At 39.8% G+C, this 72,089-nt stretch overlaps 3 protein-coding genes across 4 annotated transcripts; 1 reads left to right on the top strand and 2 right to left on the bottom strand.

Annotated features, from left to right (window-relative positions):
* Window positions 1-15,929: 15,929 nt before the first annotated feature.
* On the bottom strand, window positions 15,930-16,520 carry LOC149068253 (uncharacterized). Its single transcript, XM_089251907.1, has one exon. The coding sequence runs from the start codon at window positions 16,518-16,520 to the stop codon at window positions 15,930-15,932; it is 591 nt and encodes a 196-aa protein (XP_089108033.1).
* Window positions 16,521-21,666: 5,146 nt separating this feature from the next.
* Window positions 21,667-23,262, top strand: LOC149068252 (uncharacterized). Its single transcript, XM_089251906.1, has 2 exons — window positions 21,667-22,198; window positions 22,406-23,262. The coding sequence occupies exons 1-2, from the start codon at window positions 21,667-21,669 to the stop codon at window positions 23,260-23,262; spliced, it is 1,389 nt and encodes a 462-aa protein (XP_089108032.1).
* Window positions 23,263-26,619: 3,357 nt separating this feature from the next.
* On the bottom strand, window positions 26,620-51,671 carry LOC149068251 (uncharacterized). Of its 2 annotated transcripts, none has more exons than XM_089251695.1 (2): window positions 51,478-51,671; window positions 26,620-28,122 (listed from the first exon to the last, which is right to left on the bottom strand). In XM_089251695.1, the coding sequence occupies exons 1-2, from the start codon at window positions 51,482-51,484 to the stop codon at window positions 26,783-26,785; spliced, it is 1,347 nt and encodes a 448-aa protein (XP_089107821.1). In that variant the 5' UTR covers window positions 51,485-51,671; the 3' UTR covers window positions 26,620-26,782. The 2 variants fall into 2 exon arrangements, 1 of the variants encoding a protein (XP_089107821.1); XR_016195203.1 differs by lacking the exon at window positions 26,620-28,122 and adding an exon at window positions 37,391-37,861.
* Between the last annotated feature and the right edge of the window lie 20,418 nt (window positions 51,672-72,089).

The following is a 72,089-nucleotide window of genomic DNA, read 5'->3' as shown; positions in this document are numbered from 1 at the left end:
TACAATTCTTCATCCCAAGAAATCAAACCTGCCCACAATCTCAAAACTTTCGCCATCTAGTTGAAAACTGTGAATATCTGCTGTAGTCATGATTTTTTTTTTTGGTATTTAGATAGAAAGAGAGAGAAAAAAAAGTCCGAGCTTCTCACTTTCTGTTTTTACTCTTGATATAATGTTCTTCAGGTCCTCTTCAGATTCTGCCATCAGAGTAGTGTCATCAGTATATCTAAGGTTGTTGATCACTCTCTACCTCCAATTTTAACACCTGCTTGCAATTCCTCTAAATCTGATGCTCTCATTATATATTCTCCATTGAGAGTAAATAAGCTTGGGGGAAAGAATGTATTCTTGCCGATCTCCTTCAATTCCAAACCATTCAGTTAAGCCAGTTTGTTCTTACACTTGCCTCTTGGTTAATATATAGATTTCTGATCAAGCAGACGAGGTGATTAGGCACTCCCATTGTTCCAAGAACATCCCAAAGCTTATCATGATCAACAAAGTCAAAGGCCTTTGTATAATCAACGAAACAAAAATGTAACTTCTTTCGATGTTCTTTTGCTGCATCCATTATTGGTATCATATTGGCAATTTGGTCTCTAGTTCCCCTATTTTTTCTGATACCTGCTTCCTCGACTGCTAATGCTCTTTCTACAATGGTTTCCGAGTCTTTTCTCTGAACAATTTTTAATAGAATCTTTGCTGGCATGTGGTAGTAGAGAGATTGCTCTTTGCAAATACAAATACAACACCACAACAGGCAAAATGCCCAACGAGGTGGCTGAGAAAAAGATGCCCATAAAATTATGGATGTCATATATTTCAAAAATATAGCAACCCAATCAAAAATGGCATTAACAAAAATTATAAACAATATATACACATGATAAAATATTATACAATGCCCATAAAGAATACTTATGGTTGTCTTATTCTAAGTATGGATAGCTTCTCGATTTAAACCAACAAGTTTTTCGTATTTCTTTTTAAATGTGTCAATTGTGTTACAATTTACTACCTCCGGGGGTAAGCTATTCCATTTATTGACAACCCTATTACAGAAAAATTCCTTGCGACACCATAACCTTACATTGTCCCTCACCAATCGATACTGGTGTTCCCTTGTAAAATCAGTCGATTGGTGGTGTACTAAAAGTTCATGGCCCATCCTATCCATCCCATTGAAAATTTTGAACACTTCGATCATATCTCCCCGACACCTGCGTTCATCCAATGTAAACATATTCAAAAAATGAAGTCTCTCTTCATAACTGAAGCCCCGTGTGCCAATAAGGACACGCGTAGCTCTTCTCTGCACCCCTTCAACCAAGTCTATGTCTCTCTGTAGGTATGGTCTCCAAAACCTTACAGCATACTCCAGTCCCGGACGAACTAAGCCTCGAAAAAGTGGAAGAATGACATTAGGAGAACGGGAAGAGACCTTTTTGAAAATGAGACCAAGCATTCTATTCGCTTTTTTGACCACCGCTGAACAATGTTCGGAAAACCTAAGCCGCTCGTCAATGAGAATTCCCAAATCGGTGACCCTAGTTGCACCCAGGATAGTGACACCATTCAACTCGTAAGAGAACCGTGGGTTGTTCGAACCAAAATGAGACGGTAAAATATTGACATAACGTGGATTGAATGTGTCCTAAGATATCAAAATACTTTCTCCCTTTTGTTTAATTCGTTGAAATTCGAGTTCGTTGCACGGTTTCTTTTTTGGGTATGTAAATTATAAGGGGTGACCATACGTCCCGCATTTGCTGGGACAGTGACGATTCTTTCTGGTTTTTTTTTTTGTTTTGACTTTTTTGCCCAAAGGTCCGGGTTTTTCACGCATTTTCAAAGAAGCCAACTTGTTTTTTATTCTCCTAATTAATCGATTAAAATCTTCCCAACTCAAAAATTACATTGCGAGAATTACGACTACAATTAAAAATATTTCACACATTTGTCATGCTTTTTTTTTTTGAATTCACTACAATTTCAAATGGCGCTTCATTTCCCTCGATTGGCGACTTTTCTGTGATCACAGCATGGGTTGGCAACTTCGCTTACTTTTGGTGTCATTTTTGGCTATTACTGACAATGTCCCGTATTTCGAAACAAAATTTTATGTATTTTTCTCGAGGAAATATGCCTGGTTACGTATGGTGTCTCCCCTAGCATATATATTTCTTTCTTGTGGCAACACCACAGAAATTAGGAAGTCAAAGACATCCGGCTCTATGCTGCTGTTGTTTACATTTGTCCGTCTCGTCCATCGAGCTCTCGTCTATGCACATGTCCCTACTCTCTTATAAATCTTGTTTCATTCTTACTTGTTAATAATGTAAATAAATAATTATTATGTTACTCAATTAAACGTGTTTCGTATATTAGCTATATCTTAAAATCGACTCCCTTAACTATTGGGGACCCTTGTTTTCCCGAACGCGCGCGATATGGCAACTGTGATCCTATCCATGCAAACCTAAAATCCTTCAAGTCTGGTATTACGAGTACAACAAAAGGAGGATTTACGCAAACCGCATAATTACACGTATATTTGCTAGGATTGTATGAGAACATGCGCGCCGAGATGTAGCAAGAATAAATTTTACTGTGACCATCTCTGGGTTTGGCAATGAATTTCATTGCATACAGTCATGTACAGAGGCGCGTTTATGGTTTTGCCACTTGTGGGCTACACGAATTTTGCAGCTCATCTACCTATAGTGTTCTTGAGATGAGCGAACAAAATGCAGGGCGTCACAGATTTATCCACAAAGCGGCTATTTGCAAGCAGAGATCTTGACGGAACGCGACCTATGAATAGCGTGACGAGACAAATAAGGTCTCGTCTTCTTAATACGATTTCAACAACTGCACAGTTTCTTAAAAGCGGCAACTCTTATAAAGGCAAAATAAACGTTCTAGAAAAATCTCGATGATCCGTGCGACATCTTTACATTTCTTGTTTGGCATCATGCTGAACAAACGAGCCAAGTTTGTCGTGAATTTGGCGAGATTTAGAGGTGAAAGATGACGCAATAAATGATAAATAACCATTATTTACATAATTTTCGTAACAAGAGTCAATGTTCTTGAGTGCTCTTTCCTTGGATTTATCACCCTTTGCTATAACCCGCTTAGCCTCCACCCCTCCTGCAAGTACACTGTCTCTCTGAAGTCACTCTTTTTAGTCATTTTCATACGTTTGAACGCTAGTTTGGTCACTTACATGTTTGCACACTGTTTTGGGCACTCACATACTCGCGCAAGCTCTAAGGTCTTTCACTGACCTGGTCCCTCGCTCTATAGGTCACTCGTATGGTCATTCACGTGCTCGCTCTCTCTCTTTAAGTCCCTCGTTTGGTGATTCACATGTTTGCCCACACTCTCACTTTTATTCACTCACTCACCTGGTCCCTGCTTTCTCTAGGTCACTCATTTACTCACTCAGTTCTCCGAGTCACTCTTTTGGTCATCACCAACTTGTTTCCTGATCTCTGGGTCACTCTTTTGGTCATCACCAACCTGTTCCTTGATCTCTAGGTCACGCTTTTAGTTCTTACCAACCTATTCCCTGCATTCTAGGTCACTTTTTGGTCGTCCCAATGCCCCACACTCTTTAGGTCATACTTTTGGTCACTCATTAACTAGGTACCTGCTCTTTAGGTCAGTCTTTCGGTCGCTTACTTATCTGGTCCTTGCTCTCTAGGTAACTGTTTTTCATTCACATGCTTGTACACTGTTTTGGTCTTTCAATTGCTTGCGTACTCTCTAGGCCACACTCTTTTTAGTCACTCAACGACTGAGTTTCTCACTCTCTCGGCAGAGACAGGCTTATAGTTTTGAGCGCCCTTCGACCATTCATTCCTTTTACTTTGCCGTCCCTCCGGGCTTGCCACCCTGGGCTATAGCCCACTTAGTAACCCGTAATATCGTTCGAATAACGTATTTACGAGACAACGGGCATCCCTAGACACACCGCTCCCACAAATGTATTATTCTTTAATGCAGTGGTTCTCAACCTGGAACCGTATCGTATCTCTATGGTTCTGGTGCATTCCAGAAGGTGGTAAGGTGAGAATCAAGTGGTGGGGGTGCCATGGCAGAGGGTTGAGGGGGCCACAGAGGGATATGAAAAAAATTCAGATGCGAAGAAATGAATCTTTCGAGTGACACGTATGTGGTGGAAAAGTGCGACTTCTTTCAGAACCCAACAGAATGCGTTCTATTGTGTTGGGTTCCTGAGCCATCCTAACGCATGGGGCACCCTCTGCGCGGGCAGGGGGGGGGGCTCCATGTCTTGTAGAATATATCTGTTACTATTGTTTTAGAGATCAAGCATGTAAATATGTAATCCATACATGCTCACCCCATGGTCTGCGGGCCGAATTTGGTCCTAAGAGTCGTCTGATGTAGCCCGCGACAAATAACCAAACCACTCAAGTGGATCACGAAAGGTTATCAAATCACTTAAGTGGCCCGTGGTGCATTTCCAGATCATCTAGGCTGCCAACGGCACATATCCGGATCACTTGAGCGACCTCAAACACACTTCCAAATCACCTGAGCAACCCGCGACACTCCCCCAGCTTACTTAAGTTGCTCGTGGTCAGAGGTACCGACATGAATGAAACATCAGGGGTGGAGCTGAAAGTTGCTGGTCGTCCCGTATACACGGGACTTGAGCGCGTACGCAGGGGAGGGAAGGTGCATTGCATTGTTTCTCAGAAATTATTGCGGGGGCTCAGTCCTCCTTACAAAATTTATTGGAAGGGCTCAAATGGCCCCAACCCCTAGGTTTTGGCGCCTATATTCGTGGTAAATTTTACTCAAGATGGTGGACGACACATTTCCAGATCACCGGAGCGGTGAACGACACTTTTTCAAACGAACGAAGTGGCCTGCGACATGTTTCCAAACCAATTAAGTGTGCCGCACTCCCCAAAATGTTAATCACCCTTGATGTAAGATCTTATTTTCAAGTGAGGGGATCTTTTCGCCCTCCCATAACATCACTTTTTTCCAAGAGCTCGTGAATTTGAGACAGCCCAGAACCACCGACAAGAGGAAAGCCAACTGGATCGTCTCTAGCCCATGGGCCTGAAGGCGGACCTTATTTATAAAATTTCTTTTTATTATAAACTTATCAAGAAAATCAATTGAATAAGGGTCTTGCTCCTGGATGAGGGGTGGATAACACGGGAAAGGGGGGGGGGCACGACAGGGCGCATTTAGGGGGGGCAGCAGACAGGTCTGGTGTCCCAGGCGCTGGACCCAAGGGGGTTCAAATTCTCCTCTTTAACCTAGCCTTCAACATTACACGGAGTTGCCAAAATGCTTGATTGGCCTGGCTTACCAAGCATCTGGAGTTGCGAGCTTAGTAACCAGAAGAAAATATTCTCATAAAGGGGCCCCACATGGGAGACAAGAAACACTGGCTTCATGCACCTTTGGAAACAAATTGGGAAACGTGGAAAAGAGCGTTGAACTCTTCCACCTGCAGTTGCACCTCGTACATATTCTTCTATGGAATGTCAAGCGAATAAGTATATGTTGGAATGTGCGCGTATGTGTCTAGTGAATCTAACGTGAAATTTGTTTCTATGTAATGCTTGTTATAGTGCTGCCATCTATTTTTCAAACTGAGTGAAGTGTAATGATTGAATGTTCGCACCGTTGTGAGCCTGTTGTTCTGTTTGTGTGTGTGTGGAGAGACCTTTTAACGGAGCAGATCGGCTCACACATACGCGGCTCGATGTTGGCATCCTCAGAAAACCAACTTCAACCGACCGCCACTGCGCGGTGCGGGGTTCAATCTCCCGGGACCACTCGCCCATCACAGCGGCAGGGTCTTGGGCTAGTAATTACCAAAATCGTAACGGGGAGAGGGGGGGGGGGCGAAGGCGGTTGCCAAAATGAGAAAAATTGAAGAAATTGCCATTTATCGCAATGAATTTCTAGAACAAAGGTTCCAGTACTATTTTTAGAATGTCAGGGAAATTCCCTTCCCTGAGTTTACACACAGATTATGAGATTATAGTCTATGGTGTGTTGTTGGCTTTCCAAGTTATCTTATCTTCACTGATTACCTGATATCAACCAGACAACCCCGTAGGGTTGAAATAAATTGATTACCAAGTGGTTGAAAGTTTGTTTTTCAACTCACTCGGTTCGTAATTGCCCTGATCGATACGATAATCATCAACACATTTACTTTGGCAGTTTCGTATCGTGGTATGTAATTTATTGTCCTTTTTATTTATCACTATTTCTTATGTAAAAACAATGTCATAATTTAGATTTTTATGCAAATTTTTTTAAGAATATTTATTCTTTCAAAATTCTTCAAAATGAAGTATATACAGGGTGTCCTGTAAGTGCCAGCGCGGCCTTTATTATCTCATCAACCGTCCGTCGCAGAGGCAAATACTCAACTGGCGTTCAAAAAATTGCCCTGTACTAGTTTTGAGAGTGAAAATTCAGTGTGTAGGGGGCCGTCCAAGTATTACGTCAGCAAATTAGCCTTTAGGGCTCCTTGTGCACTTCCCAGGGGCTCCGCGGCCACTCGAGGATAATAAAATAAATCAATAAATTTGATAAACAAACAAAAAAAAAGAGGCCTAAAGGCATGGCCGTTATTTCCACTTTTTACGGGGGGGGGGGGCGGGGGGCGGCAAAACACATGTATTCAATGTATGTATATATATACACTGAAGAGCCAAAAAAACTGGTAAACCTGCCTAATATCGTGTAGGGCCCCCGCGAGCCCCGCAGAAGTGCCGCAACACGACGTGGCATGGACTCGACTAATGTCTGAAGTAGTGCTGGAGGTAATTGACACCATGAATCCTGCAGGGCTGTCCATAAATCCGTAGGAGTAAGAGGGGGTGGAGATCTCTTCTGAACAGCACGTTGCAAGGCATCCCAGATATTGTCCAATAATGTTCGTGTCTGGGGATTTTGGTGGCCAGCGGAAGTGTCTAAAGTCAGAAGAGTGTTCCTGGAGCCACTTTGTAGCAATTCTGGACGTGTGGGGTGTCACATTGTCCTGCTGAAATTGTCCAAGTCCGTCGGAATGCACAATGGACATGAATGGGTGCAGGTGATCAGACAGGATGCTTACGTACCTTTCACCTGACAGAGTCGTATCTAGACGTATCAGGGGTCCCATATCACGCCAACTGCACACGCCCCATACCATCACAGAGCCTCCGCCAGCTTGAACAGTCCCCTGTTGACAAGTAGGGTCCATGGATTCATGAGGTTGTCTCCATACCCGTACACGTCCATCAGCTCGAAGCAATTGGAACCGAGACTCGTCAGACCAGGCAACGTGTTTCCAGTCCTCAACAGTCCAATGTCGGTGTGGTCGGGCCCAGGCGAGGCGTAAAGCTTTGTGTCGTGCAGTCATCAAGGGTACACGAGTGGGCATTCGGCTCCGAAAGCCCATAGTGATGATGTTTCGTTGAATGGTTCGCACGCTGACACTTGTTGATGGCCCCGCATTGAAATCTGCGGAAGGGTTGCACGTTTGTCACGTTTAATGATTCTCGTCGTTGGTCACGTTCTTGCATGATCTTTTTCCGGCAGCAGTGATGTCGTAGATTTAATTTTTTACCGGATTCCCGATATTCACGGTACACTCGTGAAATGGTCGTACGTGAAAATCCAAATTTCATCGCTACCTCGGAGATGCTATGTTGTTCCCATCTCTCGTGCGCCGACTATAACACCACGTTCAAACTCACTTAAATCTCGATAACCTGCCATTGTAGCAGCAGTAACCGATCTAACAATTACGCCAGACACTTGTTGTGTTATATAGGCGTTCCCGACCGCAGCGCCGTACTGATTGGTTCCATATCTCTTTATTTGCATACGCATGCCTGTACCAGTTTTTTTCGCTCTTCAGTTTATATATATATATATACCATTTTTAGTGTATTTTCAAAAGCCTGGGGTGGGGGGCAGCGGCCCATCCCTAAATGACGGGCCTACCTAAAGGGTATGGCGATATAAATAATATACAAAAAAGGGCTCCTCGAGTTAAACAGGGCTCCGCCATAGAAATTATACACTGAAAAGGGCTCCGCGAGTCAGAAAAGGTTGAGAACCGCTGCTGAAAGCCATATATGGTCAGCCCTTGGGCCCGCGAACCAAATGTGGCCCAGGGGGGTTATCCGGTGTGGCCTACCCTCTCAAACCTAATTTTGTGAAAATTAATGAAATGGCACATTTTCAGATGACTCAAGTAGGATCGTGGCACATTCACAGATCACTTAAGCGACCAGCGACACAGTTCCAGAACACTTAAGCGATCCGTGGCACATTTAAAAATGAATCAAGTGACATGTGGCGCAGTTTTAAGGCATAATTACGGGTCACTTGATTTGATGAGTGGCACAGTTAGAGAGTACTTAAGCGGCCGGGATGCATTTTCAGATCGCTTGGATCCGAGGAACATTTAGAGATCACTAAAGTGTCTCTGTAGGGCACATATCAATAGGGTGAATGTTAGTTCAGATGCCTACAAACTAACGAAAGGTTTTTGTCGTTTTTGGCTCATGGGCTAAGATGCCAACAAGAATATTTCATATTTTCATAAAGGGTGGTTGATGACGTAAGCGTCAACCAAACCCCCATTTTCATCTTAAGTGAGCAATTCGGAAACTCCCCATCGATGCTGACGTAATACTTGAATGATCCCTAATAAAAAACAAAAATCTAAATTTTTACACGGCCCCCCCCCCAGTGCTCCAACTCTAAATTAGAAAGTTGTCGCCCGGTCCCTCCTGATGCTGTCCAAAAAAATTCCTTGTTTCTAAGTGCAATATTCGCTTAAGATATTCAAAAAACGGTGGGAATTTAGGAAAGAACAGCGTTAAACCAGCACCTCCTAGAGATAGAAGGTGTCCGCACGTTGCTAGTGACTTCAGTAAGTTCATTTTCCCTCAGAATATTCAAGGGGAAAAAATTCCCTGCTCCTGCCAGTATCGTCGTTGTGGCGCCGTGGTAAGATGCTCGTCTTCTACGATCAAGGTCCATGGGTTCGAATCCGGTCATAGAACGTTAGAAGCAAGTTCTTTACCTACCGCGCCTGGTGTGACCACCGATGGATAGAGCCTTCATTTCCCACCCACCTCCTCTGGTTGGAAATTTCCGTATGGCGATATATATGACCGGAGTTGGTGTGCGGTAAAGTAGTATCATCGTTGTGAATAGAAGAAATGATCGGGCTCAGAATTGGCGATTTCTATGCCCCCCCCCCCATCCAATCACTATGCGGTATTTGTGAGCCAATCGGGAAGGTTCTACGCCAAAATAAGAAGAAATGGAATAGGTTGCTGTGGTTCAAAATGCGGCGAACTTGCTCGGTAGTCTGAATGACGTTTAAGGCAAACAGTGCCGAGGCCTTCTATCTCTAGTTGTCGTATTAACAAGGGAGAGTAACGCCTTTCGTCATATACCGCCATCTGGTGGCCCTGATGTCGTCTGCGAGCTATTAGCAGAATGTTGCCACCGGCCACATTGCACGGAGCCATTCAGCATATACCTACGCTCCAAGGAGGGGGAAATTCTATCTGTCTTCATAGCTTAGTTGGTAGAGCACTTGTCCGGCAGACGAGAGACCGGGGTTCGAGTCCCCGTGAGGGCAGATATGAATTTCCCTTTCCTGAAACATCGATATCTCCTCACTCAGACCAGTTTTGCGTCGTAGAACGAGAAGTGTCCGTTAATGGATAGAAACAAAATACATCGAGGCAAAAAGCGTTCGTTATCAGTAGGTGTCCGCTAAAGGGGAGTGTTTGTTGAGGGAAGTTTTTCTCCGGGTAAGGCCGGGTACACACTGGCATAAGAAAATTATGGAACCAACCGACAATTCGGAACGACCAAACTACCCATTGGCGTGGAGTAAGTTAATGATCCTGAAATCCTTTGAGCACCAAAGTCAAGAGCATTTAAAAAAAAGACAAAAATTTGGCAAATGAGAACGTGGAGGGCACAATATTTATACTAAAGGCAGAAGCAGATAACCAAGTTGACTCTACACACGTGACATCTAACGCCACGAATGAAACCTATCAGCATATGGATACGTATTTTGAACATTGTGGAAGCCGCACACAACACCGACATCTACTTCGGACCCAAATTTATTACTGAAGGCTTTACCTAAAATATATAAATTTTTTTTAAAAACGTGACACGATCATCCCACTCGTGAAATTAGCAGATGTTGATTTCGGTTCCATTGGAACAGCACTGGGGTTGCATTCATTCATATTAAATTTGTGTAACAATCTTAAAATATAGGATTTCCGATCAAGATATAAACAATCAGAAGAGAGAACTCCATGTGAATACCTAAGAATTCTGTTGCTAATTCGCCATATTGTGTTACTTAGACACGGTTTGTATGTCCCTCAAAGAAAGAGGGAGATATCACGTGATCCAAAAAGCCTCATTAAAGAATATAAAGCCACGGATTATCATGCTTGTCGACAGCTACTTCTATTGGTAAACAAACTGACTTTTTTGTTACGCCATGCAGACTTCAATTGCCCCCCCCCCCCCCCCGCAGTATAACCCGAAACATGCATAACTTCGGAAAAATAAATGTGTTAGCGACACACACGCACGCACCCCATGCTACTTCACGTACCAGTTCGTAGGAATTTCCCAGCGGAATGTTCACGAGGTACATGTGCGGCTAACCGCTTCGCTCACGAGGTTTCGGCGAGAAATTCGGATGATTTCTATTTGACGAATGGACGAAAAATAAGGTAGCCTCGTCCCGACCTAACCGCACGCCAGAGAAAGGTAAAGAAGTTGAAGGGGGAACGAAAAAAAAAAAAACTAATGAAAAGAAGACAATGTAATACGTAAGTGCAGATAAGAGAGTGTAGTTATATATGACGTAGATTTCTCTCTTTCCCCCGCTCAGCCAGTTCTCTTTTGTTCTTATACGTATATAGCAGACGTATATAGCATCATCTGTGGGGAAAGAGTCACCAATAATTGTATACAAATAAGAAAAAAGGTAAAAATAACAACTTCGTAGGGTCACAACAAAGCCTGGCGGTGATACGAGAGGAAAGAAAACAGGGGTGAGCTTCGTTTGATTTTATTCCTAAGGCATTTGGACGCAATACAGTCAAACCTCGTTAATGAGTCACTCTTGGGAGAGCAAAAATGTGGCTTAGTAAGCGGAGTGACTCGTTAAGCGGAGTAAGCCATAGCTGTGCCAATTCCTGCACGAGGACAATTGGGACTTACAAAAAGTGACCCGGTAAGCGGAGTGACGTGTTAACCGGGTGACGCACTAACGAGGTTCGACTGTATTACGTCCTTGATCGCAAAGTGGTTAAGTAATGGTGGTAGACTTCAAATGCAAAAAACTGTTGTAAATTTTCAAGGGCAGATATTAATTTGAATTAGAAACATACCCTAATTAAAAACAGCCGTAATTATACTCGGGGGAAGAAAATGAGTCGCTTTTAGCGAACAAATGCGAAATTTTTGTTTCGAAGCGTTTTTTTTTTTTTTGCAAATAAATGCTAAATTTCCGATTTCAAAATTTTTTTTTTGCGTAATTTCGAAAAATGTACGTGTCCCTACCGTCATATTGTGATATCTGTTTACACAGTGGCGTCTTAACGGGACCCAAGGAATTAGAGTCAAATGGGGGAAACCCAATATTATTGGTGAATTTCATTTATTCCGAGATTTTTTTCCATTAAATACGGGCTTTCATTCATTCTGAAAGTAATTTTTCATTCAATATGAATTTCTATTAATTTTTAAACTACAGTCAAACCTCGTTAGTGCGTCACCCGGTTAACACGTCACTCCGCTCACCGGGTCACTTTTTGGAAGTCCCAGTTGTCCTCAGGCAGGAATTGACACAGCTATGACTTACTCCGTTTAACGAGTCACTCCGCCTACTAAGTCATATTTTTGCTCTCCCAAGAGCGACTCATTAACGAGGTTTGACTGTATTTCCTTTTTCAAATGTGAATAATTCCTTAATTCTGAGCGGTATGAATAATTCGTTAGTTATTTTCTCTGGCGAATATGAACTTTCCATTAATTCTTAGAAACTATTTTTTCATTAAATATGAATTTTCATAAACCCTGATTGCTCCCACTAAAAAAACCAAATTGCCCCCAACTTAAAAACAATATTTTCCTCCTGTGGGGCACGGGCCCTCACGTTGGGAATCGGAATTCTAGCCTGTATTAACTTTGCTATGCTTCAAAATGGCTAAATGAAAGCAATTATCAATTTCCTTGAAAATGAACAAACAAAATTTTGATGATGAGTTTTTAAAGAGAGCTGCCGAATATTAGACGGTATTGCACAATTGCAACAATGAAGAGTCGACGCCGGAGACAATTTTAAAAAACTCCCACGACATTTGCAAAAGTTTTAGGAAGCGCTAAAAAAACTCTTCACGAATACATAAAACTTCACGCGAACTCGCGCGACTTCCTTCCATTTGTACGAACTTGTAAAAGCAATTTTCCTGGATAGATGGCAGTGAAAACAGTCTTCAATTTAAAGGTATTTTAAAAAAATTACAAACTTAACAATGTTAACAGTACTGTAATCACACAGGGTGTTTCGCACGTTCATCTGAATTCTATGGATAAATATCATTTTTCACATATTGAGAACAAAGCCAATGCCTATATTTCACTTAAGTACTCGAATATATCCATTTTCATGTTATGTATTTAAGTGCACCCCTTCCCTCCGTAACTTTCACTTACACGCCTATCTCACTTGTACGTCTTTCTTTCTTGTTCCGTTGCACCGACGCATAAGCGACAACTTACACTCATGACCGTCTTAAAAGTATCATGGGGGGGCCCCCCGGGCCAATTAATTTTTCTGAGGCCCTACCAAACAAAGTCTCGAAAATTTCAACCACATCTCATTTTTGTCAGGCCCCCGGGCCGTGCTCGGGTGGGCCAATGCCTCAAGACGGCACTGCTTACACTCACTGTATTGATATAATTTGCATGTAGTCGTACTATTTGAAATGTTTCATTTTGTGTGTATATTCTTCTCCACAGGCGTTCCTGACACAGATTGTGTCCAACTGATGAATCAGGAAACCAGAAGACCCGAGGCCTGCACTTTCATGTAAGCCGAAAACTACGAAAGTCGACATTTTTTCCCACGTTCCAGTTCTTCGTTTACTGTTTTTCAAGTCGTTGGTTGGAATTTTACCCATCATCCGTGATGAATCCGTTTAAAACTAAAGCGAAAATATCACCTTCAACTGAAATGAATTATTCCGCAAAAGTACAGACTGGTATCACCACTGGAGTAAAACAGCAGAAGAGTTCGCATAAAATGCTTGAAAAACTTGCAGAGGCGCAGACGCAAGTGTCAAAATCAACCCGCAAAATTGGCATTGTCCCAACGACACGCGAATGTAGTGTTCGCAAAAAAACGTTCCCAGCATATTCTAGTCCGAAAATCCACGCAAAAAATCACGCGAAAAAAGCGCGACATCAATGTAATCTTTGTTTCGAGGTATTTGATCGACGCGATCACTTGAAGAACCATAGGAAAGATACTCATTCCAAGAAGGCAACCTACGGATATGATGTCATTTGCAAACATTTTTATAGAGTGCACCACCTAAAACGGCAAGAGAAAGTTCACTCTGCAGATAAACCCTATGAAAGCGAACGAACATTTTCAAACCATACGGAACTAAGAAGACGCAAAAAGGTTGACATTGTACAGAACCCTTGCGAATTCCATTTCTGCACCTGTGCATTTTCAAAAGGGTCTCCTTTGAGGAGCTTGAAAGCAGTTCCCTTTGGAGGGAAACCATACGCCCGTGACGCTTGCAACCATTTTCCAGATATTTGCCGTATACATAAATACATAAAGGCTATCCCTGCTAAAGCAGACGTGGAAGCAGCGTTCAAGAAGGAGTCTAAGGAAGTTCCAAATCAGAAAAAGATCACCAAATCAAGCAAAGAACACAACCCAAAGACATACGATTGTGATGTTTGCAACAAAAAATTCCCCAGACCTTATAATCTTAAATGCCATAAAAAGATTCACGTGGAAGGGAAGGAACGCGAGTGTTACATTTGCCACAAGAGATTCAAGCGACAAGATTTCTTCAATGAGCACAAGAAGATGCACAAAGCCGAAGCCAAAAACCAGAAACTTAAGAGTCGGAAGGAACTTCAACGCAAATACAAATCACAAAATCGATCGAAGAAATTCAGCAATTCAGATTCTCAAAGCTACACAACCTCGAAACGAATCGTACCAAAATAAAATAAAAAAACTAGGCAGTGTCCCGAACACACTGCCGCAGTCAATCGTGCAAATTGAAACTAAACTAAATTTTTGAAAAATAAATGCTGTGATGGGAATCTTGATCCTTTTGCGAATTTTTTTACCTTATTTACTATGAAGATGAACAAAACAAGCCACAAATGTAACAAATTCAGCGTTTTTCATTGAGGGGTATTCGAACCAAGTCTGGGACACATACTGTATGTCCCAGTCGTAGTCAATGACGGTATACATATGTCCCACTCGTGGCAAACAATTTTCTACATACACATACTACATATTTTGGGAAATTTTATTATATGAAAGATATTCAAGTTGTATGGTGCAGGGTGAAGCATTCCAAACGTAAGCCAAAATTGCACGTTGTCCAAATACAAGGCCACAAGTGGCAAAATAGCCAACGAGGTGGCTGAGAAAAATGTGTCTATAACAAACATGGATGTCATATATTTTTAAAATGCAGCAACTCAATATATATACATGATAAAACATTATACAATTCCCATAAAATGTATCGATGGTTGTCTTATTCTAAGTATGGCTAGCTACTCGATTTACCCCAACATGTTTATCGTATTTCTTTTTAAACCTGTCGATTGTGTTAGAATTTACTACCCCCGGGGGTAAGCTATTCCATTTATTAACAACCTTATTAGAGAAAAATTCCCTGCAACACCACCCTTATCAATCGATATTGGTGTCCCCTTGTCGAAGCAGTCGATTGACGGTGTATTAATAATTCATGGTGAATCCTATCCATCCCTTCGAAGATTTTGAACACTTCGATCATATCTCCCCGACACCTGCGTTCATCCAATGTAAACATATTCAAAAAATGAAGTTTCTCTTCATAACTCAAGCCCCGAGTGCCAATAAGAGCACGTGGAACCTACTCTATATTCTGATTTTTTCCCCACTGGAATTCGGATCAAATTTTCCCAAATTTCGAGACCCTTCCCACGTAATTACAGCATTCATAAAGCGGGATCGAACCCACAATCATTCCACAGTGCAAAAACCGGTTTTGAGATGTGGTGGGTGATTTTAATGGTTGGTACTGCGTAGCCACACACAAAATCGCCGTTTTTTGTTTGGGTTTCTTTTTTGTTTTCCTTCTGCGCTGCCCTCTATCATCTTGATTCCCTGATCTGGACTTTATTATCCAATCCGGAAGTTTCTGATGCAGTTTTTAAAATATTGGGGAAATCTCCCTTAACTGAGCTTGGACGCATGCACATAGTGTGCGATTGCAATTCATGGTGTGTTTGGCTTTGCAGTTATCTTATCGTCAATGATAACAGCCATAAACCAGGTAACGAAAGGAGTTGGTTATCAAGTGCTTGAAAGTTTGTTTTCTGAGTCATTCACAGTTCGCAATTCACTCGTTACGTGCTTGAAACCGAAACCACTAACAGATTAATTCTGATAGCGTGGTATAGATGGTGGATGGCAGGAGGACTGACGCGACACCTTTTCATAAAAATATCTTTTATTTAAACTTTAAACGGCAGGACCACATAGTAAATTAATATAAAGAAAAAAAACTTTCCTCTCTCAACAACAAGCGCGGCCATTCATCAGCGCGTTCAAAAACCAACTAACTATGTATCCTTGACGACCTCGTCTCTGTGGACGGCTTTGACCGATTCCCCCACCAGTGATAGCGAGAGAAATACTTGCAGGGCAACCTGAACCTGACCCGTCTACCCAAGCGGGTGGTCATGAAAGGTTGGTCTTTGTCACTGGGAGCCTGTTGATCTTTTGAAATTGTTGCCTGCTGATACTTTGAAGTTGCTGTTGCCTGCTGATCGTTGGAATACTTGTGGACATTGAAGGGCACGTCATCACCGCAGATGTAAGCCGGTTTGATTCTGTCTATGCTTACAGATACTGGTTGACCTTTTATTAGCATTTGGAACACCTTTTCCGATCTTGACAGCACCTGGTAAGGTCCCTCGTACAGAAGTTCTAGGCCTTTCTTCACTCTGTCCGTGCGGAGGAAAATGTATGAGCAGGATAGCAGGTCTTTGCTCACAAAAACAGCAATTTTTTCATGGCGAACAGTCTGTCTTGGGCTTAAATTTTCCATGGTGTTCTTTAACTGATCAACGAAGCTTGATGGATCTGGGTGATGATGACTAGGTGCGAAAAACTCTTCTGGAAGTCGTATAGGTGCACCATACACCATTTCCGCAGCTGTAGCTTGCGAGTCCTCCTTCCAGGCGGCTCGAAAACCCAATAGAGTCGCAGGAAGCACTATTACCCAGTGGTTAGTTGCATATGAGCCTTGATAGCACACTTAAGGTCTCGATGGAAGCGTTCTACTTGATCATTTGCTTCTGGATGGTATGATGTGGTCCTCTGGCGATTGGTTCCCAAGAACTTGGTTAGAGCTTTGAACAAAAGAGATTCAAACTGGACACTTGATCAGATTTGATTCTGTTAGGTGCACCGAACCGAGCAACCCATCCAGCATAGAAAACCTTTGCCACAGTTTCAATAGAACTATCCGGCATAGGAATAGGCCATTTAGAGAAGCGATCCACACAATTAAGGCAATATTTGTAGCCTTCTGATAGAGGCAAAGGGCCTACGATATCAATGTGGACGTGTTCAAACCTGGCATCAGGTGGTGAAAATTCCTCATGTGGGCTCTTTGTATGCCATGACTCACTTTAGACTTCTGACAGTTAATGCATGTACGTGGATTCCTTAACTCCAGGATGTGACAGTCCATGCAAGGCAGTAAAGATGTCCCTACGCATCGGGGATGGAACCAGTGATCGAATGCGACCTGTAGAGACGTCACAGTATAGCTGAAGCTTTGATTCATCAACAGGAAGAGAGTGGATCTTCAAGGAAGTAGATGAAGGATTGGTGAGTAGTTGCTGAATATCCTCATCTTTGAGTTGTTCCTCTGCCATTCGTTTGAAGTCGGTGGGAGATGGTGTCTCCATGGTAGATATGGATATCCGAGACTGCAACTGCCACATTTTCTGCACCCTTGATGTGTTGGTTAATGTACGTGCCCAAGTGGTCACGTCAGCCTTCAGTGCGGACCACACGAAACGCTCTTGAACTAGTTTCACAGATTCCTTAACTCCAGGATGTGACAGTCCATGCAAGGCAGTAAAGATCTCCCTACGCATCGAAGTTTTTTAAAAAAAATGGGGAGTGTATAGGTCTCGTATATTTGGAATTTCCCTATTGCTTTCCCTATCCTTCATGTTTGAAGGCTAGAGAGTGTAACGTAAGAATGTTTATAACCATGATCAGGGCCGTCATTTCAATTTTTTCCAGGGGGTGGGGGACAAAGAACACGTAATCAATGTATGTGTGTGTATATATATATATATATATATATATATATATATATACCATTTATAGTGTATTTTCTAAAGCGAGGGGGATGGTGCCCTCCCCCAAATGACTGGCCTGGCCATATATAATTTTTAAACCATAGAAATATTCAGATGTTTTAAGAGAGTAATCGCGGTATTGGTCTCAGGAAAAGACGTAAGTACCTTCTCGACATTAATATTTTACAATGTTACATAGTATTATGCCGACGAAAAATTCAAACGATAACGTGTGGAATCACTTACCTTGTTCTCTCCAGTTCGCTGGAATGAATAAGCTCTGCTTCTGTTTCGAGTACAGCATTATAATGTGACCAAAAATCGTCTCTGTTCGAAAACTTACTTGTAAAGCTCATTTATCAAGGACAACAATGCAATCGATAAGTTACATCGATTGTTAAAAAAAAAAAAAAAAAAAAAAAACCTTTTCCACATCTCAACAATGCGCTAAAGCTAAACACATTGTTTGAAAGCATTTGATAATTTCAACATTATACAAGGCATTACCTGCTAGGGGTGATTTAGAACGTTATGGACAAAATTTTTAGGCTTGTTGTAATGACACTTTCATTATAGAATGCATGGTCACACCGCTAGATGGCGCTTTCACTGAACGCATGCGTGATTTCTTTCGAGTTTAAGAAAATTCGGACTATTTGGTTTGACGCTTCCAGTGGACGGTCGTAAAAGTCGTGAGCCCCACTAGCATTTCACGAAAGCGAATGTCAAGTCACTTCATATATAGAGAGAAAACATCAAGACACCCGTATAATAATAAATAACTTTTTAATTCCGGAAATAACAATGGTACAGCCATTGTAAAAACAATTCTCAGATCGAACGAACAGTATAGGAACAAATACCATATCACGTGCGAATTAAGTCACTAGAATATAAGTTTCCTTCAGTGGTATTTGTATGCTGGAGGAAATGTTGACTTTTCCCGTGTAGACAACAGTTTCACTTTTTATTTCGTTTAGATTCAGCGACAGAATTCAGATCAGTTGCTTCTGTGTTAATAAATGTCAGGAGCTTGGGTAATGAGAAAGATTTTTTTAGAAACTATGATAGTTGTGGAGGGCCTGGATCTTATAGCAATTACAGAATCTTGGGCAAACGATGGGGATGAATCTTTCTTACACATCTCAGGATACGATACGTTTTTGAGAAATAGATCCGATGGGGAAGGGGGTGGAGTGTTGATATACGTGAAATCATGTTTGAAGGCTAGAGAGTGTAACGTGCAGAGAAGTGATATTGAAACTATATAGGTTGAACTTGAGAACAAAAGACGTTGTTAGGCCGATACATCAAATTATGTGAGTTGGCGGCTATTTTGTACGCCAATTGTAGCGAGCGTTTTTCTGTGACGGTATTACGAAATAAGTCGTTAACCAGGAAAGGAGACGAGCAGTAGGCTCTCCCTTTAAAAATAAAGTTAGTACTATAGGAGTACGTGTTTAAGTTAAATTGTGTGATTGAATCTCATTAATGCACAGTAGTAGCATTTTTAGGTTACATTTTTAACTGAGCTATTGAACAGTTGGTCCGTCGAGCCGGAGGATAATTGAAAATGAATGCTAAATATAATCGTCAAAAAGGAACTGTAAAATCTAAAGTTACTCAACTAGAAAATTTTGCCAAGGACTTTGAGCCATCAGTGGATTCAAAACAATTACTTCATGTGAAATTGAACAATATCGCCGACATCAAAAAAAATGTTGAAGCATTGAGGAAAATATTATACGCTCAACCAGAGACTATAGACATTAGCGTGTTCGACGAAGAGCTACTGCACATAGATGAGCGACTAGAAACTCTGCAGGTAAGATTTCTTTTCTACCAAGAGTCGATGAAAAGTCATCATAAAGTTAATGTTGATGAGCGTAAAGAAATCTCTCGTATAAAATTGCCAGACATTCCTCTACCAGAATTTTCTGGCAAGTATGAGGAATTTAGTCAGTTCAAAAATCAATTTAAGTGTTTAATTGAAGGCAACGAACAATTAACCGACGTACAAAAGCTGTATTATTTGCGAGCATCATTAAAAGGGGATGCAAAAAAGCTTGAAACAGCTGACGAAAGCTATGCTTCTTTGACAACTCGTTATGAAAACAAAAGAATAGTCGTTGACACTCATATTCAAGCTTTAATAAATTGCGCTAAAGTTCAACATGAGTCAGCTAAGGAATTGCGCAATCTAATTGACAATGTAAATAGAAATTTAAGAGAGTCGAAATCATTAAAATTTGAAAGAAATGATTTATCAGACACCATGTTACTGAATGTATTAGTTCAGAAGGTAGATAAAGAATCCAGAAAGGAATATGAGTTAACATTAACAACTACCGAGGTTCCTAAACTAGACAATTTTCTGGAATTCATTGAAAAAAAGAAGTATAATGCTTGAAAGTGTCGGTAAAATAAATAGTCGTCAGCTGCAGCCTGACCACAGAATACAACCGAAAGCAAAAGCTTTCATGGTATATGATAGGGATAATATCAAAGAATATACAAGATCTTGTGTCTCTTGCAAAGGTTTTCATGCATTATATAAATGTGTAAAATTTCAAAGAATGAGTGTTTCGCAAAGATATGAATTTGTGCGAAAGCATAATTTATGCTATTCTTGCTTAAAAATTGGCCATATTACGTCTCAGTGCTTATCAAAGGTCATTTGCTCTATTTGCAATTTGAGACACCAAAAAGCAATAAAGATGTCATCCAACGAAAAAGCGAAAGCGCTTCCCCCGTACCCTCAGAGGGAGGAGCAGTAAGGGGGGGGGGCCCAACAGCCAGATGTTCTTCATAGTCTGAGCAATGTGATAAACACAAATTCATCAGCACTTCTCAGTACTGTGAATGTTAACGTCTGCGATTCCCAAGGAAAAGAGACTCGAGTTACGGCCATACTCGATAATGGTAGTCAAGTGAACATGATGACGACAAGCTGCGCCGAAGCCCTCGGGTTGAAGAAAGAAAAAGTTTATGTCCCCGTTTGTGGCATTAATGGCTTGTCACATACCGTGAAAAACAAAACTACCGGGGGTAGTCGCAAATAAAAGCGGCGAGTTCAAGAAAGAATTGGATTTTTTGATTGTATCGAAAATAACAGATTTCACCCCATCGTCTCCTCTTGATTTATCTGGCTTGAAGTGTTTCCCGAAGGAGTTGAACTTGCTGACCCACATTTTTCCAAGCCAGGGAAAATACAACTTTTGATCGGAGCAAAAATATTTTTTGAGGCATTGAAGAGCGGACAGCTGTATCTCAGCAACGAAGTGTTGCTTCAGAATTCTGTATTTGGGTACATAGTCTCCGGGACAATTTCTCACTCGTCATCTCAGCAATGCTGTTTCCTCTCGAGAGAAGTTGATGTGTTAGATCAATCTATTAGAAAGTTTTGGGAAATTGAATCTGTTGAGGAGAAGCTACCCCTGAGAAGCAAAGAAGAACTTTTTTGCGAGGATCATTTTGTAAAAACCCATCGTAGAAATGAAAGAGGGGAATATACTGTATAGTTGATCTTCCGATGAAGGAAAATGTTGAACCTGGGGAATCCATGCAATTAGCTGAGCAAAGGCTAAATTGGCTGTGGAAAAAATTGGATAAAAATCCCCAAATGTCTGTTCTTTACAAAAATTTTATGGCCGAGTATGAGGACTTGGGTCACATGCAGGAGATGATGGAGGGACATGAGGATATAGAATATGTTATGCCTCACCATGGAGTCTACAAACCTGATAGCAGTACCACTAAATTAAGAGTAGTTTTCGATGCATCAGCCCCTTCTACCAATGGGTTATCACTTAACAACTGCTTGTTAAATGGGGGTGTGGTCCAAGAAGACATCTTTTCGATACTGCTAAGATTTAGAAGACATCTTTTCGATACTGCTAAGATTTAGAAGACATCTTTTCGATACTGCTAAGATTTAGAAGACATAAAATCGCTTTCACTGCCGATGTGAAAAAGATGTACAGGCAGATCTGGGTCAATCCTGGTCATTGCAACTTACAATGCATCTTATGGAAAGAAAGTCAGTTAGATGAACCCAAACTGTACAAGTTACTAACAGTAACATATGGAACAAAATGTGCACCATATTTAGCCACTAGGGTGTTAAGGCAGTTAGCTTATGACGAACAGAAGAAATATCCTCTTGCTGCTGCCGCAACTCATACTGATTTTTATGTTATTGATATTCTAACTGGTTCTAACGATATAACAAGTGCCATTGAATTGCAGCAACAGCTGATTTCTATGTTAAAATGTGGAGGCATGGATTTACACAAGTGGTGCTCCAACGAAAATGCATTGTTGAACAATGTCCCTGTCCATGAACGAGAATATTGCTTTCAGGATCCTGAAAATGACACGGTGAAAACTTTGGGTTTAAGATGGAACCCTAAAGAAGATTGTTTTGGTTTCACTGTTGCTCCTGGTAACAACATACCTACCAAGCGTGCTGTGTTGACAGATATCGCAAAATTATTTGATTCGTTAGGTTTGCTTGGTCCTGTTCTAGTATAAGCAAAGATTTACTTGCAGAAGCTCTGGCTGTTGAAAATCGACTGGAACGATGAACTGCCGTCTCAACAATCGAAAAACTGGAGAAAATTCCGAGAAGGACTTACAAAGTTGACAAACCTCCAGATTGATCGTTTCGTCTTATCAGACTTTGCTTAAAAATTAGAAATTCGTGCATTTTCAGACGCGTCAAAGGATGCATACGGGGCTGTTGTATATGTGCGTTCTATTACTTCCGTGGGTGACGTGAAGGTGGTGCTTCTTTGTAGCAAATCCAGAGTTGCACCTCACAAAGTAGTAACCATACCACGTCTTGAACTTTGTGCCGCAGAACTGCTCTCAAAGCTTGTTGAGAAGGTGCTATCTTCTCTGCGTGTGGAAGTGGACAAGGTGTGTCTGTATACCGACTTAACAATAGTGTCGGGTTGGATCAACGCTTCATCTCATCAATTGAAGGTATTTGTTGCTAACAGGACCTCCAGAATCAAAGAAATCACCAAGAACTTCCATTGGCATCATGTGAAATCCGAAGATAATCCTGCAGACTTAATTTCAGGAGGAGTTAGCCCTGATCAAATCATCGATCAGACTATATGGTTGAATGGACCAGGGTTTCTTCATGAGAGAACTATCGACTCCACAGATGGAGCTTATCCTATTACATCCGATGCAGATTATCTCCGGGAGTTCAAGAAATATGCTGATGTGACTTTGACTCTAAATCTGAACGAAGTTTTCATGGATTCTTTATTTTGCATTACAAATAATTATGCTAAATTAATTCGCATTCTTAGTTTTGTTTTCAGGTTCATCCATAATTCGAGAAATCCACTTAACAAGCGAAAGGGTCCTTTGTCACATCAGGAACTTCAAGGTAGTATGCAATATCTAGTTCGTTGCGCACAAGAAATAGAGTTTAAAGGTGACATATCCAATCTTAGAAAAGGGAAATCGGCAACAGACAAGATAAAAAACTTACTTCCATACTTAGACGAAAAGGATATTTTGCGAGTAGGTGGTCGTTTAAGGCACAGTAAGTGATATCCAAAAACATCCGATCATATTACCATCAAAACATAAGCTCACTAGAATGATCATTGAGCATCATCATAAAAAATATTTACACATTGGTCAGCAAAATTTATTGTATTCTTTGAGGAGAGAATTTTGGCCATTACGTGGCAGAGATATGTGTCGTAAGGTTGTACATGACTGTATCACTTGTTTCAAGGTAAAACCTGTAACAGTAGAACAACTCATGGGGGATTTACCTAAAGAAAGAGTCACTGTGAACTATCCCTTTAACTGCTCTGGTGTTGACTTTTGTGGACCGTTTCTTATCAAATGTAAGGGCCAGAGAAAGGGGGTCTACCACAAGGTGTATATTTGCATTTTTGTATGCATGGTCACGAAGGCCACTCATTTGGAAATAGTGTCTGATTTGACATCCGAAGCATTTATCGCTTGCTTGAAAAGATTTGTTGCCAGGAGAGACAAACCTCAAAAAATGTTCAGCGATAATGCAAAAAAACTTCGTAAGTGCTAATAAAACTCTGAAAAATTGGTATGCTGATATTGTGCAGAGTAATAACAATCTCGTCAACTATTTATCAGCAGAGGGTATTCAGTGGCAGTTTATACCTCCCAGAGCACCCAACTTTGGTGGGAGGCCGGGGTAAAATCCTTTAAGCACCATTTGAAACGTGAAGTTGGGAATTCGAAACTAACATACGAAGAACTGTTAACTATTGTCAATCAAGTAGAGGGAATTTTAAATTCACGTCCGTTAACACCACTACCTAGTGATATAGATGATTTAGATATTCTTACGCCTGGTCATTTCCTTATTGGTCGCCCAGTCACTGCCATTGTAGAGCCATCACTGACTGATGTTAAGGAAAACAGATTGAATTTATGGCAACGTACATCTAAGTTGGTGCAAACAATCTGGAAGCATTGGCAAAATAATTATTTGAGCACTTTGCAACAACGAAATAAATGGAAAGGTTCCAAGTCCAACATCAATGTTGGAGATATGGTTGTCATGAAAGAAGAAAACCTCCCAAGTTGTAAATGGATTTTGGGAAGAGTCGTGGAGGTTTTCCAGGGTAGGGATAAATAATGAAGTGAGAATTGCAAATGTAAAAACAATGAATGGAATCTTCAAAAGATCAATATGTAAAATCGCGTTGTTGCCATTAGAAGGGTCTCGATAGAAAAAAAAAATCATTAGGTTTTTGCCTTGAAATTATAATTGTATAATATAGTACATTTGTGTATGTATATAGTGCATTTGTATTTTATATAATTAATTTTGTTTCGCAAATATGATATCTGTACTGCATCGAATTTTTGTTATATGTGAATTTCGTTTATGTATTCAAGTTTTTATATTGTCGTATTTATTGAAATTAATATTTCAATGCCGGGCGGCATGTTAGGCCGATACATCAAATTATGTGAGTTGGCGGCTATTTTGTACGCCAATTGTAGCGAGCGTTTTCTGTGACGGTATTACGAAATAAGTCGTTAACCAGGAAAGGAGACGAGCAGTAGGCTCTCCCTTTAAAAATAAATATAGTGCTATAGGAGTACGTGTTTAAGTTAAATTGTGTGATTGAATCTAATTAATGCACAGTAGTAGCATTTTTAGGTTACATTTTTAACTGAGCTATTGAACAGACGTCATAAACTTATTGTTGGGGTTTGTTACAATCCACCGAATAGGGATCCAAACTACATCGCCAAATTGCATGATGAAATTTCCTACATGTGTAAGCGTAAGAGGGTTCTCATACTGGGAGATTTCAATTACCCAGGTGTTCATTGTGAGAAACTTTCATCTAGAGATCAGAATGAAAGAGACTTTCTTAAGTTGGTGCTAGAAAATTTTTTGTATCAGCATGTATCAGAAGCCACTAGGGGTACTGCCATTTTGGATTTAGTTCTTACTAGTTCTGAGGATCTTGTTGAACATGTTTCGGTGAGGGAAGAGTTTTCTTCCAGTGATCATCGTATAGTCAGATTTCACTGTAACTTTTCCTTGGGTAAGGTTGATAACAAATGACAGGTTCCTTGTTTTCGGAGAACTAACTTTGATGTTTTGAGAGGAAGGTTAGCGGAAGTTTTCAAAGACCGGTTGGAATGAGTAGGGGTTGTAAGTCAATGGGAAGAATTTAGTACGAAGCTGTCCTCTGCTTTGCACGACGTCATACCCTTTGTTCGAAAAAAGCGCGTTTGCGCATCGCACCCTCTATGGTTCACGGATAGCGTGCGGAACCTTTATCTTGAAAAGAAAAGAGCATTCAGAGAGTATAAAAGTGGACGAGGTGACCTATCATTGTTTATTGATAAAAGAAGACTGTTGGAGAAAGCGATAAGAGATAGTAAAAAGGAAGTTGAATCTAGGTTGGCAGATAACATTGGCTCTGACCCAAAATCATTTTTTCGATACGTCAATAATGGATGTAAGGGGACCGTTGGCCCCCTCTCGATAGGAGGCTCTAGGTTAGAAAGCAATGTAGGCATGTGTAGTGCTTTCAATGACTTTTTCGCGTCGGTTTTTAATGGAGACAATGATATTCGATACACGGGTGTTGCATGGGGTAATAAAACCCTCAACGATATTCAAGTAGGAGACGTGGAGGTCCTAAATCTTCTAAGAAATGTATGATGTGCAAGCAAAGCACCAGAAGATATCTATCCCAGAGTCCTCAGGGAATATGCTAATGAATTGTTGGGGCCAGTCGCACAGATATATAGGAGTAGTGTTGCTGAGGGTATCGTCCCAAAGGATTGGAAATTTGCTAACGTTGTTCCGATATGTAAGAAGAGTAGTAGAGAAGCTGTGTCCAATTATCGTTCAGTGAGTTTGGCGAGCTCCCTCTCGAAAATTTTGGAAATTATCATCAAAAGGCAGTTTGTGAAGTGGATAGACGAGAATGGTGTATTGTCGGATAATCAGCATGGGTTCAGGAAGGGGAAGTCATGTGTAACTAACCTCCTTTGCTTCTATGATCACGTGACTAAGGCTTTGGGTAAGAGCAAAAATGTAGATGTTTACCTTGATTTCCAGAAGGCATTCGATCGGGTCCAACATGGTAAACTCTTGAAGCGTTTACACGAGATTGGAATTGGGGGCAACTTGCTGAATTGGATAGAATCGTGGTTAAGAGATAGGTCACAACGAGTTATATATATTGTGGTTATTTCACATTTTTTGTTGTACTCACAAGTGTCGTTGCGCAAAAAAAATCTACTTCTCTTGATTTGTTCACGTGGACTCAATTCGTTGGTATGCCAAAAATGATCACACGGACGCGTTTGAAATTCTATTGTGCAATAAGGAATCATGACAAATAATATCCCGCTCTAACTTCCTTTCGGTTAAGATCCAATTTAAAATGAAATAATTACAATGAGAAAAGATATAATTATGTGTCTTTATTTAAAGATATTTAAATTTTCCCAACTCTATCCAGATCATCAGAAACAAATTACCAGTTCCAAAGCTTCTAAGAAACGATTGTCGAAGCCTCTTACTCCGCGTTCGTTCTTCCTTTCAGCAGGTGCCTTCCGATGGTTCAGGAATCAAGGATCCCGCTTCACTCTGCAACTGTCGCTGTCTCTCCCTAGAACGCTCAGTAGATGTCTTAGGAGGTGGTTTGCACTTTGTTAAACCTAACTGTTCTCGCAACCTTTGCTGTCGTTCCCTCTGCCTTCTCCTACGCTCCGCAGGTGTCTTCGGCTGCAGTTTCAGTCGCAGTAACCCTTGTATTCTTAGCAGTTGCCGCTTTCTCGACCTGTATTCTCTAGAAAGTTCGGCAGATGTCTTTGGCGGCAGTTTCGGTCGCAGTAACCCCTGTTCTCTTAGCAGTTGCCGCTTCCTTTCCCTGTATTCTCTAGAACGTTCGGCAGATGTCTTTGGCGGCAGTTTCGGTCCCAGTATCCCCTGTTCTCTTAGCATTTGACGTTTTCTTTCCCTGTGTTTTCTACAACGTTCAGTTGATGTCATAGCCGGCGGTCTGGTCATCGAAAATACCTGCTCTATTCGCAGTTGGAGCTGACTTTCCTCGTGTTCACTAGAACGTTCAGTAGGTGTCTTCGGAGGTGGTTTGCACTTTGTTAAACTCAACTCCTCTTTTAAGATTCGCTGTCGCTCCCTCATCTCTCTCATACGTTCGGCAGATGTCTTCGGCGGCTGTTTCTGTCTCAGTAACCCCTGTTCTCTTAGCAGTTGCCGCTTTCTTTCCCTGCATTCTCTAGAACGTTCGGCAGATGTCTTCGGCGGCTGTTTCGGTCTCAGTAACCCCTGTTCTCTTAGCAGTTGCCGCTTTCTTTCCCTGCATTCTCTAGAACGTTCGGCAGATGTCTTTGGCGGCTGTTTCGGTCCCAGTAACCCCTGTTCTCTTAGCAGCTGACGTTGTCTTTCCCTGTACTTTTTACAACGTTCAGTTGATGTCATAGCCGGCGGTCTGGTCATCGAAAATACCTGTTCTATCTGCAGTTGAAGCTGCCTTTCCTCATGTTCTCTAGAACGTTCGGTAGATGTCTTCGGAGGTGGTTCGCGCTTTGCTAAACCCAACTCTTCTCGGAATCTTCTCTGTCGCTCCCTCTTACGTTCGGCAGGTGTCTTCGGCTGCAGTTTTGCTTCCAGTAACGCTTCTTCACTTAGCAGCTGACGTTGTCTCTCCCTGTGCTTTCTATAACGTTCAGTCGATGTCATCACCGACGGTCTAGCCATCGAAAATACCTGTTCTATTTGCAGTTGAAGCTGCCCTTCCTCGTGTTCTCTGGACCGTTTAGTCGACGCCTTCGCCAGCAGTTTGGATGTCAAGTCAAGTGGTTCCGATGTAGAATGACTGCTTTTCTCATTATCGGTACTGTTCGGGTTTTCTCCCCCTGCATTTTCCAAAAAGACATTTAAATTACTCAAGAAAAGAAATTAGAAAAGAAAGAAATATGCATTGACTATCAAATAATGCATTATATCATTTGACTAAAACTGTCAAAATACAGGGTGCGCAAAACTTCCTCCCTAGTTATTTCTAGAGTACATTGAGGTGAGTATTGATTGATGCTGGTAAAGGAAAATCAGTTTAATTGCTAGATTGAGAGAAGTTTTGTTTATGCCTTGTACACTCATCCAAGAGCACATTTGATTACATATATTTCTTAAATGTTCACGCCTCCTCGTCCAAGGCACGGAGTTTAGGTGCCCTTCGTGCGTTCCGCATCGATACCTCGGCCAACGGAAACGGATTCAGCTAATGAACATTAATATGGATACACGCCCTAACACAAAACACTCACGTCGTGAGCTGAATTTTAGTGGCAATCTTCATCATCAGAATTACTGCCACTTGAGCCCGATTAACTTATGTCCACCTCGGAATCTTCTTCCAAAGTTTTTGAACCATTTCATGTAAAATAAGATTCAGAAAGAAAAATGCATTGGAAGAAAGGTGAGCCTATGTTTTCAGAGCACGCATTCTTTCAGTACAAGACTTAAGCTCCGAGATTGACTGTTTGGTGTTATCTTTTCCATCTGCATGCATGTACGAGACAGAAATGACCTGACCAAATCTCAAATGGATAGAGACACCTATGAACTCGACTGAGTTGGGTCAACAAAGCAATCTTTTACACAATGTAAAATGAAGATTTTCAGTATCTCATCTTCCTGTGAAATTCTCATTTATTCAATTGTGAAATTCTTCATTTTATCCTTCGGCCAGTTTTTGTCTTTTTCTAGCGCTCCTTGGTAATTCAATTTTTTTTTTTTCCCTGGAACAAATTAAACGATTTTCCACTGAAAAATTTGGGAAATCGCGTTTCGGTAAAAGAACATGATTCTCCGGAACTAATTATCTTCGTTGGCCGAGGTATCACATTGCTTTTGTCTAAATAATTCGAAATTTCTTAACGTCAATTCCTAAATGTCAAACGGTTCACAAAATCCATGTGTGAATGTCTAAGTGCGGAACGGTCCAAAACTTCTTGATGTCTTAATTTGGGCTGGGAATCGATTGAAATTTTTAATTGGTCAATAAAAATGTTTAATCGACTGATTAAGCGAATATTTTTCGTAATTATATAATACTAATCGATGCTATAGAAATAAATTTCATTCATTTCACACATCTATCTATTCGCTAGGTGTAAAGATAACTTAATAGGCTGGGCACATTTTCTAAAAACGTGGAATTTCTTCATTTGGAAACTCCCCCCACCCCAAACGGTACTTGCGAGGAGAGGGGCTGATGCTTCCAAGCATACGAAAAACTACTGTTTATAATGGAGACACTTTCTTTTAGTCGTCTTCCGAAACTTCCATAAAATTTGATTGAAAATTGAAAACACACCCAGGATTTGTTGAATTGACTTCTGCTTCTCCATGCCAAAAAATTAGATCAGCGGTTCTCAACCTTTTTTTGACTCGCGGAGCCCTTTCTGGTAAAGAATAATTCTATCGCGGAGCTCCGTATTCCTATTTTTTATTTATACATCAAAATCAGTGATTTATTTTTACTATTTAAAACTATTTATAGTCACTATTTTTTTTCAAATTCACTGGTTTTTTATATTTTCCTCGAGCAGCCGCGGAGCCCCAGAGGATCCGCGGAGCACCGGTTGAGAACCAATCAACTGGATCAAAATAATGATGCAGATATTTTTAAATACTTCAGTTATAAAAAATGTTATTCATAGGTAAAATCAATCATATATATTGCTGTCCCGCCCCTAGAGGCATACAGCGGATAACTCATAGGTACATAATTCAAAGACATGTAATCGGTTTCGTTAAACAAATCAAGTTAAATTAAAAACTTTTCGCGCAAATTTCAATTGAATTTTAATCGGACTGATTAGCTGAACTTTTTCAACTGCGATTAACAACAACTGATCGATTAACTAACCCATAAATCGATTAATCGGACCAGCCCTGGTTTTAATGCCAAATCATTCAGAACTTCTTGATGTGAATGTCTTAATTCAAACGGTTCAAAATTTTTGGAATCCAGATCGTTTCAACAAGCAGCGGGTAGGGGAGGGGAAGCACACACAACTCATACTATAAGAAGATTGCTCGGAATACTCAGACATATGTTCCCATGACGTTATCTTTCGCCAATTTTTTTCCATGCGTGCGGATTGTAGGTATGGGAGCCGTTCAAGATATCACGTCAGCAGATTTTTAGCCATTTTTGACCCCCACCCCCTTGTTAGCAAAATTTCGTCACACTTCACCCTACCTCCTAAGACACATTGGGATCAGACACGTACGCGGGGGGAGGAGCTCATTATGACCCCCCCCCCCGCGATGATAAAAAAAAAATATTTTTTTTCATAATGTCAATGCCATTTGAAGGCTAAAAATTCAAAATTTCTTTTCAAGAAATTCATTGTGGCAGACCCTCTAAGCCAGTGGTTCTCAACCTTTGGAAGCCCGCGGCCCGGTTTCATTCATTCTTATGAGTGGAAGGCCCGGTCAAACACATGATTAACGGAACATGAATGGAGGAAAAGGAAACGGCAGATCAGTCACGGCCCAGTACCGGGCCGCGGCCCGGCTGTTGAGAAACACTGCTCTAAGCCATATTTGTTGAACCCATGACCCGCGGTCCAAATGTGGCCTTTGGGGTTATCTGATGTGACCCGCCACCTCAAACCTAATTTTGTAAAAATGAAATAAGCGGCAAATTTATAGATCAATTAGGCAACCCGTGGCACATTTCTAGATCATTCAAGTAAGCCCGTGGCACATTTTCAGATCACTCAAGTAAGCCCGCGGCACATTTTCAGATCACTCAAGTAGGCCTGTGGCACGTTTATAGATCACTTAAGTGACCCACGGCACAGCTCCAGAACACTTAAACGGTCTGTGGCACATTTAGAGATCACTTATGTGGCACAGTTTTGGAGCACTTAAGCGGCTCGCAGTGCAGTTCTACATCACTCAAGTTATCCGCGGGACATTCCCAGATTATTTAAGTGATCCGCGGCATACTTGCAGATCATTTAAGTGGAGCACGGCACAGTTCCAGAGCACTTAAGCAGCCCGCTACACATTTCTAGAACACTCGAGCAGCCCGGTCACATTTCCAGATCACTTGAAGGATCAGCGGGATATTTAGAGATCGCGAAAGTGGTTCAATAGGGGACTTAGCAATAGAAAGAATATTAGTTTAGGTGCCCACAAACTAAGGAAATATTTTTGTCGTTTTTGGTACACCTCCAGTAAGATGTCACTAGGAATATCTCATATTTTCATAAAGGGTGGTCGATGACGTAAGCATTATCCAAACACACCCCCCCCCCCGTCATCAAGTCAACAAATCCGGACACCCCCCCCCCATCGATGCTGACGTAATACTAGAATGGCCCCTATGTGGTAGGACAACAAGAATGAAATTTCTTTACTTCCTACCACGTGTTTCTTTATGTAATCATTCAAAATAGGAAGCGAGTTCCGGCACACCCTGTATTTGAAAAATTATTCACGGCAGCAAAGATTATAAGCTTCTTTTTATATCCGGACTGGACAAACCCCAGGCGCCAAGTCACCACGGCGACTAAAAAATTGGCACTTGCGCATAAAATTTCCCTTTTGTGCAGTTACTAAAGTGTAGGCTGAGAGAAGCACAAAATGTTTGGAATTTAGAACAGCATACCTGCGAACGTGCAAGAGGGTCTCTATGCACGAAAAAGTCAACGAAAGCATAATTTTTTTTCTTCGGTAAAATAATTTTTGGTGCCTAAAATTTTTTGCGATTTGTCCAGCCGTTTTATATAGCCTATACAGCGATACCTCGGCTAACGAAAGCCTCGGCATACAATTTTTTCCGCTAACGAAGATTTTTTCTGAACAGAGTAGTAGTACAGTACCTTGCTTTTCCCTCACTCATCTACAAACTTGTTTTGCATTTTTTTTTTACTTGTTCTCTTTCTCACTTCTATGTACAGTATACATAGCTGCCAACTTTTGAAAATGAAAATTAGGGAGATTTTCGCGCGGGGACCCGTATTTTATAGTAAAACCACTCACTAATAAATACAAAAGGGATTTTTTTAAATAAAATAGCATAGCTGCCAACTTTTGAAAATGAAAATTCGGGAGATTTTCGCGCAAACCCGTATTTTATGCTAAAACCACTCCCTAATAAATACAATAGGGATTTCTCCAAATAAAATAGGGATTTTCCAAACATAAAAGTTAAAGCGTAGGGAATAAAATCCCTACTCAAAAACTGAAGTCAAATTAAAATAGGGGTTTTACACACATGGAAGTTAAACCCTTGGGAATAAAATTCCTACGCAAAAAACAAGTGAAATTGGAGGCCAAAACTTCAATGATGTAAAAATAAATATTGTGTTCCATCAGAAACGCTGTGAACAAACATTCTGCGCGAATGACCCCAAAATCATCGGAAGATGAAGGAAAACACCGTCAATTTTTGAAGAACACTGACTTTTTGTGACACTTGCTTGATGTTTTTTTTTTCATTTCAGGAGTGATGATGGCAGTCTTTCCATGACCGTTGTTTATGTCCGTAACACAACTTGCACAAAAAGGAAAAGTCGGCCCTCTTCTGGAACGTTTAATGAAAGGAAATTCATCGGAATAAGTATCTTTAAAATTGATTAAATATGTTTTTGCTTATCAGTATTCATGCTTTGTTATATCGCACGTACGTAAATTCAACAAAAGAAATTTTGACCATATACGCGTCACTATAATCTTATCCAATTATTATGCAGGACTATTGGCTGCTAAGCCATTTCCCTGCAGGATAAGACAAACAACTTTTTTGTTACCATCAGAGGGTTTGTAAAACTTCCTTAAAAAGGGAATATCCCCATTTACGACGTGTGACGGCATTTCGAAAGGGAAAAAAAAAGAGGCTTCATGCAGGGCCGTCTCTATTCCCTATTCTAGAAGAGACGGCCCTGGCTTCATGCCCCACAAGAAATTTCTTAGGGATTGTTTTCATAAGCGGGGATTTTTTTTAATGAAGTAGGGAATGTTTAGGGACAATTAGGGATTTTTGTGATTTTCGTAAAAATTCGGGAGATTTAAGAACTTTTCGGGAGGTCGAGCGATGAAGCTAAAATTCGGGAGATTCCCGAAAAATTCGGGAGACTTGGCAGCTATGAAATAGGGATTTTTCCACACACAAAGGTTAAACCCTACGGAATAAAATCCCTACGCAATAAACAAGAGAAATTGGAGGCCAAAACTTCAATGGTGATCTAAAAAAAAATATTGTGTTCAATCAGAAACGACGTGAACAAACATTTCTGCGCGAATGGCCCCAAAATCATTGGAAGATGAAGGCGAAAAAGCGACAATTTTTGAAGAACACTGACTTTTTGTGACGCTTGCTTGATGGATTTTTTTGATCTCACATGGGGGGATGATGTCGGTCTTTCCACCATGACCGATGTTTATGTCCTTAACTAGGCTGACCATATTTCCTCGAGAGAAATACGGGACATTGCCAATTATTGCCAAAGTCGCCAAATATTGTTGAAATAACGGAGAAATCACAATGGCGGGAAATGCAGCATTACTGCTAATTGCGGTGGATTAAAATGAATTCCACGAAAAAAAATTTTCACTAAGACAAATGTGGGAGATTCATATACTCATTTATAGTTGCAGTTATCATAATATAATTTATAAGTTGAAAATAATTTCAATCTTTGACTTCAATAAAGAATAAAAATTCAAGTAGGCTTCGTGCAAAATACGGGAAAAACCGGGACAGCCAAAAAAACAGAAAATACGGGACGTATGGTCACCCTATCCTTAACGTAACTTGTACAAAAAGAAAAAGTCGGCCTTTTTCTGAAACGTTTGATGAAAGGAAATTCATCGGAATAAGTATCTTTAAAATTGATTAAACATTTTTTTGCTCATCAGTATTCGTGTTTTGTTATTGCACTAACGTAACTTCAACAAAAGAGTAAATTTTGACCACATGCGCGTCACTATAATCTTTAATTATTAACCAGGACTATTGGCTGCTAAGCTATTTCCCTGCACAATAAGACAAACAACTTTTCTCGTTACCATCAGAGGGTTTGTAAAACTTCCTTGTGAAAAACTTTTTAAATGAAGTACGGAATTTTTAGGGACAATTAGCTATTTTTTGTGATTTTCGTAAAAAATCGGGAGATTTAAGAACTTTTCGGGAGATCGAGAGATGAAGTTAAAATTCGGGAGACCTGGCAGCTTATGTGTATATAACGGTAGGATTAATTCTAAGAGAGATATATAAAAAGCCCCGTTCACGTGGGCAATGGAAAAAGTGGGTTTCAAACTCGCTCCAAGAATTTTCACCAATGACTGCTCTCCATTTCTTTCCTGACAAAGGAAAAAAAGTCGCTAAGCGAGTGCTAGCACTCCTAATGCTACCGCAATATTTGCACATGTGAACGGGACTTGTGTGTGTGTGCGGGGGAAAAAAGTGGGGGGGGAGAGCTGAGCAGAACAGATCCACCATTGTTCTCAAGTTTGCTTGTTATCAGTTGATCGTTATCTCGTTGAGATATCACGATGGTGCTGGGAGAAGGGGAGGGATACAGACACGCAAATTTGTTTCGTAGGGTTGCAATAAGTTTCGCATTGAGGTAAAAAAGAGGTTCAAGGAACAGAAAGCTTCATTGAAGTCATTCCTCTGGCATTTGGACGCAAGATTACGTCCTAGATCGTAAAGAGGTTAAGAACATATGGAATTAATAAAAAAAAATGTAAACAGAAAACGGTTCATTTTTGTTTTAATGATTTGATGAATGCTCATTGATTTTATTTAAATTATATTTTTTTATTTAAAATAGATTTTTCCAATCATCGCCCTCAACTCAAGCCAATAGTATCGACTACCTCTTGTGTGCCACGCCCCTAGGGGGCACTACAGGTGCCATCGGCCTCTTCCCCCCCCCCTTTTGTTGGTCAGGTCAATAACTATTGATGGAAAGGGGGTAGTTCGTATTTTCACCACTAGATGGCGCCACCGAAAAGCCGGTAAATTTCCCCCCCCCTTTTCCTGCCTTCCCCCTTTCATTCTACTACGGCCTTATCGCTATTACCAACAAAGATGGTTCCTCAAGGAATGGAAGATAATCTGTTGATGCAAGATCCAAGGAAGACATTGTCCTTCACAATAGTCCTCGAATCTTGTAGCACAGATGGCCACTTTTCCTCCATTCTCTGGACACCACCATATTTTTGTTGGCACAGTACAGAGTAATCCTTTGCAAGGATAAGGCAGACTCACGGTGAACACCCGCGCATTTTTTTCGTCCAAAACCTTTCAGTGTTTCATCTTTATAGTTTTGAATTTTTTTAAACCATTTTTCATCATTTTCAATGTTTTCTTTCATTCATTCATTTTTTTAAAGTATAATTATTTTACTGAATAAACAGATTGTAATACTTGTAATTAATAGTTTCTCTTCCACTATTGATGATATGCCTTCTTTCCACCTTTTATTTATATCTGCCCTGAACGACATTTTTGGGTGGTAAACATATCGAATGGTCAAGATTGCGTCGTAATATAGGTTCTTGAAGTTAAGAGTGAACACCCAAATTTTGCTGACGCTGACTTAATCGTCTTTTTTGAACAGTAAATTTTACCATCCGCATACGTTTCAAGTGAATTTAAAGTGACAAAATTTGCCTAAATCAAAGTATAACCCCCAGAATTAACAGTCATATATGTAAGGTTTACTGAGTATTTAATGGTATTGGAGTTTTGTAATCGCGTTGATGTTCAGAAATTCGAGATAACAGTTATCAAGCACTGTTGTAATTTCACCGACTCGTAAAATTCATGAGAAAAAAAACCTTGAAGAAACATAGAGATAATATTTTATAGCACGACAGTGTGTTGATAAACATGGGAAAAATATGTCAGTGTCTTGTTATCAAAAAAAAAAAAAATTGGTAATTTTGAAAGGGAAAAATCACGAAATCAAGGAAAATATGTCAAAAGGTATTAATGCTTGGAAAGAACGCCGAGTGAAAGACCCGTATTAAACCTCATGATATTGAACATCTTTCGAAAATCACGTAAATCAAAAGCCATTTGAAAAAATTTAGTTTTGAAAAAGAAAAATTCATATGGTTTTTTTATTTTTCTTTTAAAAAAAGATAAAAAAACATTGAAAGTTGAAATAATTTATCTTCCACTCTATTGTGTGTGACATACGCTTTCTTTTTACTTAAAAGTGTAAAACCATTTAGTTTTTTTTCTCAGTGGTATAAATGGTTTTTTTATTTTGATGTTACATTATTCCTACTAGAAGTAAGTTGTTTTTCCAAAGTACAGTTGGATCATACATACTTGCATTTATTTTTTCTCATATCATTTACTTAATTTACTTGACAAAGTTTTTTTTTTCCTTTTTCTTGTGAATAGAGAGTATGTGACTGCCTTAGAGAAACTATTTTTTTCCCCTCTTGTGTGCTAATTAAAAATAAAGTCTGTGCCTCTGTGTGGTGAGTTCTTATTAGAACTTTGTGAGACATGCTTATATGTATGTGATTCTTTCAATTTCCTGAGCTCTTGAAAAGAACTCGTAAGATATGTTTATATGCGACACCTTTCTCATATTTGTAGCCCTCGAAAGAGCTTTGTCTATTGTTTTTCTTTTTTGAAATTGTTTTCTTGTTTCCAGTGATAGAATAGTACTCTAGCATATGGAGATTTCGTTGTCACTGTCGTAGGATTTATAAGATGAATCCGTGATGGTGATTGTTTCGTCTGATAAGGCTTGCGTATTGGTTTCCATAGCCACCTCATAATCATCAATGATTTGGACCATCTGAATCATCATCTATGAGCTGAACTTCATCTTCTTCTCGAACATTGTTCAATATCTTGTCTGCCTCTCTGAGCCATTTCAAGATTTTTTAAAACCTGTTCCAGTTTATCTTGAATTGGGGTCTACAACCACGAACGCAACGGAAAAAAAATACATATAAAAGAAAAATAATAATAAAATAAACATTTTCCACAGATATCCGGGAACAAAAAAAAACTGGCAATGATGAAAAATAAAAAATGACGAAGCACATAATGTTAACTTCCCAACAAGAACAATTATTAACGACTATAGAAATGAAAACTGATAGAAGAAAAAAACGGATGTAAAAATGCATTTAAAAAGATTTAATTGTAGATAATTGAAGGGTGAAAAACGCATAATTTTTTTTTAAAATAGCGTGGAGTTAATGGAGTTCTGTGTTGTCTGTTTAGTGCAGAACCTATCCACGTTTTATACCAGTAAACTTCATCTTTTGGACAGTGCATGTCATCCCCCCATTATGGCACGCACAATTCACTGATGTATGGAGCAACCAGCTCCTCCGTCTCATAATTTTCCACCATCGCCTTCAGCTTGCTAGCTTTGGGACATCCAAAGTTCTGTAAGTTGAGGCATGGTATATTCAGTTTTTTGTGGAAGGTCCTTTTTACAACAGCCACCCACGAAACAGGTTGACAAACCCATCGACAGGACGATTCATGCTAACCACTGCGTACTCGCGGACGAATCATGTTTTGGTAATCGGGTTTGGAAACCCCTTCAAGTCTATTATCAAGCAGATTTGTTCTAGGAGCATCTTAGCCTATGGAAGAAAAAAATCTATAATCAGGTCAGCCACATGAGGTCTTATCATTAACTTTCTAAAAAATGAATAAATAAACCGAATCATCGTGTTTTTTTAAAACTTTTAACTAGAGAGAGCCCATGTGTGGGTCAGGGACAAATACGATATAAGGAAAAACTAATGGGCAATTTTTCCATTAGCGTAAGATAAAAAAAAAACCGGTATGGTTAGGAACACGTTCAGACATGATGAAAAAGTATAGAAGAAGCAGCGGATAATAATGAAAGAAAAATAGTAGTTACCTCCACAGTCCTTGTTTCTGAACGTTGTGCGGACATGACGGAAAAAAAACCGCGCAAAAGTAAGTGTTGCAAAAAAGCCAACAGTAAAATCTGTATCAGTAAAAATAGGTTGTTGGGATACTTAAACATACTTGGAGTTCGACTGGACATTTTTTCACACGAATGGTCAATGTTAACAGCCAATTTTAGGGATCCTATATCGCAAAGAAAGAACACAATAGCCCTGCACAGGAACCAATAGAAAACAGCGAGGTAGGATCCCATCCCCCTCGTAAACCGTACTGGACTCTGAAAAGTTGGTTAGAGTAAAACCAAATCAAAATCAATTGTTCAGGCCCGTCACTTTTCTTTCAAACCAAGCACAACTCAGGTCTATCACCATCTATGGGCGATTTACTACCTAGTGAGTTCTGCCGGAAGTGTAACTGTGCGTGTACCCTAACAGTCTGAGTGCGTATGTAATGTTGCCCCGAGCAGAGGCAAACATCCATCGGTCAAGCCAGCCAAGGGTTTTTGCTATCTGCATCACAAATGCCTAGTCGAACATAAGTTTGACTGGGACCTCTTGGACGCCAACATCGAGGAATCAAAGCTCAATAGATGGCCGCATCTCGTACCCGGATGACGTCCAACAGAATATTGAGGCAGGAATTGCCTTCTTGTATTCCATCAAAGAGGACCATTTCTTCCAGTCCAACTCAAAGCGGGACTGTAAAGACGGGCAATCCTTCATTGACGCTCTAAGAGGTCATCAAGTCAGAAACTAATTTCTGCTCGAGGATGAACATTACACAAGCTGAGGGACACCCAGTGTTCTCACTCCAGGTCTGATCCCCCAGAGGAAAAGGATTCTCCAGATCCTTGTGCTGAAATCCCTCCCATTTATTTCTAGGTTCAAGTTGCCGGAATTAATTTCTGAGGTAATCACAGAACATCCAATGGAAATTGCTGCTCCTGGCACCGAAAAACCAAGTCTACATGCAGAGGAGAAATCTCTCTCCATAACGACAGACCAAATCTCGTCACAAGCAGTTTCTGCAACAAACAACAACATTGGTCAATCTGATCCTCTCAGCTGTTCAGAGGAGAATTCGATGCTCAAAATCACCAGCAACGGTCAATGGATTCAAACTGACATCCATCTATCCTGGCTATGTTTGCATCTATTTCAGGTGAAATTATTTGGCCGAAAGATTGAAATTAAATTTCAGTCTAAAAATGACTTCAATGCAGTACACGCCTGGCTGACGAAGGAACGACAAATTGCAGCGCCGAAAGAGAAGAACTCAAATTTCTTCGCCGTCCTCCTGAGAGGCCTTGAGGTTCAAACCACACCATCAGAACTGAAATCTGCCCTGGAAAAACCGGGCTTCCTGGCTCACAAACTCGAGATTTTTCGGAAGAAAGCCCATGGGGAAACTTGGAAAATTACTCTCCGCAAGACGGATGAAAACCTTCTCATCATACAGCTTCATAGTCTTCTTCATATGGAAGTGACAGTGGAAAATTCATCCGCAACTTCCATGCCTTTCAGTGTCACCGATGCCTCAGATTTTCGCACTTTGCAACATCCTGTTCAGTGAATACAGGTGTATCACGAGCCCGGTCAATGCAGCAAAGTGCAGGGATCCGATACACCGACCTGCATTCTATGCCTGGGCCCCCAACCGGCAAACTACAAGAAATGCCCAGAATTTCTTAAAATTCGGAAAAAGAACGATACCATCAGTTCTACCAAACAAGTCAAAACAGCTAACATTTTGTCACACACTTTCACGTCAAGAAAACCAACTTCAGTGACCGCTTTCCTGCCACGTCCTGTCATCCTGAAATACCAAAACTGTCTCGAAAGGAAGACCGACGGCAACTTCCGCCTCACTATCTAAAGAATCCCCATCGGTACAAGCTCCGGCTACCGAGGAGCCAACAAACGTCGCCTCACCAAAGACGCCGAGCCAAGAGAAATTCTCTCGTTTGTTAAGAAACCAGTTGAAGATCTCTGCTCCATTTTTGCTCTCATTGCTGCAGAAAATATGGCTGATGGAATCTCGCTGAATCGCTTCCGAGACTTTACCATCACTGCCGAGAAACTACGAAAGATGGTCTCAAGACGGACTTTAGGCCTAGGCTTATATTTAATCAATTTTTTTCTTTTCAGATGCTTTCTCTCTCTCTCTCTCCTTATTCTTTCCCAGTATCCTTTCAAATATAATTCTCAAAAACTTCCTTTTTTAACAAACATTTTGCATTATTTTATAACTTTACTTCTCTCAACCGAGTAGGATTTCTTCCTCTTTTTTGCAAAATTCTCTTCAGCTTGTCCTACGCAGTAGAGAAGGAACCAGCCAATACCGGAGCTGTAACCAAAATGGGCCAATCGCAGAGGACCAGCGTCTTTCCGGCCTTCTGGACATAGCGAAAACTTCTTCTCTTCTTCACTTACACGACTAACACACTACAGTTGTGGTGGCATTTTCTCATCTTTCCATGAATAACTTATTCCAATTATTCCAAATTTTTCTTTTCCCATATTTGCTGATCTTAACGTACCAAATTTCGACCTGCATAAATTTAGCGTAGAACTTCACGGATTTCCCAACCGGACCGGCCTTTGAGAAATTTTTTCTCATGCTTCATCAGCCTGCCACCTTTTGTAAGCCGCTACGATAACTCATAGAGCAGGACTCGGCGAACTCTCCCCCCCCCCCCGCAACGTTGGTTAGTTCTTTTACAATGTGAGTGACATCGTCATGGTAAACATTGGCACCCGAGAAAAACATTCCGACATGATCCTGCATGATTTCAGTAAGGAGAGCTCATCAGTATGAAATATAATAAAATGCAAAAGAATGTATAACGATAGTCTTGGATCTAGCACGAGAGCAAATAGAAATCTACATTCTGAGAAGTTCACAAAATTATCACAGCTATATGAATGCAAAATCTTGTAATTTTCAAAAAAAAAAAATATATGCTGAAATTTCTTGATTACAAAAAAAAAAAGTTTCTCATGAAAATATATTTGGAACATCAGAATGCAATTTGACTAATAACTAGTGCAAAACTGTTGACCGTAAATGTAAGAAAAAACTCAATTTATATGACCACTGATAATGTACAAGAATCTAAATTACTATCCAGTAATACTCCGATTTGAGCGATTTCGGTTCTCTGTGAAAAGTACAAATTTCTCAAATTCAATCATAATTACTGGATTATTGCCGAAATAGTAAATTTTATTAAGTGAAAAATCAAAATAAGGAGAAACAAAGATAAAAATAACAACTCTGTCGATCTCGCTATAACTTTTCTTTTCCAAAAACCGTAACTAAAAACGTTTTAAGCGGTAATTGTCAAATAAAAAAATTGTAAGACATAGTTTTATATCTATCATAGCTTTTTTTATACCGTCTTCAATTTATTAACAAACATAATGGTACATATAGTTTAACTTAAGCAAAGAGGAAACAGTAACAATCAAGTTACCGTAAAATCTGAATAACATCACATAGCACATTTTCTTGCCGTTCCATAAAATATCGAAAAGTTTCCAATCCTTCAATTGTTTCTGCTAACGTTGCAACTGGTGTGACTGGTTATCATCTACAAATTTCGGAATTTTTTATTTCTTTTTCCTCTAAACTTAGAGCTTTTCTTTTTATCTTGCTCTAAGAGATGCTCCGGTAGAATCTAACGCTATCGTTGCTACATCTCCCGAAATTTCAAAGGCCTTGAAAGCACTGTATTAGCTGTTCTGTGAAGAATTAAATTCCAAGAAGTACAGTTGGGAAATCCGATTTTTTCCTATCTGAAAAAGTCACTTTTAAATGCTACTTGATGCTGACATCTGAAAATCTGTCAATTTATTTATGTTTTGCGTCCATGCCACTTTTTTTGCAGCTTGATTTTAAAAATAAGTGGTATACGTTTTTAAGTCAACAAAAATAGAAAAATACCATAAATGAAACTAAGAAAAATAAAATTAAAATGTTACGTGATTAATAAAATGAATAAATTAAAATAGAATAATATAATAACCTTTTTCATCAATAGTTATTGATCTCAACAACAATAGAGGGAGGACAAAAGGGGAAGAAGAAGCCGATGGCACTTGAAGCACCCCCTAGCGGCGTGGCACACAAGGGAGGTTGATACTACTTAAGCCAACCCATAGGATCCTATGTTATACCCGTAGCTTCCACCACCCCCTGAAACTTTCTATCACCTCAGGGAGGCAATATTGGCCACTTGGGAAGCAATGCTCTGATAGATTTGCTTAACAGTTACTACTTTGACAAAATACCACACAATTTTTTTAACCATAAATCTCTTGTGGATAAATTCTGCCATTGAGTTCTGAGTGCAGCTTTACTGTATAGATGCAATCCTTATGTTTGGGGGGGGGAGCGGGCGGGCAACAGTCAATACAGGATGGTTTCATTACAAAGGTGAAAGTGAAAATAAGTAGTCTTAATAGCCTTGTGAATAATCAAAAATATTCTACAAGTTCCCACCACTGGGAGGAACAGTAGCAGTTTTTGACAAAAAAAAAAATTTTCGATTCCTGTATAAGCTGAAATTGGATTCTTACAACCGATGATTTTTCTATATTAAAAGAGCGTTTGGTTTTTGTTTTGCCAATTTGATTCTTATAACCAGTTATTTTTATAACCGGTGGCTATTGTACTTCATTTTCACCATTTATGGAATACTTAGTAACATATTTTCCATTGATTATAAATGTTTCATTCCATTAAAACATTATGTGTATAATAGTTGGCATGTAAAGCGTAATATTCGATTAATCAGGAAAAAGTCATTGAAATGATCATTACTAAGTGGAGAACTTTAACATTGTCTCTATGGGAGAAATTTTGGTACCTCAGGATTCTATCTATTTTTGCAGGGGTAACTTTATCTGCAATCCAATTAAGCAAAGCCGACTGTATATGAATCGACATCATCCTGTCCAGTTCAGGAAAATTCACTGGCAACAATTAACCACTAAGAAAGTTCATTGATGGAAAAAATTCACTGACTAACAATTCCACAGAAGTCAGTGAGCCAATAAGTGAGTGAGGAATGACCGAGTGAGTGAATCAGCAAATGATACTGCAGTTAATGAGTGAGTGACAGAGTAGTTAGTGTTGGTGAGTGAACGACTGACAGCAACCTAGATATAGAGTAAGTGACCTAGTGAGTGAGTGCCATTAGGAGCAACCCAGTGGTAGACCGAGGGATCTAATGAGTAAGTGGTCTAGTGATTGAGTAAGCACCCTAGTTAGTAAGTGAATGACCTGGAGATTGCGTGTGTGTCCCTGGGTGAACGACATAGTCAGCAAGTGACAGAGTGAGCAACCAGGTGGTTGAGCATATAACAGAGCAAGCAACCGAGTTGATGATAGAATGAGTGACCTAGTGAGTGAATGACAAAATGAGCAACCTTGGGAGTGAGCAATATAGTGAGCAACCTAATGAGTGACAGAGGGAGCAATTCAGTGAGTGATAGAATGAGCTACCTAGTGACTGACTGAGTGACCTTGTGAGTGAGCGAGCTAGCTAGCTCTAGTGACAGGCCAATTTCCCTCGTTCATTCACTCACTTGTTCACGCGATCATTCATTCATTCATGAGGAGCTGAAGTCTTTGAATTTTCCCAAGGATGAATTTTCTATTTGGTGAACTGTCGGCTGGTGTATTTTCTGGACATGATCCGCCCCCCCCCCCCAATCTTTGAAGTCTATCTCTACCTATGGCTATTGTCATGTTAAGTCAATAAAAATTTTCCAAGGTAGAAATATATCACGAAAGAAATCTTCGTTAGCCGAGAAATAGAAACCATCAAAGCCAAGGAATCACTGCAGTGGCATTAACTTTGATACATTACAACAACTGAAATATGTATCATACTCTGATTAACAAAAACAAAAAAATATATATATCAAGTCAACCCTCAGTTTTTTTTGGTTTTTTTTTTGGACAGAAAACGTTACAAAATACAAAAGAAAGACAAAAATGCATAAAAGACACACAAACATGGACATACATATATACAACCACTTTGTGACCACTTTTGACTCTCAAGGGACTGCTTGTCCTTCCAGAAGGCCGAAAATAATTTATATTATATATTTTTATTTTTCAAAGCAACCTTCTTTATCATCCTATTATCATAAACAGTAATCATTTATACACACACGTGTACACACACAATAATTAAATTTGTATAATATGTCGTAAAAATTTTAAGTTAAAATAATTATATCTTGTTCTTAGTATTATCTCTTCGAATTTTGATGAGTAGTGATCATGTAAATTGATGAAAATATACATATTTTGGATAGATATCTCTATGCTCAAAAATAAAACATGTGTATTGTAGGGGGGGAAATCTTTTTAAATGCAAATATTTCTATTGGATTAGTGTTTCAAAAAAAATAGTCTTGACGAAATCAAAAACATTATAATTTAATCTCTTATTAGTATGATTAGCAGCTTGATATTGATTTAATATTTTTGGTAAAGTGTAACTAAAACTTTTTGACTAGAGTTTTATTTGTTTTTGGCACTTGATATTCAACCTACTTAATCTAGTTGATGATGTATTTTGATTCTTTATGAACCATTCTTCATTTGCTATAACAAATTTTATTATTCTGTATATATAGTTTTGTCTTATGGATAATGCATGGCACTCAGATTTGTTTTGGTTAGAGAGGGATTAGTTTTTATTGCAAATCTGATTTTATTATATATATTGTCTAATTTATTTATGTTAGTATAGTATGCACCTCCTCAAGCAGATTCCATGTTACAATTGAGTATATCCATGCATAAAATATATCTTTAAAAAAATCTTCATCTATTGTATTTTTGAGTCTATATAATACTGTTGCGAAAGTTTGAATTTTTTTTAGTTATTTCTTCACAGTGCAAATTCCATTTGAGATCGTCCTGTATTGTTTTATGCCCAGATATAATCGAAAAATCTGTTTATTTCTTGGCAGTTACAGAGTGGTATGCTTTGACTATGGGAATGGTCATGAATATGTATATTTTCAATATTATTTGTCTGTTTGTCTTTAAGCAAATATATTTAGTTTCCCGAATATTTATCTGCAGTTTGTTTTTACTTGGCCAACTATTTACTTTGAAAAGGTCTCTCTTCTACTTTTTTAAATAAATGTTCTCTATTTCCATTTCTTCTACATATAGTACTGTATTGTCAGCGAAAGATGTTAAGTTTCTATTTCGTTTAAGTTTGCAAAATTTGTTTATGTATATGAGGAAAAGTACACGTCCTGGAACTGATCCCTGAAGTACACCCTTTTTTAGTTCCAAAAACTAGTACATTTTTGGAACTGCTGTGCAATACCAACTGCTTGTTGTCTATTGTAATAATATGTTTCAAACTATTTCAATAGATTGCCACGTATGCCAAAGTTTCTTAGCCAGGATATTAAGGTCAGTGTAATTAAAAGCTCTTTTTAGATCTAAGAATATGATTACTGAATATTTTTTTAGGTTATATCTATTGTTTAATCACTTGCATGAATCAATTATAGCTATTTTTGTATTTTTTTTTTCTTTTGGAATCCATATTGATTAGATGCAAAAAAAATTTGGATTTAGAAAATTTAGCAGTTGTTTCTTTATACATTTTTCTATAATCTTTTAAAAAACAAATAGAATAGAAATTTGTCCGTAATTTATTAAATCAGTTGCATCTCCTTTTTTATAAATGGGGTGGGGGTGTATCAGGGAATATTTGAGTTCGGGATAAAAAAGTCAGTTTGATATTGATGAATTTGAGATTTTTTACTACATCTAAATATGTTGAAAAATTTTCAATCATTTTAGGGGTAATTTTATCATATCCACTTGATTTGTTTTCTTCTATTAATTTGATTACATCCTTTATTATTTCATCACTGGTTTCAAAATAAAACATGGAATTACTTGCATTATTATTTGTTTTTGTTGTGCAAAAATCATGCTCATTTTTTTCTACATCCTCTAAATTTCTGTTTATGAAATCGACATTGAAAGACATTTTTGAAGCACATTGGAATTCTGGTAATATGATATTCTTCACATTTTTGTTCAAGATGGTTTCACTGATATATTTCCATTTCTTTCTTTCAAATCGAGCACAACTTAGGTCTATCACCACCTATGGGGGATTTACTACCTAGTGAGTTGTGACAGAAGTGTAACTGTGTGTGTACCTAGTCTGAGTGCGTATGTAGTGTTGTATTTGATTTTTCAGTGCTGCCATCTATATTTCAGAAGTGAAATGAGTGATGCGTTATGATTAAATTACATTTGTACTGTTTGTAGGTCTGTTGCTCTCTGGCGAGACTTTTTAAAAGGGGAGATCAGCTTGCATTCGCGTCTTGAAGTTGGGAACCACAGAAATCCAATTTTCTGTCGTAGTTCTTGTATTCTATTTCAAAGGATACTATATTTGGATACTTTTGTATTTTTTGTACAACTTTTCTTTGTAGTTCACTCTGTCTATAACTTCCTTGGTAATCCATTTTTTTCCTTGGATTTTTCTATAACTGTTTTAGAACCATAGATTCAAGTTCAATGTTATCACATCCATGAATCTTTTGTATTTATTTTGAGTATTACTCTCTTCAATTATAGTTTTTAAATTCAAATTTGAAACAAATGTTTCATAGTTTATTATCATTATTTGTTCTGTTGATTTTTATATTCTTTTTTCAAAAAACTGATGTAACCTATTATTGGGTAATGGTCAGTGACTTGGGTTTTATAAACAGTGAATTCTTCTATAGTTGTTTGTTTGGTTCTATAGAAAGCATGGTCAATACTTACATGTTTTAGTTCCATTTCCCTCTCAAGTTATGTTTTCGTGTAGTGGATAAAATCTGTTTAACGCCATTATATCAAGATATTTTGATGTTTCAATGTCTTCTCTATATAGATTAATATTCATATCACCAACTATTAATGTATCACTTTCCAAATTTAACATAACTCCAATTCATCATTAAATTGTGATATGGTATAACAATGTGATCTATAGATTTATAATATTTCTAGTTCATAATCAGGGAGAAATATGCAAAGTTCTTCTGCTGTTTGGAATTTATAGTGTTTTTTGTATTGATCTAATTGACTGGTTTATATACATATAATAACTCCTCCAGATCTATTATAAGTTCTACAGTTTGTGTAACTGTAATAGTCATTTATACACTGCTCGAAACAATTAGGGGAGCACATGGTTTTAACAAAATTACGCAAAGATGTATACCGATAAGTAACATAAAATGAATCATCCATAATTTAAAGCCTAGCAGAAAACGGAAGAAGAAAACTTCATATGCAAATCAAAGTTCGTGACGTCAAAAACCAGAAAAAGGAGATAAGGGCAGAAATCGGGATGTTGCAGAAACGTCTGTTTCACTGCCATAACTGTGAAATTCGATTGTGCAGTATTTTTTTTTTTTGAGACAAGGTGATTTGAGGATGTCTCAACAACGTGATTTACTGGAATCCATGGCATGGCGTGTTATAGGCAGACTGGAATCCGGGCAAACACAACGTAGTGTCACGGACACTGTTGGAGTCGCCAGAAGTGTTGTTGCAAGGCTGTGGAATCTATTCCAAGAAAAAGGAAATGTTAGACGTCGACCAGGGCAAGGTTGGCCACACGCCACTACAGCAACTGATGACCGGTATGTACGGTTAACAGCCCGTCGAAACAGAACAGAGAATGCTACGCAGCTGCAAAGACGGTTGCTCTTGGCAACAGGACGAAAGGTGTCCAGCCAAACAGTACATAATCGGCTTCATGAGGGAGGGCTCTATGCACGTAGGCCAATGGTCTGCATTCCGTTGACCCCACGCCACCGTGCGGCCCGATGCTGAACATCGAGATTGGGAGCAACATGATTGGAGCCAAGTGCTGTTTGCAGACGAGTCCCGATTCAGTCTGGAGTGTGACACCCGATGTGTTCTGGTATGGAGGGACAGGGGCACTCGAAATAACCCCGCATTCGTTCGTGAAAGGTCACAATACAGACAAGCTGGTTGGATTCCACCAAGTGTAATGAGAAGCAACCCATTGGTAGACTGAGGGATCTAATGAGTAAGTGGCCTGGTGATTGAGTACACATCAGGGTTTTAAGCTACGGTCACATTTTTCGCAAAATGCGAAGGAAGTGGTAGCCACTTTCGCAAAAATGCATACAGGAGGTACGGAACGAGTAGACATCCAACCATCAATCATTACATTAGTATTGTAGCATTTTGCTAAAGTTTTCCCCCATTTTCGCTTTTTTGCGAAAGGAATTTTTTTATCTAGCTTAAACCCTGGTAAGCACCCTAGTCAGTAAGTGAATGACCTGGGGATTGCGTGTGTGTCCTCAGGTGAACGACATAGTCAGTAAGTGACAGAGTGAGTAACCCTGTATATAATATGTCCTGTCATGTATCGTCTTCAATCTATCTTAATAGAGTCAAGTGGAGTCAGAGTCATGAATAATTCATCTGTTTCTATTTATATTTAAAACAGCCGGGAGAACTTTGGGGCAGGGCCGCCATGGGTGTGGCTGGGGGTGCATATAGCCGAGGAGGGAAATTTGAAGGAAAGGGGGACTTTTAGGAACATCAGGAGGCCGCTGGGGTGAACAAGGGGCTGCCGAGGGTCGGGGTGGGCACCCATGGGAGAAGATCTCGTGGGGGGGTCTGCCCCGGCCATCCGACCCTCCCCAGCAAGACTCAACCCAGTCGGGTAAAGGGCTTATATCCCTCAAGGGACAGAGTCCGGGTCTTGTCTGGTACTTCAGTTCAGAGTGAGTAACCTAGTTAGTGAGTGAGCAACCTAGTTAGTGAGTGAGCAACCAGGTTGTTGAGCATATAACAGAGCGAGCAACCAAGTGAGTCGATGATAGAATGAGTGACCTAGTGAGTGAATGACACAGTGAGCAACCTAGAGATCAAGTGAGTGATCGACTTACTAAGACAGTGAGAATGAAAATCTCGTTAAAACGAGATTTTCACTGTATCGGTATTCGTTAAAACGGGATTCGACTGTATAATAATTGAATAATTCATCTGTTTCTATTTATATTTAGACAAATAATATCTATTGATATATTCAAGGACTTTAAAAAAGCTAGGACTTTAAGGAGCTTGTAAATGACTCATAATGTAAACAAAGGAGGCTGTTGCCAAGGTTTGTGAACAAAGAAAAATGATGGGATTTTCAGCAGACATTTTCAGTTTCCAGTTGAGCGGAGACTGGTATCTTCAACTGCCAATGAAGCCAAAGCATATATCTTCAGCTGCGAATGGAGTGGAGGCAAACATCTCCAGAGTCAAGTGGAGTGAAGGTTGACATCTTCTGCAGCGAATGGAGCAGAGCCTCACAACTTCATATTCAAATGCAGTAACGGTTGACATCTTCAGTGTGAATGGAGTGAAGGCAGGTATCTCAGTTGCAAATGGGTCCAAGCCAGAGGCAGATTTAACGGCGGGCAGGCGTGCACCCTGGGTCCCGACTTCTGAAGGGCCCTGCAAAATACCAACTTCATTTTTTTTCTAATTTAAGGGGGCCCAATATTTTCTCCTGCACCCGGGGTCTCCTTAATCCACTTCTGGCCCAGACAGATATGAATGGAGCAAAGTCAGACATCTTCAGCTGCGAATGAGATGGCCATATTTTCTCTCTTAGGACAAATTTTCTACGTGTTATTCAGCTCTTGGATATGGGCGGAGGTACGCACCCCCTCCCCCCCCAGCATCAAAGATAAAGTCAACTGATCTAATGCATATATGTATAGATGAATTTACATCATCGTGACCCCCCCCCCCCGTATCTGCGCTTAAGTCCTAGCATCGTTTTCATCACCTCAAGCCTCAAGTTATCGAAAAATTATGACGTCTTAAGCGGAGTGCCATCAGTTTCAATGTGCAATGTTGTGAAAATCGTATAAATTTCAAATAATATGAAATTTATAAAAGTATGAATCAAAATAACAATATTAATAAAATTTACAGATCGCAAAAGAATAAATAATAGCAATTTTTTACCTTTTTTATCTCTTATTACTTAAATTATTGTGGTAAAATGTACTGTGCACTTTGATTTATACTAGTAATTTCTAATTTAGACTAACAGTTGCTCTGTTAGTCTATAGCTTTAAGTAGCTATAAGTAGCTTTTCTTCATAACAGAACTCTCTGCTGCACATTAATTTTACATATACATCAAATTTAATTTTAGCGTTTTAATTCTTCACCAGTAGTTCATGATACAACTACAAAGTAATCTCGAACACTTTTGACTTGATGGAGGGGCCCTGGGCAGGGAAAAGTAAACAGAAGACCTCAACTTGGGAAAGAATGTCTCTCATTTTTTCAACAAAGATATTTTGTTTAAATTTCAAGCCTTAAATTAGTAGAGTCCATGCTTTCTATGATTATTTATTATCCGTTGCACTTTGACTTGATTAATTTGATTCTTCGATTTACATAATTTTTGATTTCCATGCACTATGTGTAATCTTTGACGTATCAATAAATTTTGGTTTTGCCGGAGATGTCCTAAGAAGCCGAAGTGCTTCTTGCGACAGAGCCTTTTCTTTCTTTCCAACCGAGCACAACTCAGGTCTATCGCCATAGGCAATTTACTACCTAGCGAGTTGTGCCGGAATTGTAAGGGTGTGTACCTAACAGTCTGAGTGCGTATCTAGTGTTGTGTATGATTTTTCAGTGCTGCCATCTATATCTCAGAAGTGAAGTGAGTGATGTGTAGTGACTGAATATTTGTACTGTTTGTAGGACTGCTGCTCTCTGTGGCGAGACTTTTTAACGGGGAGATCGGCTCGAAGTTGGGAACCACAGAAAACCAACTTCAGTCGACCACCACTGTGGCGACAGAGCCTGGGTGTCTCACAATTTCTCCAGTAGAGCCCATGCAGAAATAAGATCTAGCTTGAACAGTCCTCAGCGGTCCAAAAACCTTAGTCGGCAAATGAACTTCCCCAGCGTAACTTTTGTTACTTAAACTGTTCTGTTTGGGTATAAATAGGATTTTATGGTGACTTTTAAGCGTATGGCAATGCTGTTAACAAGCTCTTTTTCTAATGGGAGCCATAAAAATAGTCTGTTTCTCTTTCTCAAACTTTTTCATAGTGACGACTTAACCGCAATTAGCGACGAGTAAACGAGGGTTTAGTAACACTGTTGTCTATGGAAGCCTGAAGAAAAATGACGAATTAACCGGAGTGACGACTTAACGAGGTTTTACTGTATACCGTAGATTTTTTGGATATTATCATGAAATAAGAGCTTACCTTCCATATTCAGTAGATCTTTCCCATTCGAAACAACTGAATCGAATCTCAAAACGTTGCCGTTTGATCAACACAAGGAATACAAGTTCAAAACAATGCCAAAACGTTTGAATGAGAGCCAAAGCGTATTAAAGACTGATTATTGATACGCTTTGATGAGAGCCAAACAACACGTTCAACCGACGCCCGTGGAATTTCCGCCAGAGACGGGCGATCAGCTCATGAGCCGTCTAGAAGAGCGGCTCTTTTCAAAGAGCGAGTTCTTGAAAAAAAGAACCGCGGCTCTTACACTTCCCCATCGCACACAACAAACTACCAAGCACAAGGCTTTCGCATACGTGAAAAGAACCGGGACGGCTCATATTGCCGTCACCGTCACCTATTGGTAGAACCCCTATATACAGTCAAACCTCGTTAGTGCGTCACCCGGTTAACACGTCACACCACTTGTGGCACAGCTAAAGGAATTGGCACAGCTATGGCTTACTCCTTTTAATGAGTCTTTCCGCTTACTAAGTCATATTTTTGCTCTCCCAATAGTGACTCATTAACGAGGTTTGACAGTATATACATCAGGCACGAAAATTGAAGCCGTTGTGGCAACCCTATGGGCTCACAAGCATAGGTGGCGATGAACTTGAAAGTCTGGGGGGGGGGCACAATGATGATGATGTCAATTCATACATATATACATATCAGTCGACTCCACCTTTGTCGCTATATCCCCCCACCCCCATATCTTCGCCCATGCTGACAAGTAAGCCCAAACAAACCGCTCTTTTCCCTATACTTAACATGTGTTTTGCCGGATCGAATTCTCTTAAAATATTAATGACTAAATAAATTTAAGCACCATGACTGTTTAATGCGTCTTCAAGTAATCTACATGATCCAATAAAGGGGAAAGATAAAACTTTATCCTTGTATAGGGGATTTTATATTGTTCCGGATAATTTTCCACAAGACTAAGATTGCAAAACAAGAAGCGGTTCGACGGACAAACACAGATTTATTTACAGAACAGCAATTTACACGTATTTACAGGCCAATCAGAGAGCTAACAACTTTCTCGTAAAGTTTAAACACAACTGACTGAATCTCCTTGTGCCTCTCTGAGCCTGTCTAGCCTGCCATCTTGTGAGCGCCGCAATATTTATAACCCCGAAGAAACTTCGAGAAAAAGAACATTCCACAAAATTCTATCTTAGAGTTTCCTAGTTGGCGGCGCCACCGTACGGTCTGTCTGGAAGTGGGTTGAACCATTCTCCGGAAGGGCGGGACTTTCTAGAATGTTCTTCTAGTCCTCCACCAATCGGACCTTTTTCCGTTTAACCGAAACCGATATCAACCGATTTCGATATTTCTGAGAGCAATCGATCAAGCAACATCATCAACAACAACAACAAAAGAAAACAACGACACAGGATTTTGAGACGAACAGTTGCATTATTTGGAGCTCTTCGACGACGTCAGTATCATAACGTTCTATCGAGGATCGACGGTGAAGCTACGAATCCCCAGCGTTTGTCATCCCGGGTAAGTCAATTGGGATTATGCGCTATTTCTCATAATGGTCAGATTTTGTCCGGCTATCCGTCCCGTTGATGGCGGCAATATAGATGATAAGTTTTGTTACATTAGAGATAATTTTGCTAGGCTGTTTAATGAAAATCTAGAGGAATTAATTAGTCTCATTGAACCCTGGTTGGGATTTTTTCATGACGCTCAACTTAACCTATGCCCAATTGAGGATGCCGACTGTGAAACAGCTGAGAAGTTTGATACCATCCTGTCGCTGTTCTCTGATCACATAAATAGTGACGAAAGTTTTCAGCAGGACCCCTCTGCGGCTCTTGTGACAGGCCTATGCGAGTTCTTTGAATTTATTGCCCTCAAACCATATTGTCATATTCTTGCTCTTGAATTTCGCAAGAGACCTCAAATAGACAAGTCCCCAGAAAGCATTGCTAGGAAACTGGACACCTCCCGTAAGAGGAAAAGGCTGCATGTAATCAGCCCTTCCCCAGAAAAGAAGACTTTAGTCTTTGCTATAGATTCTGGTAACACGCAAGATTCTATTATATGTTACGAACAAGATATTCCTGCTAGCTCTAATTCTAGTGTGGGGGTCGCTAACCTTAATGGTAGCGTAGGCTCGCAGAACAATCACATAATGCTGCAGGAGAATAGCCCTCCCATTATCTTCAGCGAGAGCACTTCTCCAATTATCCCATCCACTGGAGGAGGTGCCTTGGTGCCTAGTGAGGTACAGATACCTGACATTAACAGCGGCCTAAACAGTGTTGGCCAATCGCAGCGAGGGAGTTGTTCCCAGACTCCCTCTCTGGTGGAGAATGTAAACATAAACATTGGAGACATGCCCTCAGAGGTACTTGACACAGATGATAATGATGGTTTCACCCAAATTAGTTACAGGAAGAGAAAAAGCAATATCCCACCAATAATTCTTTCTGAATGGGGCCCCAAATGGTTAAAAAATTATGCGGAGATTAAGAGAATGTGTGATTTCCCGCCGGAGTCGAAGTCAACTCCGACAACGGTGTCTATCAAAGTATTCTGTGAAAATGACTATAGGAATGTGCCCCCAGATGAAATAGCGGAAGATATCCTGTCACAGGGGCATGAGGTTATTAAAGTAGCAAAAATGAAAAATTACAGGACGGGATACGACTACCCACTATATCTTGTTGAATTCTCACTCAAGGATAAAGAGATATTTAATATTACAGAAATTGCTGGGATACCTGTACAAATTGAAAGGTATAAAGGTAACAGGAATACCCTACAATGTAGAAATTGTCTTATTCTGGGGCACACATCAGTGTCTTGTAAAGAAAGACCACGTTGCGCCTTTTGTGCGCAACAGCACAGTGGGCGGGACTGCCCCAATAAAGGTAACATTAACTTAAAAAAGTGTTTCTTGTGTAAAGGCAAACATTGCTCTACTTGTGGGGGGTGCCCTGTGAAACTGCAAAGACAACAGCAGGGAGCAGGCAGGCTGGTTATTCCCTCTCTTCCAGCAATTATTAGAGATGACCCGCTTATAAATCGGAGTAATAACATCCGTTCGTTCGCCGAAGTGATCAGGGGAACGCCCTCTGGGGACTGCTTACAAACAGAAGAAGAAGAGGGAGAGGCTCCCATGGAAATATCAACACACGTTCCACTTGCAAGACGAAATTCGTTTACGCCCCTCACTGAGAAACCCAACTCCCTGGCTTTCACTAAAATTTCCCACTACTACAACAAAAAGGGGGCACACCCTCTCTACAAGGGCTTCTCCTTGAAGCAGCATGATTATGCCATAGAACTTGAGAAGGCGTTGGATAGAAAGATTGCTAGCGATGTGCAAGCAATTGTGTCAGAAATGGTCAAGGAGGTAAAGGAGAGACCTGAAGTAGTGGTAAACACATTGGATGTAAACAAACAAAACACGCCCACTCCATCGGAGATGGGAGAGGAGGAACCTATCAGTTCTATGGAATTTTCTCCCTCAAAGACTAATGTTAACTATGAAATCAAATCTATTATGCTATCCATGCAGAAAATAACAAATTGTTGCAAACCGCCCAAAGAGGTCGGACTCTCTCTGAAATTCTTCGAAGTCTCACTGAAGTTCTTAACTTCCTATCAAAAGGCAACAAAAATTAGTACAACAGCCACAATACCTACTTGTGGCCCTCCGAGGCCACTTACGATTTTCTCGTGGAACGCTACGAGTCTCAAGCCCAGCATCAGAGAATTAACAGAGGCACTCGTAGAATATAACGTGGATGTTTTTCTCTGCCAGGAGACTTGGCTCATACCAAGTGTCACTGTTAAAATTCCCAGATACCAGTGTGTCAGACGCGATCGACTTCATAATAGGGGGGGAGGAGTCGCTGCTTACATACGTAACAACATTCCCTATGATGTACTTGAATTACCGAACTCTAATACTACAGAGGCGGTGGGCGTAACCATTTGTGTTAACAACACCAACATTAATATTGTTTCACTGTACAAACCCCCCAATATATACTGGACAATATATATATATATATATATATATATATATATATACAATATAACCTGGACTATAACTTGCTTACACATTTGTTTAACAAAGACACCCCCACGATTATAGCAGGAGACTGGAATCTGCATCATACGGCCTGGAACTGTGATTATGACCAAAGGGCAGGCACTAAACTATTTCATTATTGTCAAAACAATGTTATTGATATTATTACGACCAAGGACCCCACACACTTCCCATCATGCTCTCTGCAACGCGCCTCGGTCATTGATTTTGCGCTTGCGAAGAACATTGATTCAGCAATATCGATCACATCTCCAGAGCTTGTTGACTCAAATCACAATCCGATTGTACTGCAACTTGATTTTCTAATCTCAAGGAAGATTCGCTACATACTTAAGACTGACTGGGAAAAATTCACTAATGAACTTCTGGCAGTACCAGTAATTAGTCTTCAAAACCCCACGGAGCGAGCAATAGATGACAGTATTGCTTCCCTTACTGACGATATTAATGGCGCCATCTGTCGTTGTACTATCAAAGTTAAAACTAGCGAGCATCAGTTTGGGCTCTCGAGGGAGCTATTGACTAAAATCAGGGCTAAGAACAAAGTTCGGAAGAGGTGGCAAAGGTTTAGAATCAGAAGTGACAAATTGCTTCTCAATAGCATGGAGAGGGAAATTAGGGCTGAAATTAGTGCATACACACATGAGAGATTTAACTTTTTTATGCAGGAAGTCAACATTGCTGACGGCTCTCTCTGGAAGGCCCTTAAGATTTGTAAGCCGAAAGCCACAATTATTAGTAGAATTCACGGGCAAAGGGGTGGTGTTGTTTTTAACCCCCCTGATATTGCGGAAGCTTTTGCTGACACATTTGAAGAGCAATTTGCGCCGAATGGCTTGCAATCTGCAACGACGAGGGAACAGATACAAGAATGTATCAGAGAATACACTGAGACACACCCACCTCCAGTATCGGAATCGGTAGAGGTACCGCCTACTAACATGGATGAAATCAATGAGCTTATTAGGAAGCTCAAGAATAGAAAGGCTCCAGGGCGTGATAAGATCTCAAACCTTGCCCTTAAGGCCCTGCCCTTGAACATCAAGAGATGTCTGGTCAATCTTTTTAACAATATGTTGCAGATTAACCATTTTCCTGAGATTTGGAAGACGGCCGTTATCAAGGCTATTCATAAACCGGGCACTGATCCGCAAAATTATCGCCCCATCAGCTTATTGTCTAATGTAGGGAAATTGTTTGAAAGGATTTACATCAAGAGGTTTAATTATTTTTGTAGTAACAATGCAATAATTCGACCGGAACAACATGGATTTAGGGGGTCGCACTCGTGTGTCACGCAGCTTCTTAGAACCACTGAATTTATAATGGATGCTGTGAATCACAAAGAGTACGTGTGCTCCTTGGCTCTGGACTTCGCTAAGGCGTTTGACAGAACAAATCATGACACGCTTATCTATAAACTGATAAGGATGAATTTTCCTACTAAGTTTGTTTACTTTATACGAAACTACCTGAGTGGGAGGCAGTTCCAAGTACGAATAGGGGACGCCCACTCGACTATTAGACCAATCAGGGCTTCCGTCCCCCAAGGAAGTGTCCTGGGCCCTCAACTGTTTTCACTATATGTGAATGATTTTCCTGGCCCTCAAAGAGGTATGCTAAGTCAATACGCTGATGATGTTTTAATTAGTACAAACTGCAGAGATGCACGCAAAGCGTTTGACAACCTACAAGAAACTGTGGACGAAATAGACGACTACTGCAGAGACTCGGATATAGCGTTAAATCACTCGAAGTGTAGCTTTATCTGGTTTCATAAAAGACACAATCCCCCTATGGGACCTAATTACCATATAGAGCTTGGGAATGTCACACTTGCCCCGAAGCCACATATCAAATATCTAGGAGTGGTAATGGACAGAAAAATTAACTTCAAAGCTCACACTGAGCAAGTGAGAATGAAAGCTACAAAGAACCTAGGGATGCTAAACAAAATATTTTTTCCTAAGAGTGGTCTTTCTCTTAGAAATAAGCTACATCTATATAGAACAGTTATTCGCCCTATTATTTCTTATGCGTCGCCTGTATGGGCCTTTGCTACAAAGAAAAATATTCAGACACTTCAGATTTTTGAAAACAAAAATTTCAGAAAATTCACGGGTGCCAGTTGGTACATGAGGAACATAGATATACGGAGAGACATACATATGGATACATTTTTTGAGTATATTAAGAGACTTGCGGAGTCACAGTATGAAACTTTGAGAAACTCAGAGAATGCCCAGCTTGCTGAACTTGTCGACTATGATCCTGCGCTAATTTTCAGGTATGGACGGCCGCAGAATCTTCTATACAGAACTTGGCAAGTGTAAATTTGTAAATAGGAAATTTGTAAATACACCGTATATAATTTTTCTCCTTAATTTTTCTTGAATTGTATTGTATAATTGTGAAACATGCGTATAAGCCAGGTAGAGGATTTTGTTCCCCCATATCAGAGATAGTCACTCTCAATGTTGGCAATAGATGGCGCCCTGACAATCATGGGCATTGATATTTGTGAGAAAGCAAAATAGAAAAGAACTTGAGTTCACCTCTGTGATGTCACTTAAATCGGCATGGCCGATATTATTATTATTTATTGTTATCTTATCTTTAATCTATTTTTAACGGCCCTCAAAAGAAGTCTTGAGGTTTTTTCATGCTCAAAAAGATCGAGTACTGTTTTTCCTCGAAATAACATCTAAGCTTCAGAACGAACTAACCGGAACTGACCATTGTAATAGCGTATTAATCTCATGACTTAGCGTATTAATCTCAGAAAGCAGCGGCGTTTTACCTGCGAAAATGTGTTGACTATGAGCTTTGACATCCCGATTTTGTCCAACTTTTACACAACAAAACACACATGATGCACCTCATGCACGTACACGTTACATGATAGGTCACTTCCATAGTGACCCCCTAATAAGACCGGTAGAACGGCCATGGAATTTGTGCCGCGGAACCGGCAAAATAGGCTTTATTCAGCTCAGCTCAGCTTAGCTCAGCAATCGATCAAATCGCGCCATCTATCACCTTCAGATGGCAACAATATTTTTAATTTAGTTTTGAAGGGAGAAGATCATTTTTCACTTGCAACTCACCATAAGTTTTTAGTTCAGTTCCTTCAATTTATTTTAAAAATTCAATGTATCACATTAATGTCTATGTAGGGTGACCATACGTCCCGTATTTCCCGGGACAGTCCCGGTATTTTCTGTTTTTTTTGGCCGTCCCGACTTTTTAGCAAAAGTGTCCCGGATTTTCCCGTATTTTACACGAAGCCAATTTGAATTTTTATTCTTTATTGGAGTCAAAGATTGACATTATTTTTCAACTCATAAATTATTTTACTATAATTACAACTACATATATAATGAGAATATTATACATGAGAATATTAATCTCCCACATTTGCCTTGAATATTTGTCTTTCGTGGAATACATTGTAATCCACTGCAATTTGCATCATTTCCCGCCATTGTGATTTTTCCGTAATTTCCACAATATTTGGCAACTTTGTTTGGTTTTGGCGAAAATTGGGGGATGTCCCGTATTTTCCTGTATTTGGAAACTCAATGTCCCGTATTTCTCTCAAGGAAATATGGTTAGCCTATGTCTATGGGAATATGATTAATTAAAATAATATGAAGCTCCAATAAAATGCAATTTTCATAATTTTTTTTCTTTTAACTGTTTATTTTGCCTTTTTGTTTCGTTCATCATTATGATAGATCCGGGGCATTTCGAAAGTGTTTGAGGCCCGTGGGTGCTTGTCTTAAGCTTTACATGAGAAATTTTGATTTCTGCATCAATTTTGAGGTGCTCGAGCACCTTCTGACAGGGTCGTAGCCAGGATTTTTGCCACCCAAGGCAGACAGCATTTTGCCGCCCCCGTATTTCAAAGTACTGGAAGTGCCCGAAGCGTCCTCCGCCACTGTGTATTTATGGTTTTGCTGCCTGTAGGCTGTATAAATTTTGCCACCCTTCTTCCGTTCCACTCTCATATTCTTGAATACGTATTACTGAAATATATGTCGCCCTTCCGAACCTTCCGCTATGTGGATATAGTATTGAGAAAAAAAAAATTAAAAACTTTTTTTATGAGCCGCGGTAAGTCATCTCTCTGGCCTATAGTATTTAGGAAAATAATCACTTGGGCTGTTTTTTTTCTCTTCATTTTGTACCTGTTACTTAGCTTTTAAAGTCTTTATGTGTACGAAAATTTGACAAAAAACAGTTTCGAATTGAATTTGAAATCTAAAATTGTCTGTGTTCGAGTTTTTTTATACCTGGACTGGAAATATTTCTACAATATTTTAATATAAACAGCTGAAAGGCATTACATATGCTGATGTTTTGCATATATAATTTTTTCCTAAAAAGAAGTCAGATTTTTTTTCAAACACCGCTTGTTCAGGAGTCTTTAAACATTGTCTCTCTCTCAGCACTGAGGTGTTACATGCTTTGGCATAATTATTTTTAAATTAAAATGCTGAGAAAAAATTTTGTGTGGCACAAGATATAGGTAAATTTTGGTCATGTTTGCAAAAGATTCAATGTTGTTGAAATTAATATTTGAAAACAAATAACAATTAAAATTGTAAAAGCTTTCGTTCAATTGTATAAATACAGTCAAACCTCGTTAATGAGTCACTCTTGGGAGGGCAAAAATATGACTTAGTAAGCGGAGTGACTCGTTAAACGGAGTAAGCCATAGCTGTGCCAATTCCTACCTGAGGACAATTGGGACTTCCAAAAAGTGACCCAGTAAACGGAGTGACGTGTTAACCGGGTGACGCACTAACGAGGTTTGACTGTATATACATACACAGAATTTGAGGAAAAAAATGAGTTCCTGAAGTGAAAAGAAAATTTGTAAATGATTTTAAAAACGGGGATGTTCCTCATAGGAAAGCATGGGAAGCCACGGTTTGTTTGGGCTTACTTGGTCCCTTTAATAGAGCCATCACTGGCTTCATCTGGCAACCCAGATTCCCCATGCTTTCTCAACGGAGGCGCTGGTCACGTCACCTCCTGTTATTCTCTTTCCTCCATGCGTCTTACCTATTGGCTGCTAACCAACCGTGATAAACCACGAGCGGCGGAAATTCAAGTGGAACCGTTTCCCGTTGAAACGCCTGTAAATGGTCGAAAATGACCCTTGAACCGTTTCGATTTTTTCGCCCATTTTGCCTGCTCTGGGAGTCAATTACGCTCACGTCGTTGTACAACGAGATCGTTAGTGACGTCACGCCCGTAACACAAATCCTCAACGATCTCGATAACGCAAATTTCAACGATCATCGGTAAAAACCATCCTATCTTGGGACAGAGTGGGAGCCGTGTTCTGGTTTGGTGGTGGTGGTAAAAACCATCGAGCTTACATTACTCGATGATAATATAAGCTCGATGGTAAAAACTTGATTTTTCTCAGCAGCTGGTGGTATGTCGTTATCGATTTTACGGAAAAATCTCTGGGCCGAGAGTAGCGTCAGGAAGAGCGGAATGAACCAATCAGATAATTTTCTTCGCTACTGATAAGTCATCATCACTATCAACGTGTACTTTAGCACGTGCATTTATTTCCTTACTTCGTGTATTGATGTTTCTTTGCCTAGTTTTCAGTTGTTTTCACCATCGAGAAGAAGGTTTTCACCAAGTTCCTTTGCCAACTGATGGATTCATTTTTTTTTGTTACGGCTTTTTTTATATATTCGAAAATGGCTGATGAATTGCAACTCAAAAAAAGGATAAGCGCTAAAACAACTGCCCATCAATATTCGGTGCTTGTCGAATTCGTGAGCACGAATCAAAAGGTTTTGGAATCCAAACATTGTAACACAGTTATATCCCAAATAAAAGAGTCACTGTGGGCCAGAGTAACAGAATTTCTAAATGCAGCGCCTCACGGCCCAAGAAAGGAGAAGCACGAGTGGAGGAAGGTGAGTTTCTTATAAGTTTTTTCATCCTTGTTATTATTCTACATAATTTAAAAAGTCACTGAGACTCAACTTTTAAAAAAGCTTGGAGGAAATGTATGTTGTGGTGTTTTTTATTTCACAATGCATCCGTCAAATACAAATACAACGCCACAACAGGCAAATTGCCCAACGAGGTGGCTGACTTAAGAACATCATGGATCCCCGAGCCATTTTTTGGAGGCCCTACCTACTACTGCTGCACCACACATGCACCCCCCCCCCCCGCGGAACCCCCAACGAATCGGTACATGCGGGAATGTGCGTGTACGTATAGGGAGACCTGACGTGAAGTTCTTTGTTCCTATGTAATGCTTGTTATGTGTAGTGCTGCCATCTGCCACAAGTTTTTATAACTATGAGTGAAGTGTTATGATTGAATGATTTATCGTTGTAGGACTATTGCTCACTGTGGCGAGACTTTTTAACGGGGAGATCGGCTCGCATTTGCGCCTTGAAGTTGGGAACCACAGAAAACCAACTTCCAGTCGCAATAACCATTTATGACTTTAAGCCTAAAATTCTCAATGTAAATGTATTTATTCATATTTTTTTTTTAGATTGGCCAAGTTGAGACATAGTGTAATCGAATATCGTGTGTGTTTTAATTTCACTACCTTTTAACACATTTATGATTGGTAGGTTTGGACAGACTTCCGATCGAAGGGGAAGGGGATGGACTAAACAGCGAAAGAGAACTGGAGGGGGTAGTTTTGAACTGCCTCCTCTCTCTCTTACTGCAATAGAGGAAAAGGTTGCAGCCATCATCGGCCCTTTAGAAATATATGGGGATCCAGATGTCCCAGAGATTGGCGTAGGAACGGAGCAGGTTTGTTTACAACTTATTCTCATGGCAACTGCTCATTTCTCTACTGTGGTATTGACGTTCGTTTAATACACAATAGCTGTGTATATATTAAAACAGTTTTTATAAGTGCTTTTTTAAAATTTAAAACAATTATTTCTGTCTTTTAACAGGAAGATGAAGAGATTACAGTTGATGTAGTGCAATGCACACAAGTTTTTCAAGAGGGTTAGCTAATATTTCTTTCTCATACTTAATTAACAAAAATCACTAATTACATTGTTGCTTGTACTTGCATGTTAATTGTGGGTAACAGCTTCATATTATACCTTTCTTCACTCTTATTCATTAGGTGGAACAACTGCCCTGGTCCTCTATTCGAGGCTTTTCGAATAGACGTCATAATCAGCATTACTCCTGAGGGACATACACTGGATGAGATAGAGATCAATCAACTCCCCATAGAAATCAATGTTAAAATTGCCGATTTTAGCATAGAAATGTAGGGAAATTTAGCGGGGTTTTCCGTCACATCAATAATTTTAAAAATTAAATTGAATTTTTGATTCTCTAAATATTGAGTTCGCTTAGAGATACGAAGCCCAGAAAATTAAATTTAAAATAATGAGCTGGACCCACTTTTGAGGAGGATATCCATGCAATAACATTAATTTCAGCTTTTTATTTATATGTTCACAAGCACGAAAATGAGAATTAATGTCTCCGTATTGTCTTATTGTCAAAGCCGCTTGAAAGTAAACTAATGCAGCTTTGGGTGAAGAGGAGGCCTCTTGAAAATGAGATGTTAAAATTTCCAAAAGGATTTACCAGGTAGGGCCTCCGAAAAACCACTTGGCCCGGGAACCCATGATACTCTTAAGACGGCCCTGTTGGTGTGGATGCACCAAACTGTTCAGTTATACCTGCGCAGGGGCCCTATACAGAGAGACAATACAGACATGCGCTCTGCAGATTTAGCTGGTGTTGGTTTTATCAATATAACCTTTAACTTTTTTTGTGTCCAGGTTTGCTGTTTACAGGACAACTCTTATCTCATACACTCCCTCACTGAGGGTGTTATTAGTGAATGAAAGAAGGAGGGGGAGGGACGATTGTCCACCTCTTCCTTTTGGATGAGTTAGCCCCCAAGTTTATCAACCTCTGGGAACTCAACTCGCACTCTCGAAGCCTTTTTTTCCAGATAGGTCGTACAGTCTACACCAGTGTTTCCCAAAGTGGGCAATATCGCCCACTGGGGGACGATACGAAAGTCCAGGGAAGAGGTAGACGCTTTGAATTTTGTATACGATCTTATGGGTTCACTTGAGTTCGGGGGGGGGGGGTGATGAGAGTGAATAAAATTTTGAAGACGGGACGATGGAACAAAAAGTTTGGGAAACTGATATCTACACCTTTATGTTCTAGAAACCTAGAGATCTGTACGGCAGTCGTATTCCACACGGAAACCTTTTACGGCTGTTGTGCGAGAGAAAAAGATCGGTGATTGTTTATTTATGTGAGATGTCTCGGAAAACTACATCAACAGCTATCCGGCGTATTGCTGAAATACGATGGCACAGAAAATGAATACAAATCGTTTATCGATTGTTACGTAAATGAGCGAACGAAAACATGGGTGTCCATGCAAATACAGTATTATGGGAAGATTGTTTTCCTCGACATCATCTTACGTGTCTGATTCTTCTTCTTTAATTATACGGGGCTTTATGCCTTCGGGCCATCCCCTGTTAGAGAAAAATATTCCACAAGAGCATAGAACATGTCATAAAAAATATACTAACGAAAGAGTTACCATCAAACACAGAACACATAGGAATTCCAACAATTTCCATTCTTCCCTCTTCTTCAGAAGGGTAGGGTGAAAAGAAAAGAAAAAAAAAACACTAACCAGACAAAAAACAAACGCAGATGGAGATGTTATATGAGATGGAAAAGAAGTCTTCAGGCTCAGGGGACGATGCTAAGCTGCTTTAAAATGATATGATGACATGGAGTCCCTGGATGAGTGTGTGGTAAACAAAAATGAAGCCAAACAACAAAGGCAGAAAAAGACACAAAAAACCAAACGAGAGGAGGAAAGAAAAAAAAAAACTCACAAGAAACGTTGACTGAGGGTAACAAATCTCTCAAAGCTACGGATAATGCTCTCAGGCCTGCCTGAACAGAATTCAGACCAACAACTAACTGGTGGAGAAAGAGAATTAAAAGTTGAGAACCGAACCTGGGAGAACCTAATACAAGAAAACAAAAAGTGAGAGGACGTTTCAGGAATCTTGCATCGTAGACAGAGAGGGTTAGCCATTTTCCTAATACTATGGAGGTAATCATTCAAGGGAGCTCTATTGCAAATGAGTTTGTAAAACAAGCATTCCAACCTTCTATTCGAAAAAAAGGGGAGAAGTTCTGGCAGCAGTAATAGAAGGAGCTAAACTCAGGAATAGATAAGAAAAGAGCATTACGGATATTTTCCTTGAAATGGCGAGAGTAAAGAGAACGAATGCCCTCCACATAAAGGCTAGAAGGTAGAAGAACAACAGTGGAAGAAGCTACAGTTCGAACATGATTATCAATTGTCTCATTAATGGCAATACCCGAATGACTTGGAACCCAAATTAGTGATATGCTGTTAACCAATGAACTAGTGTGAACCAGTTGAGCATACAAGAGATGAGTTACCGTAGACGAATGAATAGAAAATTTTTCAAGAGCCATGATGACTGATTTGGAATCCGTAAATATGAATATTGGAGTATTAGAAGATTGAATGAATGATCTGAGACCTAAAGTAATAGCAAGGGCCTCCGCAGTGAAAACTGAGGAGTCTTTATTAATGAACCAAGATTTGATACTTTGGTAACCGAGCAGAAAGCTCCACAAGCCACATGAGATGATTTAGACGCATCTGTAGCAATTACATGAGCATTGAGCGGCAGAGATTCAATGTACTCTTGAAATATTGTTTGGTAAGGGATAGTAGACTAAGTTTTTTGAAAATTAAGACCCTCCGATATGAAATATATATTCGAGGGTATCCACGGCCAGAAGGAATAAATTGGACGCAACATGGACCTATGGGAAAAACCAATGGTATTATTGAACTGTGACATTTTCGTAGCCAAGGATGGAGAGAGGCGACGAAAGCCCGAATCCATATGGTTGGAGTGACCCTGCGTGGGAGAGGCTGTGGCAGAAATACAAGATAATCCAATTCTGAAGAGAATAGAATCCTGAAAGGAGGGTAGGGAGAGAATGGTTCTGAGTTTATCTATGCGGGTTGAAGTAGGGAGGCCTAAGATCAGGGCCGTCTTAAGAGCATCATGGGCCCCCGGGCCAAACGATTTTTCTGAGGCCCTACCAGGAAAATTTTCGAAAATCTCAACCAGATCCCATTTTTGTGAGGCCCCCTTTTCTCTTGAGGCCCCCGGGCCGTGCCCGGGTGGGCCCATGCCTTAAGACGGCACTGCCTAAGATAGATCTCATTGAGGAGTTATAGATGGTGTTGATCTTGGTGAGAGAAGATTTGGCTGCATTAAACCAAGCCACCGCTCCGTAACCAATGGTACCTCCAATGATGCTCATTAGCACAGGTTTGAGGAACTTGCAAGGAATATTTCTTGAAGAGTGAGAGATGGAGCGACAAATGTTTAAAGATAGAGTGCCCTTAGAACGCAAAGATGATAATTGTTTTTTCCAGGTGAGGGTACAATCCAGATGAACACCTAGAACTTTCAAGAACGGATCGAACGGAATGGATTCACCATTAATGCTGAAAGAAGGAAAGAATGGAGGTCGTTTCCGTGAAAAAATAGAAAATCGAGATTTGGATAGAGAAATGCACAAGCCACTAGCTTCAGCCCATCTGAGAATGTTAGGCAAGGTGTTCATCAACCTAGACTCAGCATACTTCCCATCTAACGCATTCATTTGGAGAAAAATATCATCAGCGTACATAAAGAAATTAATGTCAGAAGTAATATATGAGGTTATATCTAATGTGAACAGAGTGAAAAGTACAGTAGAGAGGGTAGATCCCTGTAAAAGACCACAGTTGGGAGCAAAAGCCCCAGATCTGGAACCCCTCCAATGAATAATATGTTTACGGTTCGAGAGATAATTAAAGAGCCAAGTTAAAAATTTTCCATGGAAGCCCAAGCGGGCTAATTTGGAAATGAGCAAATCATGCTTCACAGAAGCAGCTCTCAAATCCAGAGTAATAATGTAGCTAGTATAACCCTTTTGGAGGTCATATGAAATGGAGAACACCATGTCTTTAATGCAAACTTCGGCACCAGTTTTCGGTCGAAAACCATAAAAGTTTTTTGGAAAGAGCTCAAAGCGTAATGCGATCCAAGTGATCCTAAAAAGAATGATTCTCTCAAATATTTTACTAATAGTGTTTATAAGAGTCAGAGGACGAAAGTTCTTCGGATCAGTTGTTGGCTTTCCTGACTTGGGAATAAAAATAATACGCCCTTTTTTTTTTCTTTAAGAGACGGCGGCACCAGCGATGAAGACCAAAGAGCATTAAAAGCATTCAGAAATTCTATCCCCTTATTTGGAAGGAGTTTATACACCTTCAATGGAACACCATCTGGACCAGGGGTCGTTGAACGACCAGAACAAGTGGCTCTACGAATTTCCGTGGAAGTGAACGGTGCATCCATGTAAGCCTGGAATTCACGAGAAGGCCCATGAAAAGTTACGGTGTGAGACCGGCCAGGTGAAGAAAAGTGGTTAGATTTTAAAAATTGGATCTGTACGAGAGGATCAACATAGCTATTATTAGCAATCTTGAAAATGTATCCCAAGTTTTCGCCACGATATAACGGTGTCTACGCAAGACAGAAAAAAGAACTGAGGGCTGAGTAAAAGGATGAAGTTCTTGAGCCAGAGTCTTCAATCGTAGAATGCGAAGGTGGCGACGAAAAACAGAAGCTAATCTTTTATATTTAATCCAGTTGTCCTGAGAGGGCACACGGCGAAATAAGCGGAAAGCCCGTTTTTTTTCGATAAGAGCAATACGCCCTTCTTTATCCAACTTAAGCCAAGGTTGTTTCTTCCGGTACACAGAGTACCTAGCTGAGTTAACAATGGAAACAACATGAGTGTAAATATTGTCGAAATCGTTAGTAGCGGGGATGACAGAGAGACCTGCCATTACCGCTGACCATTTAATATAACGGAATTCCTGAGATATGAATTGTCTATTCAAGGAGACGGAAATCTTGGCAAATGATCACTATTGAATAAGGAGTCACAGGGAGACCAAATAATATATCTATAAAGACCTGGGATACAGAAACATAAGTCAATATAAGATTGTGAGTCCTTGCTATAAAAGGTGGGGCAAAAAGGAGGAACTAGACAAAGGTTTAGAAAAACTTGAACAATCATAATTTCAAAAAAAGGATCAGAAATTTTCCATATCAAGGATGAAAAAAGAGATGACTTCACCGCGGTCACTAAACCACCACCTGGGAGAAGTCGATCATTTCTAAAAATCTGAAAACCAGCAAGAAAAAAATGGTCCTCCGGTTCCAGAAAAGTCTCCTGTAAACATAACATATCATAGTTTAAACAAAAATTTCTGATAAAGGTTTATTTGGACTTGATGCCTCGGCCATTCCATTGAAGAACTCTAAAATTCATATTATTCATAGTTTTTTTTTTTTTTTGGAAAGGATTAACTAGAATAGTATATTTTTAACTGAAGAAAGGGAAAAAGCATCAAATTCACAGTAAAAAAAAAATTAAATAAATAAATCACTTATATATATATACGGGGTGATTATAAAAAAACTTTCCCGACATATGGGCCCCTAACTATCATACCATTCACAGAAACTGAATGAAATTTTGGCATAAGGTATTTTGAGGTATGCGCTCAAGAATGATATGGAAAACAACACTGTCACTCTAACAGTTACGGTTACAGTGAGAAAATTTCGAAAATATCAAATGGCAACACCAAGTTTTTTGTATTGGAATGCGATCTCCGTACTGAAAAACACTAAATAGCGTTGGAATGGCACCTGTAGCACGAAAATCCCCGGAGCTAGGCAAGGAAAAAGTAAAAAGGACTTTGCCATGCACCAGAGCATTAATGTTCGTTTCATTCGTCACACCGTTTCTTCGATCCCAGCCTGATTAGTCCTCCACAAGGTCATGTGGAAAATTTGTGAAACACAATAAAATGCTTTATTTTATGCCGCTTCTCTGTCCTTATTGGTTGTCCTCACTTTTAGCCTATCTACCGCCGGTGATTTTCATGCTACAGTTGCCGTTCGAACGCTATTTAGGGTTTTTCACAACGGAGATCACATTCCAATACAAAAAACTTGGTGTTGCCATTTGATATTTTCGAAATTTTTTCACTGTAACTGTTAGAGTGACACTGTTGTTTTCCATATCATTCTTGAGCGCATACATCAAAATACCTTATGCCAAAATTTCATTCAGTTTCTGTGAATGGTATGATAGTTAGGGGCCCATATGTCGGGATAGTTTTTTTATAATCACCCTGTATGTATATGTGTGTATTTTTTTTTTTGAGAAAGAAAAAAGGAAATATCAAGCGAGAAAAACACAATAGGAAAGGGAGGGGAAAAAAATCCAACCAAACTCGATTTGATCACAAAAATGAGAGAACATCTGAACTACTGTCAGATGAGGTAAAGAAAAATAAGAAAACCTATTATCAAACTCGATAACAGTGAGAAAGGAAAAAAGATCAAGCGAGAAACAAATTGAAGCGAGAGTGGGAAAAAACGGGGGGGGGGGGGAGACAAAAAACGAAATAACGTGAAAACTAGGTTCCAACATTTGAGGCAGAGTCATTTTTCAGCCTCTTTTAGCTAAGCGTCTTTGCTTAACCCTTTCCGCAGGAGAAATATAGGAAATGTTCGACTCAGGATCTTGAGAAAAGTCACTATCATCATTGTGCTCAGGGGGCAAAGGTTGATTGAAGATAGCAGTCGAAGGACCAGACGTGTCCATATTCACATTCGAATCAAGTGGCGGTATTATATTCACCTTATGTATAGCTAAGTTAACCGAATTGACTATTTCGGCAATTAACGCTCTGATAGAGTCATTCAGCGATTCCTGAAGACTTATTTTCAGATCTTTAAGCACAATTTCTTTAATGGCAGACACTTCCGCTTGGACCAGGGAACTGATCTCAGCCTTGAGAGCACTAAAGTCAGATGACATGGAAATGCTGGTCCGAGCAGCATATGAAGAGGAATTCATTTTACATCTTGCACGAGCGACGTTTATTGGAACATGATGTTCGGCTTTATATTGGTATGCTGTTGACTCCAAGACATATGCAGGGCACTGACGGTTAGAGGCAAGATGAGTGGAAGCCTTACAGTTAATGCAGGAGATAGGATTTTGGCAGGTTTCGTGGTTATGATTTTGGCCGCATCGTTTGCAGACCTGAGATGATACTCTACAAAACTTTGAGCGGTGAAAGAAGCTCCAGCAGCGAAAGCATTGATTAGGACGCTCAATAAATTTACGTGGCCGAAATATCAAGAACCATAACTTTATTTCCGGCGGAATGTTCCTACCAAGAATCGTAACCAGAACAGTTTGTAAGGGAATTCTTTCTTTTATAAATCTTCGAATACCGATGACCTGTAACCCCTCCGATTGCAGTTCTTCCGCAATTTCCACTACTGCAATATCACACGGAATATTTAGTAGAAATTTGGATGTAATCGAATCCTTCAAAAGGACCGATTTAACGGGAATATTCAAAATATTTTCTATTTTTACAATCTCTTTCGCAGTGTGAATATTTTCCGTAGAAATTAACAACTCTCCAGAGCGTGTAAATCGAATCTTCGAGATGTGTTTAGGATCCGAGATCTTTGAGAAAATATTCTTTTTCAGGCTCAAAGGCCTGGATCTGGAAATAATTTCTGTACCCGAAAACTTGAAAGTTAGCAAAATGCGAGGGGACTCACCAAAACCATCCATGATATCTTCATCAGTTAATGGCGCATTCCAATTATGAATTGTAGACGAGACTTTGTCTGCACTGCCCGCTGGCTGGCTGTGTATCTATTAGAACAGCCATTGCTGCACATTTGAAGGAGTCAAGGCTAGACCCCGGAAACGGGCAAGGCCCTAACCAAGAGCCTTGACCTTCACTTCAGGAAATTAAATAAAAATACTACTGGAAATTCCCCAAATAGAGAAAACTGTACTTAAAGAGGGAAAAACTAGTAAAAAAAATAAAATAAAAATTAAGAGGAAAAAAAAAATTAAGTAAAGGGTAAGGCACAAACGCAGAACGAGAGGGGCGTAACACCCCCGCAGCCGAGATCACACAGCCACATCAACCGCTTTGGTTCGAGAGCACGATCCCAACACAAGTGACCGGCGGGTAAATCACGTGTCTGATTCAGTGTACGAGATCTAAGGCCGTAGCGGGGTGGACACTTGGTGTGGGGTGGAGGGTCTTTCTTTTCTTTCAAACCGAGTACAACTCAGGCCTATACCATCTATATGGGGATTTACTATCTGGTGAGTTGTGCCGGAAGTGTAACTGTGTGTGTACCTAGTCTGAGTGTGTATGTAGTGTTGTGTTTGATTTTTCAATGCTGCCATCTATATTTCAGAAATGGAGTGAGTAATGTGTTATTATTGAATTACATTTGTACTGTTTGTAGGTCTGTGCTCTCTATGGCGAGACTTTTTAAAGGGGAGATCGATTCTTGGGTCTGCTCCCCCCCACCCTCGAAATGTGGGGAAATGACCAAAAAAGGGGAAAAGATTGCCAAATCTATTGTTCTATCACTTTGGTTCCCCCCCCCCCCGAAATGAAAGTGGTCCCCTAAACGATATTTCTGGTTACGGTTTCTGACGAGATCCATTTTCTATGAGGGAAAAAGTTTATTAAAATTTTTTGAAAGAAAATCTTAATTCTTGCATATTTCTCTAGTTGGTTTTTTAATTGAAACGTAACGTGTGTCCAACTAAATCGTAAGGTGTAATTTGGAAAGAAAATCTAGATTTTTTTGTGGAGGGGGGGGGGGGGGGGCAAGGGTAAACCATATGAATATGAGTTTACAAAAACCCTCGCTGGATGACGGCCAGTGATGGTAACTTCGTCAAGCAAAATTTCCCTCGAAAATTTCCCTTTTGACTGAATTTTTCCCACACATTCCGGAATTTGTGCTGCCATTTATCAGTGGAAATATGTAATCAATTATTTTACGCTAGAAAAGCATTGTTTTGCATTAATATTTTTGTGAAATGAAAAAATATTTGCAACAGATGGCTCCCCAATTCCCATCCAAAGACCACTCGGACGCAGCAAATACAAAGGCGAACTCTTCGGACGACCAGACGCGTAAACATCACCCCTCCGCGACTCATTCCTGTGAATTCTGACCATGAGGTCCCGATCATGGGGTGCCCTAAAACCGGTTTTCTAGCTACTCTTTTCGAAAAATCAAGTGACGTCACCCGATTCCTCACGCGACCGTCTCCCGTTGGAACACTGAGTAAAATTACTGTTTTTTGATAATTTTTTTTGCATAGTTCTAATTCACAAAACTCTATCATTTTTTCAGAGTAGATGCCACAAGTACCGCTAATTATCAAAATATATTTTTTTTATTTTTTTGAAAGTGTTTTTATTTTTGACAGATTTTTTTTTCGACCCATGTATGCAATGTTAAAT

The sequence above is a fragment of the Pholcus phalangioides genome, unplaced genomic scaffold (genome assembly GCF_987345545.1).
Source record: "Pholcus phalangioides strain wild (caught in Gottingen) unplaced genomic scaffold, Ppha-v1.0 ptg000027l_1, whole genome shotgun sequence".
NCBI classification, from domain to species: Eukaryota; Metazoa; Arthropoda; class Arachnida; order Araneae; family Pholcidae; genus Pholcus; species Pholcus phalangioides.
The sequence above is the reverse complement of the archived record's forward strand: the minus strand, read 5'-3'. Positions and strand labels throughout refer to the sequence as shown.

Bases quoted from the DNA above. Each gene is read 5' to 3' on its own strand.
- LOC149068253 (XM_089251907.1), bottom strand. From the start codon at position 16,520: ATGGTGTATGGTGCACCTATACGACTTCCAGAAGAGTTTTTCGCACCT.
- LOC149068252 (XM_089251906.1), top strand. From the start codon at position 21,667: ATGTACAGGCAGATCTGGGTCAATCCTGGTCATTGCAACTTACAATGC. The intron at 22,199-22,405 runs GTTTGCTTGGTC...GTGCATTTTCAG, and splicing joins AAAATTATTTGATTCGTTAG to ACGCGTCAAAGGATGCATAC.